We start from the raw sequence: 61,736 nt of genomic DNA on the forward strand, positions 1-61,736 counted from the left end.
GAGAGTTTTAGTAACCTACCAGAAGTCACACAGCTGGAAAATCATGGAGTCTGGATTTGAGCCAAAGCTATGTGGATCCAGAGTCCCATCCTTTTAACCACATGCTGCAATGCCCTTTCTTTTTATATTTGTTGTGTGTGGGGGTGAGTGTCCATGTGTGTGTCAGCCTCTATCCCCAGACTGTGTGATGCATGAAGGTCAGTAAAACCTGTGTGACTGCCAAGTTTCCAGCAGAGAGGATGTACCTAACCTTGTATGGGCACCATTGGACAGATGCTGAATTGATAGATGGACCTCTATCACTTTCATCATGGAATGGGCATCCACCCTCAGGGTGGGCACCATGGAATGTGACCATGCACCTGAACTCAGAAAGATCTCCTGGGCAGCTGGGAGAGGCTGAGGCATGACCCATAGTGTGACTTTAGCAATGCTTCCTGGACCTAGCCACTTATACCCAACCTGAGGGATCCTCCCCATCCTGACTCCATTCAGACCAATACAGTCATCTCAAATTTTCCCTAAGATTAAATCTCTCTCATTCTTGTGTGTGTGTGTGTGTGTGTGTGTGTGTGCGTGTGTGTGTGTGTGTGTGTGTGTGTGTGTGTAGATTAAACGCAGGGACACTCTACCACTGAGCCACATCTCCAGCCCTTTTTTTACATTTTTTTGGAGATAGGGTCTTGCTAAGCTGCCAAGGCTGGCTTTGAACTTGTGATCCTTCTGCTTCAGCCACTGTAGTCACTGGGATTACAGGTGTGCACCACAATAGGACCCTATTATTTTAAAATAAAATATTTTGAAAAGATTCTATCAGAACACAAAATTAGAAACAACATATTACCACAGATGGTAACTGAAATTGAACAATGAAAATGCCCTTCTTAATAAATTTCAATAAGTCTTAAATCGGGAATACATCATGCAGACACTGGGATGAGAAGGCAGTGGATCATAATCTAATCAGCAACATCCTTTCTTTCTTAGGGTTACCTAAAATAGTGGTGTGACACAAAATTTTTAGCATCAGAGATTTAATGATATATTGTCAAAGTTTAGGAAACTTTCAATATTAAATTTAAAGAATAATTTTAGATGAGGTGAAGTTCCCAGAAGGCCTGGTCCAGACATACATCATCCACACTCTGCTGCCTACCCACTCCCAAGATATCCACAGGAAGCCATCATTCTCCCTGGATGTCTCCTGCTGATCTTCAACAACTGAGGCCACTTTAATGGGGGACAGGGCTTTGGGTGTTTCTACACTTGCTCAGAGCTTTGTGTAAGACATGTCCCACATATTTGAGGGTAATTATCCCCATCTCATTAATATGTAACACCTGAGTTATACAGATTGAACCATGAATATAAGATACCACAATGTAACAACAAATTCCATCATTTGTACAACTATAACCCACCAATAAAAATGTGGGAAAAAAGACACCACAGGGGGTGTGTGTATGTGTGTGAGAGAGAGGTGCATGAGAGAGAGAGAGAAAAAAAAGTAGACCCAAACAGCCTCTCTGTAAATCCAGACGTGACTGTGATTTGGCCACTACCAGATTGCTAAAATCCATCCTACAGTGCTAGCTTCATAAACTATCCACTCAGAAGAGGTTTCCCTGATGTCCTCAGGAATAATATTTGTGACTTCAACTAGTTGTTAGGGATAGGCTCTGGAGTAATCCCAAATTCCAATCCTGGCTCCACTACTACTTACCATCTGCATTACACAGGGCAGATCATATTACAGGGCTGGGCTTCAGATTTCTCATTATAAAACTTGGATTGTAGAATTTATAATCCATACAAATGGTTGGCACATGCCAAGCCTGGGATAAATGGTAAATGTAATTATCAATATTCTCAAATATATTATTCTCTTTTGTTAGATTTATTATCCTTTTTAATTTTTTTTAGTTGTTGATGGACATTTATTTTATTTTTTATATGTGATGCTGAGAATCAAACCCAGTGCCTCACACATGGTAGGCTACAACCACTGAGCTACAACCCCAGCCCCTAGACTTATTATTCTTAGTGCCATTGACTGTCACTGTATTTTTCTCCTCTATGGGACAGGAGAACTAGGCCATACCTGTCCATTTCTATTGTCCAATATGGGGATTAGTGGCATTAATCACAAAGGCTTGGAGAGGGAAAGGCTATGTGGTACACAGAACATGGCCCCCAGAGATATCCGTGTCCTAATTCCCCAATCCTATGAATATGTTACCTTACTTCATTAAAAGACTTAGCAGTTGTGATTAAATTAAGCATCTTAAGATGGTGAGATAATCATGGATTATTCAGGCACAGTATAATCACAGGATCTTTTTAAGTGGAAGAGAGAGGCAGGAGAGTCAGTGTCTATATGACTATATTCTAGATCATAATATAAAAATTTTAACAAATTTAAAAGAACTGAAATCATGCCCACAGTGTTTTTTGTTGGTTGGTTGTTTGGTTGGTACTGGGACTGAATTTGGGGTCTCATAACTACTGAGCCACATCCTCAGCCTTTTTTCTATGTTTTTCTTTTATTTATTTATTTGTTTTTAGTTGTAGATGGACACAATACCTTTATCTTTATGTGGTGCTGAGGATCGAACCCAGGGCCTCATACATGTGAGACGAGCACTCTACCACTAAGCCACAACCCTAGGCCCTGTATGTTTTATTTTGAGGCAGGGTTTCACTAAATTCTTAGGGCCTTGCAGAGTTGCTGAGGTTGGTCTTGAACTTGCAATTGTCCTGCATTAGCCTCCCAAGTAGCCCTATTTATTTATTTATTTTGAGACAGAGTCTCATTAAATTGCTTATGGCCTCACTAAGTTGCTGAAGCTGGCTTGGAACTCATGCTCCCTCTTCCTTGGCCTCCTGAGTTGCTGGGATTACACGTGTATACCACCACACCCGGCCCCGTGATGTTATTTTAACTATCATGGAACTAAACTAGAAATCAATAATCAAATTAATAACAAAACTGGAAAATATCCAAGCATTTGGAAATTAAACACATTTATAAATAATCTACAGGTCAAAGAGTAAATTGCAAAGCAAATTAGAATTTTTTAAATTAATATGACACTGGGCATGGTGACATGGTGACGCACACCTGTAATCCCAGCGGCTTGGGAGGCTGAAACAGGAGAAATGTGAGCTCAAAGCCAGCCTCAACAAAAGTGAGATGCTAAGCAATTCAGTGAGACCCTGGCTCTAAATAAAATATAAAATAGGGGGATCTAAGATAGTGGGCCAGAGGGAGACAGCATTCTGTGTCACTCCATGACTTGGAACTCAAGTAATGAGAATCCTGCTTCTCTGCCAGCAATATTTCTGCTTCTGCACAGGAATCATGGTCACTGTGCCGGTGCAGGGCCCCAGGCCTCAGCTCAGAGTAGGTCTCCCAACTACTCACCCATGCAGGACTACCAGGTGCCTGAGTTGGACCATTGGCAGCAGCACCCCCACAGAACTTTCAGCCACCCACCTGAGCAGAAATCAGGGACGCCGCTCCCACACAGGACACCTGGAAGCTATGCATGCACAGGATCTCCAGCTGCCACTTCCGTGTGGACCCCCCATCTACCAACGTGGGGCTCCCCTGGGTCACCGCCATTTTGGGACCCTGCAGCAGCGCAGATAGGCCCCTACGCACAGTCACCTGCCTGCACCTGAGAATGTCACACAGGCTCTGAAGTCAGCCAGCAGCCATACACACTCGTCTCTGAACTCATCATCCAACACCATCGCCGGGCTCCCCCCACTCGACCCAACACCCCACTACTGAAAGCAGGCACCTCCATCTTGGGCTACCTTCATCACCATCTTCAGTGGGGGCAACTCCAAGTTTAGAATTCCGGCTGGCCAGGTACCCAGTTTCTAACTCCCCCTCTCCCCAGCATCTCCCCAGCAGCTGCTAGCCCAGCACAGTGACTGACCAAAAAAAAAAAAAAAAAAAAAACAGCTCTCAGCAGGGCAGGTGTGGAGCGCACCCAAAATGCCACACACAAGAGCCCCAGAAAGAAAGGTCCCTTATTAGGAAGCAGTAAGAGAGAGGGTGAGTGTGATACAGTTTAGAGACTAACAGAGTCAGGAACTGGGAGGTTTTCGGGTGAGATAAGAAGATAAGACCAGGCACTCACATCACAGGAGCAGGCCCAAAAAGAGATCCCTGAGATGCAGTCTCTCTTCAGGGACTGACAAGTGCTACACACCACTTCCAGGTGCCCTCTACCCAGGAACAACCCTCCCTCCCTGGTTACCTTCACCATCCTGAGATCAGAGATACCAGCTAACAACAGAGGACCCCACCTATTGGATGAGAAGGGAAGGGGGAAAGATATTGATCTCCAACCAAAACAATCCTTGTTTCTTCCTTCATATTTTTTTTCTTTTTTTCTTTCTTCTCCCTCTCTATTCTCCCGCCCTCACATCCCAAAAGATGTGAAACCAAGTACTTTGCATTAATTAGGGTATCGAGGTCTGAGACAACTGAACAGTATATTACTGTTGTGTTATATATTCTTTTTTTCTCTTTTTTAATTTTTTTCCTTTTTTCTCCAATTTTTCCTATTTCAATATTTTTTATTTTTCTTAAAATATATGTTTGTTTTCTGTACTCTACTGTCTTCCCACATACTTTTCTACCCAGAATTACTTCCTGTCTATTCTCCTGATACTAACCTTCTTCTTTAGATTTCTCTTTCACACTTCCTAAGATATAATAACTCTATATCCTCACCTCCTACCTCCTCAGCATATCATCCTACTCTTCACCCCTAGTTCTTTGTCCACCATCAGAAACTGTCAACCCTTTTACAAACCTACTGGTTATATTGTGGATAATAATTGAATTCATCATTTCTGTACATTGTGACAAAACTATAAACGTCTACTAACAACTATTTGGTTTGGGGTAGTATATTGTTTATATTGGGATCTGTTAACATTGTCCTACCCCTCAAAGGAGAGGTACTGAAACCCTTCAGGGGCACTATAATCCTATAGGGTAAAAACGGTGACACCTCAGATCCACAGTGCTAGCAGGGAAGACACATAAGCAATATGAAAAGACAAGGGAAGAAAGTGCCCAAACAAACCAAGATACCACATTATTAGAATCCATGGCCAGCACAGCAGAAGAAATGACAGAGAAGGACTTAAGGATGTACATAATTAAAATGTTCTGTGAATTAAAGTTTGATATAAGAGAGCAAATACAGGCAGTAAAAGATCACATTGACAAAGAGCTACACAAACAAATACAGGAAGCAAAAGATTATTTCAATAGCAAGATAGAGGTTATAAAGAAAAAAGAAACAGAAATCCTTGAAATGAAAGAAACAATAAACCAAATTAAAAGTTCAATTGAAAGCATCACCAACAGATTAGACCAGGACCTCAGACAATGAAGACAAAATATATAATCATTGAAAAGAATGTAGGGCTGGGGATATAGCTCAGTTGTCAGAGTGCTTGCCTCACATGCACAAGGCCCTGGGTTCAATCCCCAGCACCACAAAAAGAAAAACTGTAGATCACACAGTGAAAATGTTAAGAAATCATGAGCAGAACATTCAAGAAATATGGGATAGCATAAAAAGACCAAATTTAAGAATTACTGGGATAGAGGAAGGCATATAATTCCAAACCAAAGGAATGAACAATCTATTCAATGAAATAACATTAGAAAATTTTCCAAACATGAAGAACAAATTGGAAAACCAAATTCAAGAGGCTTACAGGGGGGGATCCAACATGGCGGCCGGCGAGGAAGCAGCGATTCCAACGTCTCCACATTAACGGGATCAGAAAGACCCATTGGAACAGCTGCAGTCTACCTACTGAGGAACTTCTAGCAAAATTCCGTTATGAGGAGACCTGCCGGGAATTGGTAGGTTTATTAGAAGTGACAGTTTGTCCCAGACAAGCGGATCTTGGCCGGCCACGCGGGCGCAGAGGTCCAGACCCGCAGCTACCAGCCGCTTCTGCGGGCGGCCGGCTCCCCGGGAGGCCCCGCTCTCCCTCTGCGAGCGCCGCCCTGCCTGCCCGGCCCTTAGCCACGCGGCCGCAGCTGCCCAGCTCTACAGGCGGCCCCCGGTGGACGCAGAGGTCCAATCCCGTGGCCACCAGCCGCTTCTGCAGGCGACCGGCGGATTTTGGCCGGCCACGTGGGCGCAGAGGTCCAGTCCCACAGCCACCAGCCGCTTCTGTGGGCGACCGGCAGCCCGGAGCTGCGCAGCCGGTCCGAACGGGCAGACGGCCCCCGCCATCCCGCCTCGCCCAGGAGGCCCCGCTTTCGCTCTGTGAATGGCTACCCCGCCCGCCCGGCTCTTAGCCATGCAGCTGCAGCTGCCCGGCTCCACAGGCGGCCCCCCGGCGGGTGCAGAGGTCCAATCCCGCCGCCACCAGCCGCTTCTGCAAGCGGCCGGCGGCCCTGAGCGGCGCGGCCCACCCGAACTGGCAGACGGCCCCGCCATCCCAGCTTGATCGGGAGGCCCCGCTCTCATTCTGCAAACGGCCACCCCGCCCGCCCGGATCTTAGCCACGCGGCCACAGCTGCCCAGCTCTATAGGCAGCCCCCCGGCGGCCTGGCTCGGCGAGAAGGGTCCCCACCATCCCGGCTCCCCTAGCGGCCCCGCCCACTCTGCGAACGGCCACCCCGCCCACCCGGCTCTTGGCCACGCGGTGGCAGCTGCCCGGCTCTACAGGTGGCCCCTGGTGGCCCGGCGCAGCGAGAAGTGTCCCCGCCTGACCCAGCAGACTGGCCGTGCCCTCCCGGCTCTGCTAACAGCCCCGCCCACCCGGCGAATGGCTCCCCACTCCCGAGACCACGTGAAGGGAATCTAACCAAGCCTTTACAAAATAGTGAACTGGGAACTAAACCCAGAGATTGTGTCAGACCAGAAACAAGCCAGTTCCACCCCTCCGTTTGGACACTCCGGCAAGGAGCCAGGGGCCTGCCATAGCAGAGAGGGGAAGTCACCAAAGTTCGGCCAAAGAGATTCCTTCCCAGCGGAATCTACTTTAGCAGGTGTGTGACTCCCACCCACACCAGATACAAACAACGGGGAAACTTCAAAATCTCTCCGTGGGCATGACCATAAGGGCCAAAGGACTCTTGACCCCCAACCCCCCCTACTGCCAGTGACGTGAGCGTGACTGTAGGGGCAGAGGGAAGCAGAGAAGACTCCCCACCCCCAACTCCCCCAACCGCGAACTGAGAGGGTGTGATGGTAGGGGCGGAGGGAAACAGAAGACACTCCAGACCCCCAACTCCTCCTACCGCCAGCAGAGTGGTTGTGATTGTAGGGGCTGAGGGAAGCAGAGGGGATCCTCGAACCCCAACTCCTATTACCACCAGCAGCGACACCAATGGTCTTAGCCGCCAGATTCCGAAGGTGTGCCCACCAAAGGGGTCCGGAAAAATTAAACAATTGACTCCCAGACCACAGCTCCTCAGCACTGGGGCTTAGATGAATGACAGCGAGAGTGCTCAGTAGTTAGGGAAATAGAGCACTCGGTGGGGCTGAAAGTGTAACCAAATCCTTGGGGAACTGCCTCCGGTGAGCAGCAAATATAGCAGAAGACAAGAAATAATTAAAATCAGAGTGGAAATCAACGAAATCGAAACCAAAAAAACCATTGAAAAAATTGATAAAACTAAAAGTTGGTTCTTTGAAAGAATAAATAAGATCGACAGACCCTTAGCCATGCTAACAAAGAGAAGAAGAGAGAAAACTCAAATTACTAACATATGGGATGAAAAAGGCAATATCACAACAGACACTACAGAAATACAGAAGATAATTAGAAAGTATTTCAAAACCCTATATTCTAATAAAATAGAAGACAGTGAAGACATCGATAAATTTCTTAAGTCATATGAGCTGCCCAGATTGAGACAGGAAGACACACACATTTTAAACAGACCAATAACAAAGGAAGAAATAGAAGTAGCCATTAAAAGACTACCAACCAAGAAAACCCCTGGACCGGATGGGTATACAGCAGAGTTTTACAAAACCTTCAAAGAAGAATTAATACCGATACTTTTCAAGCTATTTCATGAAATAGAAAAAGAAGGAGCTCTTCCAAATTCATTCTATGAGGCCAACATCACCCTGATCCCGAAACCAGACAAAGACACTTCAAAGAAAGAAAACTACAGACCAATATCTCTAATGAACATAGATGCAAAAATCCTCAATAAAATCCTGGTGAATCGAATACAAAAGCATATCAAAAAATAGTGCACCATGATCAAGTAGGATTCATCCCTGGGATGCAAGGTTGGTTCAATATACGGAAATCAATAAATATTATTCACCACAACAATAGACTTAAAGATAAGAACCATATGATCGTCTCGATAGACGCAGAAAAAGCATTCGACAAAGTACAGCATCCTTTTATGTTCAAAACACTAGAAAAACTGGGGATAACAGGAACTTACCTCAACATTGTAAAAGCTATATATGCTAAGCCTCAGGCTAGCATCATTCTAAATGGAGAAAAACTGAAGGCATTCCCGCTAAAATCTGGAACAAGACAGGGATGCCCTCTCTCACCACTTCTATTTAATGTAGTCCTTGAAATACTAGCCAGAGCAATTAGACAGACAAAAGAAATTAAAGGCATAAAAATAGGAAAAGAAGAACTTAAAATATCACTATTTGCGGACGATATGATCCTATACCTAGAAGACCCAAAAGGGTCTACAAAGAAACTACTAGAACTAATAAATGAATTCAGCAAAGTGGCAGGATATAAAATCAACACACGTAAATCAAAGGCATTCCTGTGTATCAGCAACAAAACTTCTGAAATGGAAATGAGGAAAACCACCCCATTCACAATATCCTCAAAAAAAAATAAAATAAAATACTTGGGAATCAACCTAACAAAAGAGGTGAAAGAGTTATACAATGAAAACTACAGAACCCTAAAGAGAGAGATAGAAGAAGATCTTAGAAGATGGAAAAATGTACCCTGTTCATGGATAGGCAGAACCAACATCATCAAAATGGCAATATTACCCAAAGTTCTCTACAGGTTTAATGCAATGCCAATCAAAATCCCAACGGCATTTCTTGTAGAAATAGATAAAGCAATCATGAAATTCATATGGAAAAACAAAAGACCCAGAATAGCAAAAGCAATTCTAAGCAGGAAGTGTGAATCAGGCGGTATAGCGATACCAGATTTCAAACTATATTATAGAGCAATAGTAACAAAAACAGCATGGTACTGGTACCAAAACAGGCAGGTGGACCAATGGTACAGAATAGAGGACACAGAGACCAATCCACAAAATTACAACTTTCTTATATTTGATAAAGGCGCTAAAAGCATGCAATGGAGGAAGGATAGCATCTTCAACAAATGGTGCTGGGAAAACTGGAAATCTATATGCAACAAGATGAAGCTGAACCCCTTTCTCTCGCCATGCACAAAAGTTAATTCAAAATGGATCAAGGAGCTAGATATCAAATTAGAGACTCTGCACCTGACAGAAGAAAAAGTTGGCTCCGATCTACATATTGTGGGGTCGGGCTCCAAATTCCTTAATAGGACACCCATAGCCCAAGAGTTATATACAAGAATAAACAAATGGGACTTACTTAAACTAAAAAGTTTTTTCTCAGCAAGAGAAACAATAAGAGAGGTAAACAGGGAACCTAGATCCTGGGAACAAATTTTTACTCCTCACACTTCAGATAGAGCCCTAATATCCAGAATATACAAAGAACTCAAAATATTAAACAATAAGATAACAAACAACCCTATCAACAAATGGGCCAAGAACCTGAACAGACACTTCTCAGAGGAGGACATACAATCAATCAATAAGTATATGAAAAAATTCTCACCATCTCTAGCAGTCAGAGAAATGCAAATCAAAACCACCCTAAGATACCATCTCACTCCAGTAAGATTGGCAGCCATTATGAAGTCAAGTAACAATAAGTGCTGGCAAGGATGTGGGGAAAAAGGTACACTTGTACATTGCTGGTGGGACTGCAAATTGGTGCGGCCAATATGGAAAGCAGTATGGAGATTCCTAGGAAAGCTGGGAATGGAACCACCATTTGACCCAGCTATCGCCCTTCTCGGTCTATTTCCTGAGGACCTTAAAAGAGCATACTATAGGTATACTGCCACATCAATGATCATAGCAGCACAATTCACAATAGCTAGACTTTGGAATCAACCTAGATGCCCTTCAATAGATGAATGGATTAAAAAACTGTGGCATTTATACACAATGGAGTATTACGCAGCACTAAAAAATGACAAAATCATGGATTTTGCAGGGAAATGGATGGCATTAGAGCAGATAATGCTAAGTGAAGCTAGCCAATCCTTAAAAAACAAATGCCAAATGTCTTCTTTGATATAAAGAGAGCAACTAAGATCAGAACACGGAAGAAGAGCATGAGGAAAAGACTAACATTAAACAGAGATGAGTGGGGTGGGAGAAAGGGAGAGAGAATGGAAAATGTATGGAAATGGAAGGAGACCCTCATTGTTACACAAAATTACATATAAGAGTTTGTGAGGGGAAAGGGGGAAAAAAACAAGGGAGAGAATTAAACAACAGCAGATGGGGTAGAGAGGGAAAATGAGAGGGAAGGGGAGGGAGGATAGTAGGGGATAGAAAAGGTAGCAAAATACAACAGTCATTAATATGGTATTATGTAAAAATGTGGATGTGTAACCGATGTGATTCTGCAACTTGTATTTGGGGTAAAAAATGGGAGTTCATAACCCACTTGAATCAAATGTATGGAAGATGATATGTCATGAGCTTTGTAATGTTTTGAACAACCAATAATAAAAAAAAGAGGCTTACAGGACAACAAATATACAAAATCACAACAGATCCACACCAAGGCACATTATAATGAAAATGCCTAATATACAGAATAAGGAGAGAATATTAAAAGCCACATGAGAAAGGAATCAGATTACATATAGGGGGAAACCAATTAGGTTATATGCAGATTTTTCAACCCAGACCCCGAAAGCTAGAACATCCCAGAAAAACATATATCAAACCTTGAAAGAAAATGGATGCCAACCAAGAATCTTGTATTCAGCAAAAATAAGCTTTAGATTTGAAGTGAAACCTTCCATGATAAACAAGAGTTAAAAGAATTTACAGCTATAAAACCTGCACTACAGAACATCCTTGGCAAAATATTATAGGAAGAGGAAATGAAAAGCAACAATGAAAATCAGCAGAGGGAGGTATTACACTAAAGGAAAAACTAATCAAAGGAGAAACCAAGTCAAGTTAAATAACAAAAATGGCTGGGAATACAAATCATGTCTCAATAATAACCCTGAATGTTAATGGCCTAAACTCACCAATTAAAAGACATAGACTAGCAGATTGGATCAAAAATAAGATACAACAATATGCTGCCTTCAAGAGACTCATCTCATAGGAAAAGACATCCACAGACTGAAGGTGAAGGGTTGGGAAAAATCATACCACTCACATTGTCTGCAGAAGCAAGCAGGGGTTTCCATCCTCATATCAAATAAAGTAGAGTTCAAACCAAAGTTAATCAAAAGGGATAAACAATGACATTTCACACTGCTCAAGGGAACCATACACCAACAGGACATAACAATTATAAATATATATGCTCAAAGAATGAAGCAGCTATGTTCATCAAACAAACTCTTCTCAAGTTAAAAAGTCAAATTGACCACAAAACAATAATTTGGGTGACTTTAACACACCTCTTTCACAATTGGATAGATCTTCCAAACAAAAGCTGAACAAAGAAACTATAGAACTCAATAATACAATCAAAAACTTAGACTTAACTAACATATATAGAATATTTCATCTTCAATGAGCAAATACACTTTCTTTAAGCAGCCCATGGATCCTTCTCTAAAATGGACCATATATTATGCCACAAAGCAACTCTTAGCAAATGTAAAAAAGTAGAGATACTACCCTGAATTCTATCAGATCACAATGGAATGAAATTAGAAATCAATGATAAAATAAAAAATAAAAACTACTCCAACACCTGGAGAGTAAATAATATGCCACTGAATGAACAATGTCTTATGAAAGACATCAAGAAGGAGATTAAAAAATTCTTAGAGAGGCTGGGGATGTGGCTCAAGCGGTAGCGTGCTCACCTGGCATGCACATGGCACTGGGTTCGACCCTCAGCACCACATACAAATAAAATAAAGATGTTGTATCCACCAAATACTAAAAAATAATTTTTTAAAAACTCTCTCTCGGGGCTGGGGATGTGGCTCAAGCGGTAGCGCGCTCGCCTGGCGTGCGTGCGGCCCGGGTTCGATCCTCAGCACCACATACAAACAAAGATGTTGTGTCCGCCGAGAACTAAGAAAAAATAAATATTAAAAATTCTCTCTCTCTCTCTCTCTCTCTCTCTCTCTCTCTCTGTCCCCCTCTCTCTCACTCTCTCTTTAAAAAAATAAATAAATAAAATAAAATAAAAATAAAAACTCTCTCTCTCTCTCTCTCTCTCTCTCTCTCTCTCTCTCTCAAAACAAATTCTTAGAGGTAAATGAGAACACTGATACAACATATCGAAATATCTGGAACATATGAAGGCAATACTAAGAGGAAAGTTGATTGCATGGAGTTTATTCCTTAAAAGAAAAAAAAAAGTCAAACCAACACCAAAAGTAGTAGAAGACAGGACATAATTAAAATCAGAGCTGAAATCAATGAAATTGAAACAAAAGAAACAATTGAAAAAATCAAATAGCCCAATCAATAAATGGGCCAAGAAACTGAACAGACACCTCTCAAAAGATGATATACAATCAATCAACAAATATATGAAAAAATGTTCAACGTCTCTAGCAACTAGAGAAATGCAAATCAAAACTACTCTAAGATTTTATCTCACTCCAGTCAGAATGGCAGCCATTAAGAACACAAACAACAATAAGTGTTGGTGAGGATGTGGGGGAAAAGGCACACTCATATATTGCTGGTGGGACTACAAATTGGTGAAGCCATTATGTAAAGCAGTATGGAGATTCCTTGGAAAGCTGGGAATGGAACCACCATTTGACCCAGCTATCCCACTCCTGAGTCTATATCCAAAGGACTTAAAATCAGCATACTACAGGGACACAGCCACATCAATGTTTATAGAAGCACAATTCACAATAGCTAAACTGTGGAGCCAATCTAGATGCCCTTCAGTAGATGAATGGATAAAAAAATGGCATATATACACAATGGAATATTACTCAGCAATAAAAGAGAATAAAATCATGGCATTTGCAGGCAAATGGATGGAGTTGGAGAAGATAGTGCTAAGTAAAGTTAGCCAATCCCAAAAATCCAAATGCTGAATGTTTTCTCTGATATAAAGTGGCTAATTTATAATGGGGTTGGGAGGAGGAGCATGGAAGAATTAGATGAACTCTAGATAGAGCATAGGGGTGGGAGGGGAAGGGAGGGGGCATGCAGGTAGGAAAGACAGTGGAATGAGATGGACATCATTACCCTAAGTACATGTATGAAGACAAAAATGGTGTGAATATACTTTGTATACAGAGATATGAAAAATTGTGCTTTATGTGTGTAATATGAAGTGTGATACATTCTGCTGTCATGTATAAAAATTATAATAAAGTATAAAATCTGAAAAAAATAATTTTAGAATTTACTATATATAAAATAGAGCTGAGGATGTGACTTAGTAGTTGAGTGCCCCTGAGTTCAATTCCCAGTACAAAAATAAATACATAAATAAAATGACACTGGGACTGGGGACTGAATGAGAAGATATTATATTAATTATATTTTAAGCTCTTATAATTATGCCAAAATGAATCCTAATGTCATATATAACTAAAAAGAACTCATAAAAATTTTAAAAATAAATAAAATAAAATGACACTGGGGCAGGGGTTGTGGCTCAGTGGCAGAGCACTTGCCTAGCATGTGTGAGGTACTGGGTTCGATTCTCAGCACCATATAAAAATAAATAAAGAGCCATCAACAACTAATAAAATATTTTTAAAAAAAAATGACACTGGGAACACAAAATACCCAAATTTAAGGCATGCAGCGAAAAGCTTTGCTTAGAGAAAAAATGATGACATGAAAAATTTGTTAGAAAAGAAAGCCTCACATCAAACCTAAGTCAAAATTAGGGGGAAAATACAAATTAAACCTAAAGGAAACTAATAGTAATATATAATAAAGATAGGAAAAGAAATCATCAAAACAGAATAACAGGAGAAAAAAATCACTAAAACCAAAACTGGTGCCTTGGAAAAATCAAGAAGTTGATCAAACCAGCCAGACTGCAAATCTATAAGCAAAAAAAGAGAAAACATAAATTACCAATATTGGGAGTGAAAGAGTGAGACAGGGGAAATGCGGAGTTATAGATTAATGGATTCAGGGTTTCAGTTTTACAAGCTGAAAAAGTTTGGAAGACAGATAGTGATGTGAATTGCATAATAACGTGAATGTGCTTAATGCCACTGAACTGTGCACTTAACAAGATTTTAAAATGACAAATGTTATGTTTTATATATTTTATCACAATTTTAAAATAAATAATTCTTTAGAACTAATCAGTGACTGTAATAGTATACCAAAGTAAACTATTTGGGTGAAGAAAGAAGAGGCGCTCTTATCCACAGCTGCCACACACAACCATCCTGAGAGTCCTGAAATTCCAGATGTCCATGGCTTTCACTAACCTGAAACTCCTGGTACAAGCAACCTGATGGAGCTGAAACCTCTCTGAATTCATTGTAGAAGTCTTAGCATCCTGGTGCCCTCCAGGAAGATGGCTTGAGCCCAGGAATTCAAGGCCAGCCCGAAAACATAGCAAGAACTCATCTCAAAAATAAAAACCTCTCTCCATGGACCATCATCCCTTTCAAAAAAAATTATTTTGTTATCAAGCCTGGGGGATTGTCAGGGCTCATAAGTCTATGTACAAAATACCATTGCAGTGCTAACTAAACCCTCCCACCTGAGAGAGAAAGACTGAGTCTCCAATATTTTATGGAAGATGCCTTTATAGTGGAATCAGAACTCATCTTAGTTAGGTAAGCTGTATGTTTATGTTTTAGGAATCCATTAAGTAAGAAAAGCAGGACAGCAGAGAGGTTTGTTTTGACTTTGCTTTTTTTTTAAAAAAATATTTTTTAGTTGTAGATGGACACAAAAACTTTATTTATTTGTTTGTTTATTTATATGCAGTGCTGAGGATAGAACCCAGTGCCTCACACATGCAAGGCAAGCATTCTACCACTGAACTACAAACCCCAGCCCTTTGACCTTGCTTTTTATATATTTAAAGATTTTATTTGGTAAGAGAAAAATAGATTTTAAAATATCTCTTGGAAGCCAGGTAGCTAACAAAATGCACTTAGTGGAAAACCAAGAAAAATGAGTTATTCCAGAAAGTTGAATAAAAAAGCCAAAAGGAGTAAAGCAATAAAACATAAAGTCTTAATTGGTAGTCTAGAATTAGATAAGAAAATTTGGGAATATGGAAACAGAGGAAAAAGCAATGATGCAAGAATGTGCCTAAAAAAATGAAGGTCATGCCAAGTGTGGTGGCACATGCCTATAATCCCAGTGGTTCAGGAGGATAAGGCAGGAGGATTACAAGTTCAAAGCCAGCCTTGGCAACTTAGAGAGGCACTAAGCAACTCAGTGAGACCTTGTCTCTAAATAAAATATTTTAAAAGTGCTGGGTATGTTGCTCAGTGGTTAACACCTCTGTACTAAAAAAAAAAAAAGAAAAGAAAATGAAGGTTATGAGAATCCAGCACAAATGAATACAGACAGACAAACAAGTATTACTGTAAAATTTCAGAATATCAAGCAAAATAAAAATAAATAGTAGGGCTGGGGTAGTGTCTCAGCAATAGAGCACTTGCCTGGCACGTGTGAGGCACTGGGTTCGATCCTCAGCACCACATAAAAATAAATAAATAAAATAAAGGTATAGTGTCTATCTACAACTAAAAATAAATAGTAAATCCTTTAAAAAAGAAGACAAACAGCCGACAAAATATGTACAGGAAATCTTTTTTTAATCTTTTTTTTTTTGAGAGAGAGAGAGAGAGTTTTTTTTTAATATTTATTTTTTAGTTTTCGGCGAACACAACATCTTTGTTTGTATGTGGTGCTGAGGATCGAACCCGGGCCGCACGCAACAGGAAATCTTAAGAGACAAATCATTTACAACCACAAGAATGGGAACTTAATTAAAATACATTATACTCTATGTATGTATAATATGTCAAAATACACTTTAATGTCATGTATATGTAAAAAAATAAATAATAATATAATCCAGATGCAGTGGCACACGCCTGTAATCCCAGTGGCTCGGGAGGCTGAGGCAGGAGGATTGTGAGTTCAAAGCCAGTCTCAGCAATTTAGTGCGGCTCTAAGCAACTCATTGAGACCTTCTCTCTAAATACATAAAGGGCTGGAAATGTGGCTCAGTGGTTAAGCACCCCTGGGTTCAATCCCCAGTACCAAAAAAATAGAATATATATAGATGAAAATAAGCACATGAAAATATGTTCAATGTGACGACATGCAAATTGAAACCCCTAGGAGATACGGCTATACCCCTATTAGGATGGCTAAAATTAAAAGGATTGACTATATCAAGTATTCATCTCAACTCCCCAATCACAAGATACAAGACAATATTAAGAGCAAAAAAAATTATAGTGAAAAGTACACAGGTGTTCCAAGAGTCCTAGGTTTAAAATTGGCTGCACAAGATTTGGCCTTGAGGTAGATACTTATCTTCTCTGATCCTCAGCTATCTCATCTCTAAAATGGGGATAACTGAACAGGGAGATTTATATTTTTATGAGAAGGGGATAATGAACAAGGAGATTATAATTTATTTACAGTGAAGCAATACCTAGAGCACATATACATGATCCCTAGGAGAAGCTGCACCTATCAGGTGTTCTAGGTGTACCCTGGGTCACCTCTACCATAGCACTCCATCAACTTGTTATGTCTTAATCTTCTGAATGATTCTCTGACTCTGAGTGCTTTGAGAACTCATGTTCTGTCTAAATCATTCCTATGTTCTTTGAGCCTTGCTAGCCAAAAGTCCCATGCCTGCTTCCTAGCACATACTCAAACAAGTTTTTGGTGTCTTTATTTTTGAGGGATGATGAAACATGCTCCACACATAATCACGAATAGTTATTATTAACCCAGCAATCTATTTACTGGAAATACCATATTGTAAATGAATAATCATAGGAAATTCTGAATACAAGGATATCTAAAACAAACAGGAAGAAACCAAACTTTATGTTTGTTCTCTTAGAAGAGAGTGTACAGGAACCACTTAACTCGGTAGGCCTGGACCTTGGCTGGCTCTAGAACATAACATCTAAGCCCTTGGAATATTCTGCCTGATGAGAAGAGTGTTTGTGGTGCTTGCAGACGTTAGACCTTGTTGGGCCCAGATAATTTTATCCTAACAATATGATTTATGGTGAATATCTGGTTTTGCTCTGGAGGGCTGGGGTCTGAGTAGCTGAAATCAATCGTTCAAACTTGGCATACCTTTGTGGCTCCCACGCAATAAAAATTCTACCTTTTTCCATTTCTGCTCAGGGAGAAGACAAGGATGCCCACTCTCACCAGTTCCTTTCAATGTTGTATTGGATGGGTCTGCCAAATGCCATAAAACAAGAAAAGGAAATAAAAGGTATAATATTTAAAATGGCAGAGACATATGTGTACTCATTCAAAGATGATTTGTGTATGTTGAAAAAGAGCCAAAGGTAAACTTTTAGAATTAATAAGCATATTTAACAAGTTTTCTGGACAGAAAGTCAATATATAGAAATTATGCCTATATATACAAGCTCAAATAGTTGAAATATAAAATTTCAAAAAAGATACATGTTGTAATAGCATCAAATACCTAGGAATAAATTAAACAAAAATATGCAGTTCTTCTTGGAAGACAGCTATAAAACTTTACTGGGAGAATTTTGATAGTCAAGTTTCCAACATAAGCAGCCCGTCATTTTTGTATAAATATGTCAAAATATGCTGTACTGTCATGTATAACTAAAGAGAACAAATTTAAAAAAAAAATTTAAAGGAACAGCCTGCATGATTGATTTCATCTTGTCTTCTTTTAAGCCTATGGTTGCCCTTCTTCTGTAATATAAACATAACCATTGGAACACTACTTAACAGAACTTCATTTAGATGATATTAAAGGCATACAAAGGCTACTACAGTTTGTGTTTTCAAAAACAGAGCCAGGTGCAGTGGCACATGCCTATAATACTAGCAAACTAGGAGGCTGAAGCAGGATGATCATAAGTTCAAGGTCAGCCTCAGCAACTTAGTAAGACTCTATCTCAAAACTTTTTAAAAAAATGTAGCTCAGGATTCCAACATGGCGGCGGGCACAGAGAGATCAAGTCCCTGACCTCTTCAGCTGTGCAGGCACAGGGAGTCGTAAACAACCTAAATCTGTTTGCTCAGGATCACTAGGCAATGCTGAGCTGACGTGGATCTGGGGTGAACAGTCTGGGCCTCTCAGAACACACACTGAGCCCGGATCGGCTGAATTCAAGCTCCCGTTTGCCTGCTTCCCGCAGACAAACAGCTGTGACTCAGCACTAATCCATCCGGCTGAAACAACTGGTCAGCCCTTCTGATCCTACGGAGGTAAATGCCTACCGAGCCTTCATAGGTAGTGGCCACAGGTTTGAAACGGGGCTTGGGAGAGACAGTAAGGACCCACCCGTTGCATTGGTCACCCGGCAAAGGGAAACGAACTGTCGCCATTTGCAAGAGATACCACCATGGAAGAGAACTGACGTCATCAGACTGCGGCGGAGGAGATAACTTCATTGAAACCTGTGGCTACAGGTGTGTAATTCCCTAGCCTTCCCTCTCCACACATCGGGGAAACCTTAAGGGCCCCTCCCAGCTCTCCCGTAAGGGCCCCTCCCAGCTCTCCCGTGAGCACGATAGCCAGACCCAAGGAATCAGAGGTGGCGCGGGACCCGCGGGGCAGAACTACCGCTCCCACCAGGGCTGACAGCTGAGGTCTCTTGCACCAGCTACCGGGGGCATGGCTACCGGAGGGCAAGTAAAATTCGCTGAGGATTCTCAGCCCCAAGCTCTACAAACTTAGGGTCTGAGGGAATGGCAAACTGGAAGAGTGTGCCCAGTCGTTCATGAAAACAGGGCTCCCGGGAGCAGCAGACCTGGCGTGTAGCCAGTATTGTGGTGAGCAGCACCCGTGAGAGGGGCCTGGCTAGAGGAAAAGTGGGAAGTGACTAGACACAAGGGGAGGCCCTAGGCACTCAGGATTGGAGACTCGCCCAGTCTGGGAGGAGCTGCTGCACAGTGATTGGTTCCCGCGTATTGACAGGAGAAACTTGGCCTGGTGGGCACAGCGCCACCTACTGGAAGAGAAGTTAATCAAACTCTAAGACTGCATTTACTAGTTTTTTTTTTCTTTTTTTATTTTCTCTTTTTTTTTGATTTGGGTTTTTCTTTCATTTTCATTTTTCCTTCTTGTTGTTTTTCTAAAATTTTTTTTACAATTTTTTTTATTTTTTTTCTTCTAATTTTAATTTTATTTTTTTATTTTTTTTAACTTTTTTTCTTTTTTTATTTCCTATTTTTTTTCTTTTGTATTTTCATTTCTTTTCAATTATCTTATCCCCCCTTCCTTGAATTATACCTGCTTACTCTCATTCTCTTTAGTGACTTCTTCCCTTCCCTTCTAATACCTTTCCTCCCAAGCATCAAATAAATTTATAGGAGTAAACAGTAACTCAGCAGTCAAACAGAACAAGAAGTAACATGAGCAGCTTCAAAAAGCAAGGAAGAAAAGGAGTACAAACAATGCAGGACAGCCTAAATATTCAGGAGGACCTAGAGTCATCAGAAAAATGGTCATATAAAGAACTCAAGGAACACCTTAGACAGATGGAATGGAACCTTAAAGAGGATACAAGACAGCAAATTCAAGCAGTGAAAGAACACATTGAGAATGAATTACATAAACAGATAAAAGAAGAAGTTAAGCATCTTTATCAGGAGATAGAGATTATAAAAAATAATCAAACAATAATTCTAGAAATGAAGGAAACGATAAACCAAATTAAAAACTCAATTGAGAGTATCACTAACAGAGTGGAGCAAGTAGAAGCCCAAACGTCAGATAATGAAGACAAAATATATCATCTTGAAAACAGTCTAGCCAACTCAGAAAGGCTGGTAAAAAATCACGAGAAAAACATCCAAGAGTTATGGGATAACATAAAAAAAACAAACTTACGAGTCATCGGGATAGAAGAAGGTACAGAGATTCAAACCAAGGGAATGAGTAACCTGCTGAATGAAATAATTACAGAAAACTTTCCAGAAATAAAAAAGGAAACAGATATACAAATTGAAGATGCATACAGGACACTGAGCACACAAAATCACAGTAGACCAATGCCAAGACACATTGTTATGAAGATATCCAATATACAGAACAAAGAGAAAATATTAAAAGCTACAAGAGAAAGGAGACAGATTACATTCAGGGGTAAACCAATAAGGTTAACAACGGATTTTTCATCACAGACACTGAAAGCAAGAAGGTCATGGAACAAAGTATTTCAAACACTGAAAGACAATGGATGCCAACCAAGAATTCTGTATCCAGCAAAATTAAGCTTCAGGTATGACAACGAAATAAAAATCTTTCATGATAAACAAAAGTTAAAAGAATTTGCAGCCAGAAAACCAGCATTGCAAAGCATTTTGAGCAAAACACTACACGAGGAAGAAATGAAAAACAATAACCAAAACCATCAGTGGGAAGTGCCTCAGTAAAGACAGAGGGCGAGGGGAAAGATAATCATGGAGAAACAAACTAAATTTTTTAAAAAAAGGATAAATAATCAAACATGGATGGAAGTACAAACCATATATCAATAGTAACTCTGAATGTTAATGGCTTAAACTCTCCAATAAAGCGAAATAGGCTGGTATCATGGATTAAAAAAACAAATCCAACAATATGCTGTCTCCAGGAGACACATCTGATTGGAAAAGACATACACAGGCTGAAGGTGAAAGGATGGGAAAAAATATACCACGCACACAGTCCTCGTAAGCAAGCAGGGGTGGCCATCCTCATATCGAATAAAATCGACTTCAAGACTAAGTTAATCAAAAGGGATAAAGAAGGACATTATATACTGTTAAAAGGAACCATTCACCAACAAGACATAACAATTATCAATATTTATGCACCAAATAATGGTGCTGCGACATTCATAAAAGAAATTCTCCTCAAGTTCAGGAATCAAATAGACCACAACACAATAATTATGGGTGACTTCAACACACCTCTCTCATCATTGGACAGATCCTCCAAACAAAAGCTGAATAAAGAAACTATAGAACTCAATATCACAATCAATAACCTAGACTTAACTGACATATATAAAATATATCAACCATCATCAAATGGATATACTTTTTTCTCAGCAGCACATGGATCCTTCTCAAAAATAGACCATATATTATGCCATAGGGCAACCCTCAGTAAATATAAAGGGGTGGAGATAATACCTTGCATTTTATCTGATCATAATGGAATGAAACTGGAAATCAATGATAAAAGAAGGAAGGAAAAATCCTACATCACATGGAAAATGAACAATATGTTACTGAATGATCAATGGGTTACAGAAGACATAAAGGAGGAAATAAAAAAATTCTTAGAGATAAATGAAAATACAGACACAACATATCGGAATCTATGGGACACAATGAAAGCAGTTTTAAGAGGAAAATTCATCGCCTGGTGGTCATTCCTCAACAAAAGAAAAAAACCAACAAATAAATGAGCTCACACTTCATCTCAAAGCCCTAGAAAAGGAAAAGCAAAACAACAGCAAATGTAGCAGAAGGCAAGAAATAATTAAAATCAGAGCGGAAATCAATGAAATTGAAACAAAAGAAACTATTGAAAAAATTAACAAAACTAAAAGTTGGTTCTTCGAAAAAATAAATAAGATTGACAGACCTTTAGCCATGCTAACGAAGAGAAGAAGAGAGAGAACTCAAATTACTAACATACGGGATGAAAAAGGCAATATCACAACAGATGCTACAGAAATACAGAAGACAATTAGAAATTATTTTGAAAACCTATATTCCAATAAAATAGAAGATAGTGAAGACATCGATAAATTTCTTAAGTCATATGATTTGCCCAGACTGAGTCAGGAGGATACACACAATTTGAACAGACCAATATCAATGGATGAAATTGAAGAAGCCATCAAAAGACTACCAACCAAGAAAAGCCCAGGACCGGATGGGTATACAGCAGAGTTTTACAAAACCTTTAAAGAAGAATTAATACCAATACTTTTCAAGTTATTTCAGGAAATAGAAAAAGAGGGAGCTCTTCCAAATTCATTCTATGAGGCCAACATCACCCTGATTCTGAAACCAGACAAAGACACCTCAAAGAAAGAAAACTACAGACCAATATCTCTGATGAACCTAGATGCAAAAATCCTCAATAAAATCCTGGCGAATCGAATACAAAAGCATATCAAAAAAATTGTGCACCATGATCAAGTAGGATTCATCCCTGGGATGCAAGGATGGTTCAATATACGGAAATCAATAAATGTTATTCACCACATCAATAGACTTAAAGATAAGAACCATATGATCATCTCGATAGACGCAGAGAAAGCATTCGACAAAGTACAGCATCCCTTTATGTTCAAAACATTAGAAAAACTAGGGATAACAGGAACTTACCTTGACATTGTAAAAGCTATCTATGCTAAGCCTCAGGCTAGCATCATTCTGAATGGACAAAAGTTAAAGGCATCCCCTCTAAAATCTGGAACAAGACAGGGATGCCCTCTATCACCACTTCTATTCAATATAGTTCTCGAAACACTGGCCAGAGCAATTAGACGAAAGAAATTAAAGGCATAAAAATAGGAAAAGAAGAACTTAAATTATCACTATTTGCAGATGACAGGATTCTATACCTAGAAGACCCAAAAGGGTCTACAAAGAAACTACTAGAACTAATAAATGAATTCAGCAAAGTGGCAGGATATAAAATCAACACGCATAAATCAAAGGCATTTCTGTATATCAGCAACAAAACTTCTGAAACGGAAATGAGGAAAAACACTCCATTCACAATATCCTCAAAAAAAAAATAAAATACTTGGGAATCAACCTAACAAAAGAGGTGAAAGATTTATACAATGAAAACTACAGAACCCTAAAGAGAGAAGTAGAAGAAGATCTTAGAAGATGGAAAAATATACCCTGTTCATGCATAGGCAGAACTAACATTATCAAAATGGCGATATTACCAAAAGTTCTCTATAGGTTTAATGCAATGCCAATCAAAATCCCAACGGCATTTCTTGTAGAAATAGATAAAGCAATCATGAAATTCATATGGAAAAATAAAAGACCCAGAATAGCAAAAACAATTCTAAGCAGGAAGTGTGAATCAGGCGGTATAGCGATACCAGATTTCAAACTATATTATAGAGCAATAGTAACAAAAACAGCATGGTACTGGTACCAAAACAGGCGGGTGGACCAATGGTACAGAATAGAGGACACAGAGACTAATCCACAGAGTTACAACTATCTTATATTTGATAAAGGGGCTAAAAGCATGCAATGGAGGAAGGATAGCATCTTCAACAAATGGTGTTGGGAAAACTGGAAATCCATATGCAACAAAATGAAACTGAATCCCTTTCTCTCGCCATGCACAAAAGTTAACTCAAAATGGATCAAGGAGCTTGATATCAAATCAGAGACTCTGCGTCTGATAGAAGAAAAAGTTGGCTCCGATCTACATATTGTGGGGTCGGGCTCCAAATTCCTTAATAGGACACCCATAGCACAAGAGTTAATAACAAGAATCAACAAATGGGACTTACTTAAACTAAAAAGTTTTTTCTCAGCAAGAGAAACAATAAGAGAGGTAAACAGGGAACCTACATCCTGGAAACAAATTTTTACTCCTCACACTTCAGATAGAGCCCTAATATCCAGAGTATACAAAGAACTCAAAAAATTAGGGAAAGCTGGGAATGGAACCACCATTTGACCCTGCTATTGCCCTTCTCGGACTATTCCCTGAAGACCTTAAAAGAACATGGTACAGGGATACTGCCACATCGATGTTCATAGCAGCACAATTCACAATAGCTAGACTGTGGAACCAACCCAGATGCCCTTCAATAGATGAATGGATAAAAAAATGTGGCATCTATACACAATGGAGTACTATGCAGCAATAAAAAATGACAAAATCATAGAATTTGCAGGGAAATGGATGGCACTAGAGCAGATAATGCTTAGTGAAGCTAGCCAATCCCTAAAAAACAAATACCAAATGTCTTCTTTGATATAATGAGAGCAACTAAGAACAGAGCAGGGAGGAAGAGCAGGAAGAAAAGATTAACATTAAACAGAGACATGATATGGGAGGGAAAGGGAGAGAAAAGGGAAATTGCATGGAAATGAAGGGAGACCCTCTAAGAGAAAGTTAACAGAAAAATCTCAAACCCTTGACAGTTAAACAATACACTTTTGGGTTTTTTTTTTTTTTTGAGGGTGATACAAGGAATTGAACCAAGGGGTGCTTTACCACTGAGCCACAACCCCACCCTTTTTATTTTTCATTTTGAGACAGGGTCTCACCAAGTCGCTTAGGGCCTCACTAAGTTTCTGAGGCTGGCTTTGAACTTGAGGTCCTCCTGCTTCAGCCTCCCAAGTCACTGGGATTACAGACATTCATCACCGCACCCAGTGAAATAATACAGTTCTAAGTAATCCATAGGTCAAAGAGATAATCTCAGGGATGATTACAACATATTTTGAATATGTGTACATGGTGGCACATCACTGAAATCCCGGATACTCAGGAGACTAAGGCAGGAGGATTGCAAGTTTGATATGAATCTGGGCAATTTATCAAGACCCTGCCCCAAAATAAAATAAATGTATCTGAGGATTAGCTCAGTGGTAAAGCACTTGCCTAGTTATGTGCAAGGTCCTGGGTTCCATCCTCAGCACCACAAAAATACTTTGAATAGAATGAAAGACAAAATAACAACATACCAAAATTTTCAGAGTACAGTTAAATCAAGAGGGGAGTTTATAGCATCAAATGCTTCCATTAGACCAGACTATAGTGTAGTTCCATAGTAGACGATTTGCCTTGCTTGCATAAGGCTCTCAGCACTGTCAAAAAAAATCAATAAGAAAAGCTTCCCCCTTCAGAATCTGAACAAATAAATAAATGAAGAGCAATATAAACCAAAGCAAGCAGAAGGGGAGAAAAAATACATATTGGGGCAGAAATCAATGAGATTAAAAACAAAAAAAAAAAAAGAATTAATATGGGGCTGGGAATGTAGCTCAGTCATAGAGCACTTGCCTGGCATGCATGAGGTACCACCAACACAAAGAAAATTGAATTCACACTGGAAAATCTTTTAAGATAAGAGGTTGAAGAATGGGTCTGCATTTGAATGGCTCTGAGTGGGTCCCAGGCTCAGAGCCAAGGGACACTCTAGGCTGCTGGGTGCAATTCATCAGTGCTAGTGCTGAGCTACAATGCCATGACACCATGAGGTTATTTAAGAGATTACAGCATCTGAAACCCACAATGTTAAAAAACAGAATTTTCACAATATAGAGGATCATTCTGAAATAGGGATTTAGGATAAAGAGTGAGAGAAATACTGAGTCTTAACGGAAACATCCATGAGTCCTTGAGATGCAGAAATCACAGTTGTAAATCTTGAGCAACAGGCCTTTGGCCCATGCCCTTGTAAAATAAGGGAAATACACAAGGACAGGGAAAATTAACTTGAAATTGTTCGGCTCCAACGTGGCTCCACCTTCAGTCTTATCCCTAATACAGCCCTTCTATAAATATTGGACCTCCAGCCCAAAGTGGGGGTGCTTCTCACTCTCAAGATAGCCTGTATTCTCCCTTAAATGTGTATCTACCTTCCTAAATCAACTTCTGCCCATGCCTTTGTCTGGCTCATGCTGAAATTCTTTTTGGTCACTTATGCCAAGAACTCCAGTGGTCCTGAGTTGAATTCCCCTCCCCTCTGGGAACTTGTTGGACCCTTCTCCAGAAACATCTCCTCTCTTCCTAGAAAAAGAATCCCTAATTTCACTAATAAGAACATGAAGAAGATTTTAAAACATCTCCAAAATAGTTGGCTGTGGACATAAGTAGAACATTTGCACAAGCTGGGAAGAGCCCAGATAAACTATATAAGGGAAGAGTTTGTGAATGTGGCTGAGTGGTAGAGTGCTTACCTGGCATGCACAATATCCTGGGTTCAATCCCTAGGACAGCAAAACAAACAAACAAACAAAAGTATATAAGGTGATCTATCACTAAAAGTTCATCATCCCTTTCCAAATCCTTGTTGGGATTGAGGGAAAATGCCCTAAAAGTGGAGGACATGACATGGAAAATAAAGACAATAAATTGGGTGCAGTGGCTTACACTCATAATCCCAGCAGCTAGAGAGGCTGAGGCAGGAGGATTGCAAGTTTGAGACCAGCCTCAGCAAATGAACAAGACTGTAAACAACTTATCAAGACCCTATCTCAAAATTTAAAAAAAAAAGGTGGAGAGGGTGGGAGCCGGGCATGGTGATGCAGGCCTGTAATCTCAGCCCCTCAGGAGGCTGAGGCAGGAGGATCGAAAGTTCAAAGCCAGTCTCAGAAACTTAGTGAGACTATCTCTAAATAAAATATTTTTAAAAGGGCTGGGGATATATATGGCTCTGTGGTTAAGCGTCCCTGGGTTCAATTTCTAGTGTGAAAGAAAGAAAGAGGTAGAGGAGGAAGGAAGAAAGGAAGGGAGAGAGGGAAGTAGGGAGGGAGACAATAAACTGGCTTGTGCAAGCCAGCTCCTGGAAAATTACACCAGGATTGAAAATATATGGTTAAGTCCAGTAACTTGTTCTTCACAGACCCACCATCAAAATATAGTGCCTTTTCCCCCCACACAGTTTCTCAGAACCATGAAACAATGGCACAAATTTTATTCCTCAAGAATTTGAGATTGGGCTGGGCATGTGGCTCAAGTGGTAGAGCGCTCGCCTGGCATGCGTGCGGCCTGGGTTCGATTCTCAGCACCACATACCAACAAAGATGTTGTGTTCGCCGAGAACTAAAAAATAAAATATTAAAAAAAAAAAGAATTTGAGATAGTGCCTTTAAATTTCTAGAGAAAGAGAAGTATAAATTAAGTTGTAGCTTATTTGATGGGAATCAAAGATATTGGAGTTGTACTAGATTGCCCTTCCTGTGCTCATCAATATTTACTAGAAGAGAAACAACATATCTCACTTGACTACTAAGTAGAGTTGTTGCCTCTTGTAAAATCATTACTTAAAAGCAAACTTGAAAATATGTAGTAGTTGGTTTAAACTGGCTTCAAGCAGCAATTAAAATGTGGTGAACTATTATCCAAAACAGAACTATTATCCAAAACAGAAATTATAAATGATGGAAATATTCGGATTTTAAAACAATAATTCAGTGGATAGTGGGAACAGAAAAACCATCCTACTTTGTTTCTGGGATATGCTAGTTACATAGCTTAGAATGTATATGCTTGTTTATTACAGTTGCATGGACAGAGTTTGTCTATTAAAGAGCATTTAGTTGTTCAAAGTATCCTTGGATTATATGATTTCCAAAAGTAGGTCTCTTCTGAGAACTGTGAACTGTGGAAGAAATCAAACTATTTTTTTTTCTTTTAAAAAGCCACATGATGAGGGGCTGGGGCTGTAGCTCAGTGGTAAAGTGCTTGCCTCGTATGTTTGAGGCACTGGGTTTAATCCTCAGCACCACATAAAAATAAATAAAGATACTATGTGTTCATCTACAACTAAATAATTTTTTTAAAGCCACATGATGAAACTACTGTAAAACCTAATAATCTACTTCACATTGAAGTGGGAAAATATCCAAAAGAAGCAGCTTCAATTTCAATGAGGTAAAAGCGCACTCACTATGAAGAGGTTGGGGCTGGGGCTCAGTGGTAGAGCACTTGCCTTGCACTTGTGAGGCACTGGGTTCCATCCTCAGCACCACATAAAAATAAATCAACAAAATAAAGTTATTGTGTCTGTTTACAACTAAACAAAATATCTTTTCAAAAAAAAAGTTCACTATGAAGACTTTGTTCATCTTTGCTGCATTTGAGATTTATATGGTCATTTAATAACATCGTGTAAGATTGTCTGGATCTTAAATACTATCCTTCATAAGAATATAATATCTAACACGTGAAAGAATAAGACAGAACTTATTATTAGGAACCACAAAGACCACTCATCTTTTTATTTATTTTTTCATTTAGTTAGTTTTGGTAGTGCTGGGGGTGAAACCCAGAGCCTTGCAATATGCTAGGTGAGTGCTCTACCACTGAGATATATCTTTCCCTTCATCCTTAATTCTTTCAAGACTGTTTTATTAAAAAAAAAAAAACCAGGAATGGTGGAACACAACTATAATCACTGCTCCTCGGGAGGCTAAGGCAAGAGGAGCACAAGTTCAAGACCAGCCTCTACAACTTAATGAGGCCCTGTCTCAAAAATAAAAAATGAAAGTTCTGGGGATGTAGCTCAGTGGTGAAGAAGCCCTAAGTTCAATGTCAGTACCAAAAGAAAAAAGAAACACTTATATATGTGCTTCTACTTTCATATGCTGAGAAGACTATAAGTTTAAAACAACATAGCAAACAATCAGTATTTTAAAGAAATTTTCCATATTGAGATTCTGTATGTGCAAAAGCCTTAATTATTAATATGCCAATGTGTATGATGCCAATATATGTTCTAAAAATTAAAACCTACCTAGCATGTATAAAGCCCTGGCTTTGATCACAAGCACTGAAAAATAAATAGATAGATAGATGCTTTTGGCATGATGAAGTTGTGGAATTACATCAGGGGTTTATGCTCATGTAGAATGTTGTTGTTGAAAATATTCCACACTATTTTTACAACTTGAGAATATTTTTAGTATCTCTGACTTTTTATTTTTTATTTTTCTAGTTTTAGCAATCTTTTTTTTTCCTTTTCATTGATTTACTTTTTAATTGATGAATCAGTTATACACAAGGTGAAATTCACTGTGATATGTTCATACATGTTCATGACATAGTTTGGTTAATTTCCTTCTGTTGCTCCTCCTCTTTCCTATCCCTTCTCCCCTCTCCCTCATTTCCCTTCCTCTACTCCACTTTTATCCCTTCCATTTTCATATATTATTTCTGATACTTTTGCCAGAATCATCATGTCATATATGTATGTGTTGTCTCTATATAAAGAAAATTGTGAATATGTATTTCTATGAATGTTTATCTGGAAATTTCCACGGATTTGACTAGTATATATTCATTTTTATTCATTAATATATATATATATATATATATATATATATTATTTTATTGCATATGGATTTCTAATATTTTGCATTCTTATATCATTAAGCTACCTTCATTTAAGTAAATTCATTAAATATTTTGTTTGAGTAAATTCACTAAATATTCCCTTAAAAATCAACAAACAAAATAAGAAGTTGCAATAAGAATGAGCTACCACTACACACCTATTAGAAGGGCCAAAATCCAGACCAGCAACAACACCAAATGCTGATGAGGATGTGGAGCAACAGGAACACCCATTCATTGTTGGTGGGAATGCAAAATTGTACAACCACTTCAGAAGTTTGGCAGTTACTTATCAAATTAAACATACTCTTACCATACCATCCAGCAATTGTATTCCTTGTATCTACCCAAAAGAGGTGAAAATTTATGACCACATAAAAACCTTCACACTGATGTTTATAGCCATTTTATACATAACTATCAAAATTTGGAAACAACTAAGATACATTTCAACAGATGATTGGATAAACTATGGTATATCCAGGCATGAAACATTATTCAGCACTTAAAGAGAAATGAGCTATCAAGCCATGAAAAGACATTGGAAGAAACTTAAATGCATATTACTAAGTGAAAGAAACCAGTCTAAAAAGGCAACATATTGTATGATTCCAACTATAAACAGAACATTCTGGAAAAGGCAAAACTATGAAGGCAATTAAAAGTTCAGTGGTCACCAAGGGTTAGAGGTGAGGGAAGGATGAGTAGGCAGAGCACAAAGGATTTGTACAGAAGTAAAACTATTCTGTATGATATTATAATGGTGGATACCTGTCATTATGCATTTGTCCCAACCACAGAATGTATAACACCAAGAGTGAGCCCTAATGTAAACTAAGGATTTGGGGTGAAAACAATGTGTTGGTGTAGGTTCATCAATTGAAATGAATGCACCACTCTGGTGTAGGATGTTGTGGGGAAGGCTCAGCATGTGAGAGAAAAGGGATAAATGGGAATTCTCTGTACTTCCTGCTCATTTTGCTGTAAATCTATAACTTCTTTTAAAAAAGAAGTTTCCAGGCCTAGATAATTTCACTGGCAAATGGTACCAAAACTTTAGGAAAAGAAGGACACTTCTCAAATCATTTTATAATATTAGCATTGCCCTGATACCAAAACTAGAAAAAGGACTGTATGGGAAAAGAAAACTATGGCCCAATTTCCCTCAGTAATGTAGATGCAAAAAAAAAAATCCTCGATAAAATATTAGTAAATCAAATCCAATAATACACATAAAGAATAATACACTATGACTAAGTGAAACTCATCATAGGAATGCAAAATTGGCTCAATATTAAAAATCAATCAATCCAATGTACTATATTAACATACTAAAGTAATTGAAACACATGATAATATCAAGTGATGCAAAACAAGTATCTGAAAAAAACTTAACATTAATTCTTGATTTTAAAAATTCACTTAACAAGCGAGGTGGGGAAAAGAACTCTCACAGTCTGTTATAAAGCATCTACAAAGAAATCCCCACACCCGAGAAGATGCTTAGTAGAGAAAAACTAAATGCTTTTGCCCTAAGATCAGGAATGAAACAAAAATGTTCACTCTCACTCCTGCTATTCAACATTGTATTGGAAGCCCTACCCAGTTTAATAAAGCAAGAAAAAAAGATAAATGGCTTACAGATTGAGAAGGAAGAAAGAAAACAGCCCCAATTTGTAGATGACATAATTTTCAATATAGGAAATTCCATGGAATCTATAAAAATATCCTTAGAACTAACAAGTGAGTTTAGCACTTCTGCAGACTACAAATTCAACACATCCAAAAAAATCAAGCACATTTCTATATACTAATGAACAATCAGAAAAAAATTACAGTACACATATAATACTATTTGCATTGTTCCTCAAAAAAATATAAAAGAACATATGTAGGATTTGTATGCTGAAACAATAAAAAGCTGATTAAATAAATTAAAAAGACCCAAATAGACTATTTTCATGAATTTATAGGCTTAACATGGTTAAGATATCAGTGGTCCTCAAATGGATCTATAGATTTAATACAATTCCAGGATATTTTTGTAAATACAACTAATTGATTCTAAAAGGTGTGTGGAAAGACAAAGAAACTAGAATAGTCCAGATAATTTTGAAAAGGATAAACAACCAAAGGAATAACACACATTTTAGGAATTACTCCTAGCCAGGTGCAATGGCCCACACCTGTAATCCCAGCAACTCAGGAGGCTGAGGTAGGAGGATTCCAAGTTCAAGGCCAGACTGGGCAATTTAGCAGGACCCTGTCTCAAAATAAAAATTAAAAAATAATAAAAATAAATAAATAAATAAAATAAATAAAAAATAAAAATAAAATAAATTTAAAAATATAAAAATTAATTAATTAATTAATTAATTAAATTTTAAAAATTTTAAAAAATAAAAAAATTAAAAAATAAAAAAATAAAGAATAAATAAAAAATAAAAAAATAAAAATAAAATTTAAAAAAATAAAAATAAAATAAATAAAAATAAATTAAAATAAATTAAAAAAAAGAAAAAGAAAAAAATAAAAATGGATGGGAATACAGCTCAATATTCGAGTGCCCCTGGATTCAATTGCCACTATAAAAAAAAAATCTCCAAAGTGCACTTATAATCCTAGCTACTTGGAAGGCAGAGAGGCAGAAGGATCAAAATGTTTGAGGTTGGCCTGGGCAACTTAGTGAGACCTTGTCTCAAAATAAAATTTGAAGAAGGCTGGGCATGTACTTCAGTGTCGGAACACTTGCCTAGCCATGGGTAAACACCAGGGTTCAATCTTCAGTACCACAAAAAAAAATTTTTAAATTACTCCAAACCTACTTTGTGTTAGTTATATTTCCTTTTCTGGGAAAAAAAATACCTGAGAAAATCAACTAAAGTGGAGGAAAGATTTATTTTGGCTTCTGATTTCAGAGGTTTCCATCCATGATCAGCTGGTTCTGTCACTTTGGGTCTGTGGCGAGGCAGTACATCATGGAAGAGAGAGTGTGGTGGAGCAAAGTTTCTCACCTCAAAGTGTCTGGGAAGCAGATGGGGGGCCTGGGTCTCCATATTCTTCAAGGGCACATGCCCAGGGACCTAACTTCCTCCCACCAGGCCCCAAGGTTTCTACCACCTTCCAGTAGCACCATCATCTGGGAAGTGAGCCTTCAACACATGAGATATGCCTGGTCATTTAAGATCCAAACCATGACACATAGTTATAAAGACAGTGTGTTATTAACAATGTGGTAGAGACAAACCTTTATGAAAAATAAATTGGCCATATTTGTGTGGGCATTTCAATAGAGAAAGGAAAATCTCTATAATGAATAGTGTTGGAAAAATTGGATATGTATAGTATTTCTTATTTATAGTATTTCTAATTTGTTATATGTGAGAGCAGAATGCATTTCAATTCATATTACACACATAGAACACAATTTTTCATATCTCTGGTTGTATACAAAGTATATTCACACCATTTGTGTCTTCATACATGTACTTAGGGTAATGATATCCATCTCATTCCACCGTCTTTCCTACCCCCTGCCCCCTCCCTTTCCCTCCCTCCCCTTGACCTTATCTAAAGTTCCTCAATTCCTCCCATGCCCCCCATCCCCATTATGCATCAGCATCCACATATCAGAGAAAACAGTAAGCATTTGTTTGGGGGGATTGGCTTACTTCACTTAGCATAATATTCTCCAACTCCATCCTGCAAATTTACCTGCAAATACCATGATTTTATTCTCTTTTAATGCTGAGTAGTATTCCATTGTGTGTGTGTGTGTGTGTGTGTGTGTGTGTGTGTGTGTGTATATATATATATATATATATATATATATATATATATCACAGTTTCTTTATCCATTCATCTACTGAAGGGCATCTAGATTGGTACCATAATTTAGCTTTTGTGAATTGTGCTGCTATGAACATTGATGTGGTTGCATCACTATAGTATGCTGATTTTAAGTCCTTTGGGCATAAACCAAGGTGGTTTATAAACAAATTGTGGTTCCATTCCAAGTTTTCCAGGGAATCTCCACACAGTTTTCCATATTGGCTGAACCATTTTGCAGACCAACCAGCAATATATGAGTGTGCCTTTTTCCCCACATCCTCACCAACACTTATTGTTTGTATTCTTAAGCTGCCATTCTGACTGGAGTGAGATGAAATCTTAGAGTAGTTTTGATTTGCATGTCTCTAATTGGTAGAGATGTTGAACTTTTTTCAAATAGTTTTTGATTCACTGTATATCATCTTGAGAATTGTGTATAGTATTTCTGTTAAATAAATGAAAACTTACGTTCACACAAAAACAAATACACAAATGTTTGAGGCAGCTGTTAATGATTGCCAAAAACTGGAAACAACCTAATTGTTCTTCAGTAAGTGATTGGATAAACAAACTGTGTTACATGCATGCAATGAAATAAAAATAATTAATTATTGATATACTCAACATTGTGGATTAAACTCAATGTAATTATGCTGAGTGAGACAGCCAGCCTCAAAAGGTAACAGGCTGATACAAGTAATAATAAATGTTGGCAAGGATGTGAAAACATTATACTCATACATTGTTGGTGGGATTGCAAGTTGGTGTAACCACTCTGGAAAGCAGTATGAAGATTCCTCAGTAAACTTGGAATGGAACCACCATTTGACCCAGTAATCCCACTCCTCGGCATATACCCAAAGAATGTAAAATCATCCTACTACAATGGCATGGCCACATCAATGTTTATAGCAGCTAAATTCACAATAGCTAAGTTACACAACCAACCTAGAAGCCCATCAACAGACGAATGGATAAAGAAAATGTGGTACATACACACAATGGAATATTATTCAGCCATAAAGAATAATAAAATTATGGCATTTGCTGGTAAATTGATGGAACTAGAGACTATCATGCTAAGTGAAATAAGCCAATCCCAAAAATCCAAAGGCCAAACGTTCCCTCTGATTAGAGGATGTTAACATACAATAAGGGACAGGGAGGGAAGAATAGAAGCTCATTGGATTACACAAAGGGGAATGAAGGGAAGGGAGGAGAGATGGGAAGGAGAAAGAGTAATGAATTTGACATAACTTTCCTAACTCCACATCATGTACAACCACAAGAATGGGAAGCTATACTCCATATATGGATGATACGTCAAAATACACTCTGCTGTAATGTATAACTAAAAAGAACAAAAAAATAACAGGCTGTATTATTCCATTTATACGACATTCGTGAAAAGACAAAATTATAGTGATGAAGTTTTGCAGAGGCTTTGGTGTGAAGAGAACATGTTACTATAGGCAGCATGATGGAGTTTTTTAGGGTGACAGAACTTTCTGTATCCTGATTATGGTGGTGAATACTTGAACATTTATATGTGTTAAACTTCATATAACTCCCCAAATAAAATTATACTGTATTGCAATTTTAAATACTTTTTTTTCAATGTTGCCAGTCAAGCACATGAGAATCCTCATTTTCTGTAGAACTATTTGACACATGTGTGTGTATACTTGAACATTAGGTTTATTTGCTTTTACATCGTTCGTAAAAGGAATTCTACAGCACGACCCCTTTTGCATTTGGCTTCTTTCACTTAACACAATCTCTGTGTGTTTATTCTATCTCATAGTTGTGTAGTATTCTATGGGATAATATAGCAAAATTCACTTTCTCAATGGAGAAAGGAAAGTCTTTACAACAAACAGTGTCAGAACAATTGGACATGTAGGATATTTCTGTTAAAGAAATGAAAACTCATTTTCACACAAAAACACACGCAGATGTTTATGGCAGCTGTTAATCATTGCTCCAAACTGGAAACAACCCAGATGCTCTTCAATGGGTGATGTATAATTAGGTTGTTTTTGTATAATTCATTTGTTTCTCATTCTTTGCTGTTAACAAATAGTTTACATTACATGAATATTGCTGTATTTTTACCAGGTTTATATGTATGGGCAAGAATGTACATATCATTTGTTTTAAGATGGTAAAAAAATAAATAAATAAAAGATATATTCAAAAAAGGTAAATCAAGCACTACCTAAATATCCAATAGGAGAATGAGTGAACAAACAATGATGATAATCGATAATATCATATCATCAGAATCATCTTAGAACATGTGAGCCACTGCTGGGTAAATTACACAAGTGTTCCCCTGGTGGCCGTCTTGATGATGGCTCACAGCTCTAACAGTGACCAATGGGGCAGTGAGCTCTTTGAGCTCATCTCAGGATTCCAGTGGGCACAAAATAAGGACAAACAGGAAGGAGTCAGTGACACCAGTAGCTGGCAATCCCAGAGCACTACAGAGCCAACCTCAAATTTTCTTTGGCCCATGGTTCCCGTCAATGGCCTCAGAGCTTTCCCCTGCCAGGCTTCCCAGAGCACTTCTAGGAAGATAGCCCCTGGAGATGCCTGAATTGGCTCAAGTCAGTCCTCCTCCACCAATTCTAACCTCTCCTCTTCTTGGGCCAAATCTGCTTTCTTTTTTTTTTTTAAAGAGAGAGAGAGGAGAGAGAGAGAGAGAGAGAGAGAGAGAGAGAGAGAGAGAGAGAGAGAGAGAGAGAGAATTTTAATATTTATTTTTTAGTTTTCGGCGGACACAACATCTTTGTTTGTATGTGGTGCTGAGGATCAAACCCGGGCCACATGCATGCCAGGCGAGCGCGCTACCGCTTGAGCCACATCCCCAGCCCCTAATCTGCTTTCTTATGGCTTCAGCTCCCCTCCACTCAGGAGCATCTCCTGTATTCTGAGAGTATAATTATGCCCATTGACCAGGTTAGGAGACTGAGGCCATAAAGGTCAGGAACTGAGTCTGTAACAGCACAGCAGGTCAGTGGATGGGTGGCAGGTGGCCCTTCCCTTAACCCACAGTTGTACATCCCCTCAAGCCATGTACAGATTTTCTGCTGCTTTCTCCCCTGAAGGGACCTCCTGGGTCATCTATTTGCACCAACTAGGGCTTGTAAACCCAGAATCAGGCCCTGGGTGGGAACTGGGTGGGGGAAGGTGCCCAGGATGTGGTTGGAGGCTGATGGCCTTTTCCTAAACCCCAGGCTCTGTTCAGAGTGTCCCAAGTATCTTCATGATCTAAGCTTGTTCCCTCAGGACTAGTCACACTGTAACCTGACCTGCTTGTGGTCCAGGTCACAGAATCAGTGCATCTTACTGGGGGGGAAGAAAACTATAATGAAAGTTCTAAATGAGAATAAGAAGATTAAAAATATGAGAACTTCTTTTTAGTCATAGAAATGATCTGCTGGTAGGAAGAACACGAGGAGGAGGAAGATCATCCATAGAATAACCCAAATAGTACCCACTAAAACCTCGGCCCTCCAGGAGGAAGGAGCAGAGCCTATCCTAGGCTGCCCCATCTGTCTGCATGCAGAGGGAGGGCCCCAGGGACTCCCCATCCTAGGGGTCATGCACCCTCAGAGGCCTGTAACCCCACTAGAAGTAAATGCTTAAAACTGCCTCTCCTGCCCAGTAAATCCTGCCAGGCACAGTGGTGTATGCCTGTAAGCCCAGCTACTGGGGAGGCTGAGCCAGGAGGATTGCAAGATCAAAGCCAGCCTGGGAAACTTAGCGAGACTCTGTCTCAAAATAAAATTTATTTTTAAAAAAGGGCTGGGAATGTAGATCAGTGATAAAGTGCCCTTTGATCTCCAGTACTGTGAGCAAGTGGGATAAAGAAAGATTGACCCTCTTGGGTCTTTTCTGAGGCCTTCCTTGACTAGGTGATGAGGCGCCCCCTGCTGGCAAAAGTGGGTATCACTATAATGTGGACAATCCTAGTGACATCACCATGGGACCACAACCACTAAGGGACCACAGGCTACATTTAGGCCTCCCTGAATGAAAGGAAAATTCACTTCAATTTATCTAGAAGTTCGGGTGGGAATCTGGCCTTACTGTGGATCAGAGATACCAAAAATAGGTAGAGAAGGGGTTGTAGGATGTGAGCAGGTGACAGATGGCTGAAGGCTAAGAACAGAGAGCAAGGGCCACTGGGAGATTCAGACTCTGGGCCTTGTAACAAGGAGGAGGTGACAGAAGATGATCAAGAAGCCCCTGCAAAGGACTGTTCTCAGGGATGATAAGAACACAGGAGGCCCCAGGACCTTAGTTTCCTCATCTGTAAACTGGGGATACAAGTAGAATTTACACTCAAGGGTTTCTATGAGGAAAGCAGAATTCATGGAAAGTGGGGAGTCAGTGTCTGATACAGACTAACTGAGGTAAATGCCGACATATTTTTATTGTTATTATTATTATTACTAGAATAATTCTATGTCCATTGACATGACATGTTATTGGCCCCCACAGGATGGGCACCGGGTTCAACGGTCCATTGCTGGCTCTGAAGATGGAGAGAAGGGGCACCAGCAAAAGGGGCACCATGGACAAACTCTAGAAGCAAGAAGAGCAAAGGAACAAATTCTCCCCTCTAGAGCCTCCTGAAGGAACATACCTGCCGACCTGGGAGACTTCCAACCTCCAGAACTTCAGATGATAGATTTGTGTTGTTTTGAGCAACTAAGTTTGTTGTGAATTTGTTCCATCAGCAACTGGAAACTATTCAGGTGGGAACATGCATCCACCCTCCCTTCCTCCCTCCCTCCCTCCCAGGGCACTTGTGTCAGAGACACCCAGCCCTGCAGCCTACATAAGGTATCACTTGGATGTTGAGGTGGTGGCCGTGCTTCCTTATCAGCCTCAGTGACAGGTGAGAATCAGGGGTGTGCAGGACCCCTGACAAGGGTGAAAGGACCCAGGGCCTCATGAGGGGGCAGGCCAGGAAGGCACCTGGAGCATACGGAGGCCCCACTCTACACACCACACACCATTAGGATAGTCTACACTAGCAGGTGGGGCAGGTGTCATGGGGAACAGGTTCTGGTGAGAGGTGGCTACAGCAGGTATGCACTCAGTTTTGCTCTATGCCAGGTGCTGCTCTCAGTGACTGACAGAGCATCTCACTTCACCCTCACAAAACCCTGTAAGGAGGGAAAGTTACTACTCAGAGGACAAATGAGCCGAGCGAAACACAGAGAGCCTAAGTAACTTGCCCATTGCATGACACAGGGGCAGTTCAGCCCTGGACTGTGTTGCTCCAGCCCCTGCTCTCGTCCACTCTGCTACATTGCATTGACCACTAGACCAATTGAACATGGTCCTGGGTGAAGTGACATTACATTTGTTTTCCTCAAAGCCCACAGTTACCCTGCTCTTCTATGAAAGTGGAACTGGGCCTCAGAGAGGACAAGTAACTTACCCAAGGTCATACAACTAGGACTTGTCCCCCTAACCAAGGTTTTTGTTTTGTTTTGTTTTGTTTTGGTACTGGAGAATGAATCCAGGAGTGCCACATCCCCAGCCCTTTTTTGTATTTTATTTAGAGACAGAGTCTCACTGAGTGGCTTAGCACCTCACTTTTACTGAAGCTGGCTTTGAACTTTCGATCCTCCTGCCTCAGCCTCCAGAGCTGCTAGGATTACAGGCATGCACCACCACTACCAGCCACACCAGGGTTTTAAATAAGGATCATAACCCACCTGTCCTGGGTTATTATGGGTATGATAAAAGGCCAAGTGGAGGCGAACTCCAGCATCTGAGGTCAAGATGGGTAAATCCTGTCCTTGCCCTGAGAAATGGGTGTCCCCTCCCCACAGCTGCTCTCAGCTTGATCCCATATAGGATCAACAATTCCCCACAGCATCTTCTCCACAAACAGGGTTAAGGGAGCCTCTGAAGCCTTCATGAAAGCAAGACCCTGAACACAGAGGAGGTTGAGAAGTATGTAGACCAGGAAGCTAGGGATGCTGGGAAACTGTGTGCAGGAGCCCCAGACAGTCACCTTACTCCCACTTCTTGCCCCACTTGGTGATTTTTTTTCTGCCTGAGGGCATATAAAACATAAAGGTACATCTTAATGAATATTAATAATTTGCACATTGCCAGGCACCATCGTGCAGGGCTATAATCCCAGAGGTCTGTAATACTTCTGGGAAAACTGAGGCAGGATGATCATAAGTTTGAGGCAGCCTGGACAACTTAGCCAGACCTGTCTCAAAATTTTAAGAAAGGGCTAGGAGTATCCTTTCATACAGTTGCTCAGTGGTAGTGTCCCTGGGTTCAATCTCCCAAAATACATAAAGAGCACAAAAAAGTAAATTGAACATTCATGAACAAACCACCCCAGATGAATCAGTAGGCTATACAGACATCCCAGAAGTCCCAGAGACTCCATCCCAGCCACATCCCTCACCCCTGCAGTGAGAAACACTATGGTGACAATGAAAATCATCCCTTCACCTTTCTTTATAATGTTACCTCTCATGTGGTAATACGTTAGTTTCACCTGTTTGTAAACTTCCTGTAAATGGGTCAGTCATACAGTATGAAACTTCCGTTTGGCTCCTTTTGCTCAATATCATGTCTGTGTGATTCATCCAGATCCTTTCATACAGTTGTAGATCTTCCCTTCTCGTTGTGCAATATTCCTTTTTGTGAATATACCAAAATTTATTGGTTCATTTATTAACATGTCTGGTTTTTCTCTGTGGTTTTTAATATATTCTAGGTGTGAGACCTTTATCAGTTATATATGCTTCCATTTTCTTCTCCCTAGATGTCGCTTGTGTTTTCACTCTATGGTGTCTTTTGATCAATAAATATTTTTTAATTTTAATGTCATTGAATGTTTTATAATGTTCATTTATGGTTAATGCTTTTCTGTCTTGAACAAAAAACTTTTCAATCACAAGCAAGCAAAGATTTTCTGGGGTTAGGGTATAGCTCAGTGATAAAACTCTGGTCAAGCATGCATGAGGTTTGAACCCCAACATAAAAAAAAACTTTTCTGCCATATTATAATTTTACAGCTTGTTAACTTTGCCTTTCATATGTAGGTTTTGAAATAACCAAGAATTATTTTTGTGTTGTAAGACAGGGATCCAATTTCATCATTCCTTTTTTTCAAAATAGAACCAATTGTTCCATTTACTGAAAGTCCAACCATTTCCCACTGGTCTACAATACTTCCTCAGTCATTTATTTAGTGTCTACATAGGAGTGGGTCTGTTCCTGAGAGCACAAGTCTATCATTGGTCCACTTATCTACTCTTGCAGCAATATTGCACCACCTTCTAAAAAATTTTTTAAGTTGTAGATGGACATAGTACCTGTATTTCATTTATTTATTTATTTATGAGGTGCTGAGGATCAAACCCGTGCCTCACACACAATAGGCAAGCACTCTACCACTGAGCCACAGCCTCACTCCAATATTGCACCATCTTGATTGCTATGTGTTTATAATAAGTATACTTCCACATAATTTTATGAATTAGTCAAAACCTACACATATGCAAACATCTATTGGAATTGAGATTGGATTTGCATTGAATCTACAAAACAGTTTAGAGGGTAATGACAGATTTATGGTTCTGACTTTTCAATGTATACAGCTTTCTATTTAGGTTTTTTTGTTTTGTTTTGTTTTTTGGTACCAGGAACTGAACCCAGGGGTGCTTAACCACTAAGCCACATCCCTAGCCCTTTTATATATTTTGTTTAGATACATGGTCTCACTGAGTTTATTAAGATCTCCCTAAGTTGCTGAGACTGGCTTTGAACTCATGCTCCTCCTGACTCAGCCTCCCAAGCTGCTGGGATTACAAGCATGCACCACCACACACAGCTCTATTTAGTCTTTTTAAAAGCCTTTCAATCAGGGTTTATATTTTTCCATAAAGCTCTTGCCCTGTTTTGTTAATTTTTCAGTAGGTCATAAACAGTATCTTTTTTTTTTTTTAGTTGTTGACAGACCTTTCTTTTATTTATTTATATGCAGTGCTGAGAATCAAACCCAGTGCCTCACACATGCTAGGCAAGTGCTCTGACACTGAGCCACAACCCAAACCAATAAATGGTATCTTTATTTAAAAAATATTTATTGGGGCTGTAGCTCAGTGACAGAGCACTTCCCTTAGCATGTGTGAGGTACTGGGTTCGATCCTTAGCAACACTTAAAAACAAACAAGGGCTGGGGCTGTAGTTCAGTGGTAAAGCACTTGCCTTGCATATGTGAGGCACTGGGTTCGATCCTCAGCACCACATAAAAATAAAGAAAGATACTGTGTGTTCAAAAAAATTTAAAAATAAAGGCATGCTGTCCATCTACAACTACAATTTCTTTGTTATCATGACAAAAGCAATAGTTTTGTTTTGGATTTTTTTTTTTTTTTTTTTTGGTGTCAGGGATGAAACCAGATCTTCACATGTACTAGGTAAGCACTCTACCATTGAATTACATCCCTAGCCCAAGCAATAAATTTTTATTTTATTACTATTTTGGGGAGGTGGAATGGGACTCAGGAACACTCTGCCAAACAAGCTACACTCCATCCCCAGCTCTTTTTTATTTATTATTTATTTATCTTGGTACTAGAGATTGAACCCAGAGACATTGACAACTGAGGCACATCCCCAGCCCTTTTTTGTACTTTATTTAGAAACGGTTCTTGCTGAGTTGCTTAGGACCTTGCTAAATTGTTGAAACTGGCTTTGAACTTGAGATCCTCCTGCGTCAGCCTCCAGAGCTGCTGGGATTATAGACATACACCACCATGCCAAGCCAAATAAATTTTTAAGTATAGATTTTTGTACCCAGAAATCTTTCTAAATTCCTAGTAATTTTAATAATTTACCCATAAATTATATTTTCTACATATACAATGGTATTGCCTACACATAACAATTTTGTTCCTAATATCCAACCTTTAAGTGTTTTCTTTCCCTCACATTATTATACTGGCTATTAAGCCAGTGCAAGGCTCAGTAGAAATGGCTGTAGCAGCCATCTTTGGCACATTCCCAATGCCAAAGCTATAAACATTCAAATATGCAATGCTTTGTATATACCCTTTAACCTAAAAATGTCCATTTGACTGTTTTGCTAAGTTTTTTTTTTAAATCATCAATAGATGTCAAATTTTATCTAACCCTATCTCCCTATCTATTGAGATGATTGGAGGTTCTCCTTTAATCTGTGAATGAGGGCAATTATGTTGAGTTCAAATATTAAAACAAGTACATTTTGGGACTAAATCCTACTTGGTCATATTAAACTTTATAAAATACATTGTACCCAGGCAATTATCATTTCATTTAGAATATGTGCATCCATTTTCTTGAGATTGTTCTATTGATATTATTTTTTGATTCATCAAGTTTTTAAAATATTTTTAGTTATACATGGACACAATATATTTATTTTGTTTATTTTTTTATGTGGTGCCAAGGATCGAAACAAGTGCCTCACATGTTCAAGGCAAGTGCTCTGCCAATGAGCCACAGCCCCAGCCCATGATTCATCAAGTTCTAAAACAAAGATTATATCAGCCCCACAAAATGAATTTGGTATGCTCCCTCTTTTTCTACACCCTGGAAGTGCTTTGGTAAAATTTGCATTTTTTTTGTTTCCTCAGTATTTCAACAGCAAAGCTATCTGGGAAGATAGTGTTTCTGTATGGGAAAACTGTTGGCTCCCAGTTTCTTCTTCAATTGTTATGGGCCTATTCAAGTGTTCTATTCCTTTTGGAGACACTTTTGGCAAATTATATGTCTGTAGTCATTTGTCCAGTTGACCTAATTTATCAACCAAATTGGCATGAAGTTGCCTTTTTAGGCATCAAATTAATTACCACATCAATGGAAAGACAAACATATCTGGGTGTAGATACTGGACAGTCACAATATCCTCCTTAAAAAGCAGATGAGATGTGTGGGTGTTTAACTGTTCACTAGCTGTTTTCCTCTTCCAGACTCTTAGGTGCTATTTCTTCTGATGAGTCTGCCTCTCCTCTCCTTCATCATCTCGTGGATTCTTTCCTGGTTTTGAAAACCCAGTCCAGGCACTAGATCCTCCAAGATTTCCAGACTCCCTGAACTGGGCCAAGCATCTGTCCTGGGCTTCAACAGCCCCTTGGACCTATCATTGTTGATGCACTGGCCATACTGCACTGGAATTCTTTCTCTGTCACCCCCACTGGACTGTGAGCTCCTTTCTGTGTGTCCACAGATCAGAGAAGAGGTGGCCAGTCAATACTTGTGGAGTTGAACTGAACTTGTAACCACTGAGTGACCAACTAAGCTTTCTGGCCATGTTTCTCTGTATATCCTCATGTACATTTGTTTGTTCCTTCATGTATTTCATTCAATGGGTACATGCTGAACAGTTACTAAGTGCCAGGGGAACTGTTTTACAAAAGTAGCCAGTGAAAGAGGAAAGCTAGGAGCATGTGGCATCCTGGAAACCATGTGAAGAAAGGGCTGAAAATAGAGATAACCAAGTGTGTCAAATGCTGCTAAGAGGCTATATAAGATGAGGTCTGAGACTTAACTGTAGTTTGGTCAATGTGAACATCATCAGTAACTTCAGCCATTTTGATGAAGTGGTTGGGCAAAAAAAAAAAAAAACTGGGGTAATTTCAGAAAGGCATTGGAGCAATGAAGAACTAAAGAAAGCTGCTATAAATATATGAAAAGTTTTGCTGTAAAGTAAATACATATATGGGGTTTTGTTTTGCTATGCAAAGAGTTTTTATTTGCATGCAATAGATATATGTACCCTTTCTTTCAAAGCTTCTGGGTTTCCTGTTTTGAGTAGAAATGTGATGTCTGTGAACAGCAACTCTGGTAAGAATTTTTCACAGTACATTAATTCCTCTGTCCTTTCTGAGGCCTCCCCTGTTTGGAGGTTGGAGGGGTCTTCCTGCTGGGTCTAGGGCTGTTTTTTCAGTAACCTCAAAACCTTTTGACTGATTCACAGCTCATATCCCCATAACCAAAAATGACTACAGTCAACACTGCAGCCATGTAACTGACACCAAACCCTGATGTGGCCACAACTCTTCCTCTCTGGATCCCACCACCAACCTTATATACACAGGCAGTTTCCCACAGGCAGAATGTGGAAAGACCAAAGGACTACACGTATTAGGACCATGACATGAGGAAACACAGATACCCAGGGACATATTGAAGTGGTAGCAGCAGGCAGGATCACATCCACCACCCATTCCCCACCATAATCTCCTCCAGAATGTGACCACCCTGTACATTCGGACCCAAACAGGAGACCATTGCACAGCAAGACACATGGTTTCTCATAGAGCTCTATTGTGGCATATAATAATAGGTACTCTATATAAATTAAATTAAAAATAAAGCTCCAGCAGGTTGCACAGGTTGGCTGTTAATAAATATCTCTCTGGGTAATTGTGCCCCAAGACCAGCTCACGACCACTCTCCCTCGTCCAGAGAATTATACAAAAATAAATACAGGCTCGGGGTGGGGTGGGGGAGGACATGCCTGGTTTCATTCTAAAAGTCCTTTTTTCTCACATCATCCACTATCCCTTCCTCTCCATGGGTATCACTGCAGGGAGTCCCGTGCTGACTGGACAGCTCCAGGACAAGGAAGGCTCTCTCCAATCGAGCAGTCTCAGAAGCAAAGGACCAAGGTCCCTCACTGCACAGGCCACAAATCTCATATCAACCCTGTGGGGTGGTAGAGGGACTGCCCCTCCCCAGACCCTAGAGAGGGGGAAGCCTGTTATTGCTGATCCCACAAGCATCCCCTACGAGAACCAGGCCAGAGAGAGGCACAGCGCAAGCACCAGGAGGGACACACCACTGTTCAAAGCCACAGGGACGACCACCAGCCCAGCCAGGACTCCCAGAGTCTGGGTCAAGGGCCCCCGGAGCTGAGGAGGTAAGCCACATATACATTCTGCAGGGGCTGCTAGGGTGGGAGACTTCTTTGAGGGCTCAAGGTTTGGGTCTGCACCCTTTTCATCCTGGGAGATCACATGAGGTCTGGCCACACTAGAAAGACAGACCTCAGCCTCCACAGGACCAAGGAGGGTGGAATTCTGCTCCTGCAGAAGGACTGGAGCAGCTGGTTCTTTGCCAGATAAAGAAACCAAGCCGTCTGCCAACTCACCAGTGACCTCCATCCGGGCTTCTGTCCCGGCTTCCCCTGGGGACCTCGTCACCCCAGCTATGATCCTATTCATGTGCAAAGAGGTGGTGTTCTTACCCACCCCTTTCTCTGGATCCCCTGTAAATTGGCCCTCTGTACCCAGAACCACAGGGCTGTCACATCCTGAGCCTTCTGCCCATGGGAGCCACACATCTCCCATAGTGGCTACCATGGAGTGGGCCCCAGAGAGGATTTCCGGAGGCGATTCTTTGGGGCTGTCTCCTTCAGGGCTGGAGGGAGTGATGGAGAGCCCCTCTTCACCCTCCCCGTCATCATCAGGGTCCTCGGTGTCCTTGATGAGCTCCACACCACGCCCCAGGCGCGCATAGTGCAGAGTGATCTCCTCAGCCAGGGCACTGTTCAGGGCCCTCTCAGGGCCAGGCCACTTCAAGATCAGGTCACGATCCGTGAGTATGCCCAGGGGATGGCTGGGGGACATCCCTCCATCTGTGGGGCCCTCCCCACCACCCCCTGCCCCACCTGCAGCCACAGCAGCCCGCAAGCGGCTCAGGTGGGATAAGTAGAGCTGCTCCAGCTCCTGGTCAATGGTGTCTTCGCCAAGCAGCTCCTCCAACCCACTCACGACCTCCAGACCCCCAGAAGGCTCATCCATAATAGCCCCCACCATGGGGTCCTTTCGACTCCCTCCACTCTCACTCAATACTTCCCACGTGGTCTCAACTTGTTGCTGGCTGGGTTCCAGGAAGGGACCCGTGGCCCCCTCACTTGCATCGGGCCCTGAGGCCTGGTCCCTGGGGAAGCCACCCAGACCACAGAGAGGGGTGGAGGGGGGAATCCTGATGGCTGGTGCCTGGGGGACTTCTGTAAAAGCCACAGGTGGACTGCTTCTGGGGATGTCACCTTCTTCTGGGGGTTTTCCAGTTGCAGTAGCTTCAGAAACCTGGAGCAATGATGGGAATAGGGAGAGAAAAGGAAGGGAATGAAGTATAGGAGGGGAGAGACAAGCAAGACAATAAGAACAAGTGACAGCCCACACCCAGCCCAACAGGAGTTTCTGGATAATGCCTTAAAGAGCCCTCTTGAATTCTTTAAACTCCAACGACTCTGTCATCCAGATAGGTATTTACGTAAGTAAATACGTAGGTAGGTAGATTATTAGATAGATAAATAGATATAGATAGATATGGACATGTATAGGTACTGGGGATTGAAATCGGGTACTTTACCACTGAGCTATATCCACAGCCTATATATATATATTCTTTTTTTTTTTTTTTTTTTTTTTGAGACAGAGTCTCGCCAAGTTGCGAAAGTTGCTGAGGCTGGCCTCAAACTTGCAATCTTCCTGTCTCAGCCTCCCAAGTTCTGGAATTACAGGTGTGCACCATCACACTCAATTTGTCTAAATTTTTTTTCAAAACAATTCCATAGAAAATGAGAGGCGAGGCAGAGAGTATGGAAAGTAGGAATGGACACATGTTGATATTTGTTGGAACTAGGTGATGGTATATGTGAGTTCATTATACTAGTCTCTTTACATTTATACATATTTGGAAACTTTTATAATAAGAAGTTAAAACATACACACACACACACACACACACACACACACACACACACACACAGCTCTGAGATGTCCCTTCCTCCCCTGTCACCACCATCAGGGCTCTCCCAGACCCACTGCAATGGCCTCCTCCTCCTCCCTGGCATCCCTGTTTCCATCCTCCCCTAACAGCTTATTTCCAGGTAGCAGTCAGAGGGAGCTTGTTAAATCCAAGGTCAGACCAAGTCCCTCCTCTACTCACAACCCTCCTGTGGCTCCCGCTCTCACTATAAAAGCCTAAGTCCTCACTGTGGCCCACAAAACCTTGTCCAATCTATCCCCAGCCACCTCTCTTGGCCTTAACTCCTACCATTCTGCCCCCCACTCACTCTGCTCCCTCCACAATAGCCTCCCCAGTCCCTCACACATTAGTCATGGCCCCACTTCAGGAACTTTGTACTTGCCTGGAATGCTCATCTAGTTATCCCCATGGCTCACTCTCTCATCTTTAGATCGTCTCTCAAATCTCAATCTTTGCTAAGTCCTTCCCAGTCCACCTGATCTAAAGCTGTAAACATCCATCTCTCTCTGTGTGTCTCTCTCTCCTTCTCTCCCTCTCCCTTCAGTTTTTCCCTTAGTATTCATCTTCATATAACAATATGCTATGTATTTTAACTATTATTTTATTGTATCTCACCTAACATGTAAGCCCCATGCAAACAGCATTTTTGTTTACCACTGTGTTTCCAGTGTCTAAACACAGAAAGCACCCCTAAATATTTGCCAAATTAACGACTGAAATTTCCCTAAGCCCAGGTAAATCACTGATTCTCCCCCTCCCCTATCATCTTCTGGTTTTTGCAAACTCCCTCTGACCTAGAATGAACCCAGAGTTACTTGGCTCCACTACCTAGTCCAGCTGAGGTTACACATTAGGCTGTCTGCCCCCAGGATGCAAGGGCCTGCTTACCTGAAGGGTCATCTGGGGCCATGGACGGAGAGGAGTAGGGGCCACCAAGGATCCCAGTGACTCCTGGACATCAAGATGTTCTGCTTAAGAGAAGAGAAGGAAAGTGTTGGAGCAAGACAGGTGTAAAAGCATGTCTTATTTTATTAAGAAAATCTACGAGTGTGGCCAACTGGCAGTTTGTCTCTGAAGCTTTCTGTGGCAGTCTAAGGAAGAGGGTACCTCTTCACTTTTATAGAAAGAAAAAGGGTAGGAAGAACGAAATAACAGGATCTTGGGATGTGGCTCAGTGGTAGATCACTTACCTAGCATGCAGAAAGCCCTGGGTTCAATCCCCAGTGCTACAAATAATAATAATAATAATTAGTAGTAGTAGTAGTAGTAGTAGTAGTATTTAATATTATTGTTGCTTCACCAGGTGTGTCAGCACACACCTGTAATCCCAGTGACTCAGGATCCTGAGCCAGGAGGATTGTAAGTTCAAGATCAGCTTCAGCAATTTAACAAGTTCAAAATAAAAAAGGGCTGGGGATGTAGCTTAAGCTTTTTTATTTTGAGCTTGTTAAATTGCTGTAAAGCACCCTTGGAAGAAGGAAAAGAAAAAAGAAGGGGCTAGAAGGCCTGAAGGTAGAGCACTTTATGTACAAGTCCCTTGGTTCAAATCCCTAGTACTGCAAACAAGCAAAAACAATTGAGTTATAAAAAGGGACTAGAACTGCAAAGCTTGCCAGGTGCTTACCCATGGCAGGGGTATTATCATCCATGTTCTTCATCCTCAGCTCCTCTTCATGAGGCCTGTGGGCAGAGGAGAGAGCACATAGATCTCACGCCCTGAGAGACCAGTTCTGCCACCCGTGGGTACCTTCTGCACCTCTGTGGTGGCCTATCCTCACCTGACAGCTGCTACTTTCTGCTGAAAAGTCCTACACGCTTATGGAAATTTTGCAAAATACAGGAAAGTATAAATATACAGGAAACAAAGCAATCACACACATCAGATAGAGGCTACCACTATTACCATTATGGAAAATTTCATTCCAGACATTCTCTGAAACTATTTAGATTCTACATACGTTTACAGCTGGCTTTGATGATTTATCAGTAAGAAACATTACAGGATTTTGCAAACATTGAAAATGGCTGCTTAATAGTCATATCTTATGGCTTGTTATAATTTCCATAGCTATTCCCTTTCTGCTGAGCAAGTAGGTTGTTTCCTTTACTTTTGGGTCAAAAGCAGACTTCAGCAAACAGTCTTGTGCACAGCTTCAACATGTTTGGTTCACTATGCATAGTGGAGCTTGCCCATAATCCCAGCAACTTGGGAAGCTGAGAGAGAAGGATCACAAGCTCAAGGCCAGCCTCAACAACTTAGTAAGACCCTGTCTCAAAGTAAAAAAATAAAATAAAATAAAATAAAAAGGGCCAGAGATGCAACTCAGAGGTACAGTATCACTGGGTTTAATCCCACAATAAGAAAAAAACTGGATCATTTGTTTATGGTCCATTCCTGTCTGGGGACAAAGCCATCTTCTCCAAGAAAGGGCAGAGGGAAAAGACTTTGGGACACAGGAGTCAATAGGGGGAAGAAAGAAAAAGTAAATGGAGAATAGGAAGGGGGTCAGAAAGGCCTGGGTCCCTTCACCAGCCCTTGCCCATGCCCAGATCAGCCTGCCATATCATGTCACCTTCTCACTTGTAACATAAGCCAGGATATGCACATCAAGCACAGGGAAATGAAGAGGAATGAGAATGGAAAGCCATATATCAGGACCTGGCACACAGCAGGGCTAAATCAATAGGAAGTGGCTATTGCTCCCTTGCCAGCCAAGTCTGACTTAAGTGACATAAATCAAGAATATTTCAACCAGATACCTCCCTTGCCAGGGTCGGTGTCTCATCATGAAGAAATCACTATTCTTACTTTCTTACGAGTATCAAATGGGTACAGATAAGGTGAATGAAGGAAGCACTGATTATAGTTTCAGAGACCTGAGGGAAGCTTAGACTTTTCTTCCTGAGAAGCAATGGGGTGATACTGACATTCCTAGAAATAGCTGAAACTTTGTGAAAACACCGCACCACTTGCCTTCACAAATAAAGAATATCAAGCTGGATGTGGTGACACATGCATGTAATCCCAGCGACTCAGGAGGCTGAGGCAGGGGCAGGAGGGTTGTGAGTTCAAAGCCAGCCTCATCAGCTTAGTAATGCCCTAACCAACTCAGTGAGACCCTGTCTCTAAATAAAATATAAAAGAGGGCAAGGGATGTGGCTCAGTGGTTAAGCACCCCTGAGTTCAATCTCTGGTACCCCCCCAAAAAAAGAAAAACAGTATCACTAATTGACCTGTACATATGTACTATGGCATTAAGGCACTGGTCTGTGTGCCTCACATATATTAATTTAATCTTCACAGTGCCCTAAGATAGGTACTTCTAATCCTTTAAACTACATATGATGATCTGGAGATGGTGTGAGTGGCTTCAGTCATGCAGACAGGATTGAGACACAGGCCTTCTGGTTTTGAATCAATATGCTGCCACTTCTTAGACGAGAAAGACTGGGGTCTTACCCAATTTGATTTCCAACACTTTCTAGAAGTAGATAAAGGGAGGCATCAATAATAGACAAGATTTCTCCCTACTCCTTCATCCAGCCTTTTCTTTGGACTTGCCCTTTGCCCTCCATACTCATTCCTAGTTTCCCTGCCTCCATGGTCATGTGGGCTAGAAGACCAACAAGGACAAAGGTTGCCAGAACTTTTTATTATCACCCTTGAGGAAGAAGCCTGAACCATGTATATGGATCTAGAATCTGGAAAGCCTTGGAAAGCAGAGTCTATCATTCTCTCTGGTCTAGGGCTTAAACATCCCACAGAGAGGCATCTGAATCAGAATACTACAGGACCTCAGATGGGTGATACTGGGATCCCAGAGATCAACCCCCTATACCTCACAGTTGAGAAACAGGGATTCAGAGCAAATCACCATAGTCCTATACTAGTCCCCTCAGTAGATTTAAAATCCAGGCCTATGAACTTGTGGCTCAACATGATCTTTGCCCAACAGCTCGAAGTCAGTGCTTGTTAAAAAAATAAAAATAATCTTCCTAGGATCTTCTAAAGCAAGCCGCTTCAAAAATACTCCTGAACAGACAGAAAGCCAGCCCGCCCTCCCAGGGACAGGACTAGGCAAGCCTTCCTGCCATCTGGCCCAGTTCTGACATGCGTGACAACCAAGTTTCTAAAAGCCACTACAAAGTGGCTTAAATGTGCAAGTGAAAAGGGAAGAACTCAGGAAGCAGTCAGCCAAAAGGCAAAGGTCTCCACAATTCAGCTGGAGAAAGAAATGGGGGAAGAAAAACAAATGCAAAAGAAATCCTTCAACTGCCAGAGCAGCACTTTGACAAGTCTAAGAGGAACATCTAAAACTCAGGTCAAGCAACTGAGCCTATCCCAGGGTCCACAGAGTCCACAGAAGCAAACAAGTTGTTCTCCTAAACTCAAAGTCAGAAAAATGAAAGCAGGAGGCACCAGCATTTATTGTTCACTTCTCCTAAAAACAGGCCCTTTTCATTGATATACCAAGTCATTTGAAATGCAGAAAGTAAGGCTTAAGGAACTGTCCCTATGCACACTCAGTCCACACCACACTAATAACATACAAAGGGGGCTCCATTTTGAAGACAGTATCTGAAATTGGAGGCCTAAAATATAGATATATCCTTGAACTGTCGTCTACAATAACAATTTTAGAGGCAGCTCTGACTACAGTCAAAATGAGGACAGTAAGGGAAATCAAGAACAAGTGTATACTGACTCACTGATCAGTAACAGAAGGATTCTTAGAAAAATGGGGAGACATATTAAGAACAAAACTGTACCTACAGTGCGCCTGCTAATTTTCAAGAAGGAAACCTGCTCTTTTGGCACCAGTCCCACAAATGCCACGTGGCATCCTCTCAAGGGTTGTAGGCAGTAGAAGGCCATGGCACCAGTTGCTGCGGCTGTCTCGGGCAAGAACCTTGGGAGTGCTTGTGAGTAATAGCCAAGTCGGTGTTATTTGGAAAGGGCTAAGGCCTACACACCAATCTCCTGGGTGTGAAAATTTCTCCTGCAAGGAACTGCTGAACTCACAGTACCTAAGGAAATCGGGGAGAGAGATCTTAGAAAGAGGTGGCACCAGCCTCTGCCTAGGCCAGCAGAGACACAACAGAAAGATGAGTTGCCAGGGTTAGACAGTGAACAAGCAAGAGAGGGCTGGCAAGCCTCATGGAAAAAAGCAAAGCATACTCTCAAGAACAGTCACATCCCTGCTACCACCAACACCACCCAAGAACTGAGTGCCCTCAGCACTCACATCTTCAAAGAGTGTTGCCAGCCCAAAGTGGGTCAGGCACTGAAACCAAAGGGAAACTCAGCAGTTCCCAGCTCTCATGGATACAATCTGATGCTGCTGCTGACTCTCAGGGTGGGGGGGGGGGTTAAAGGCAGTTTCAGAAAGCTGCCCTGTGATACTTGGAATCAGAGTTACCCTAGGCCTTTGCTTTCAGGAAAGAATGGGGTTTGAAGGCAGATGTGAAAGCCACCAAGTTATGTGGGACACTGCCTCACCTTCCCCAAGCAATGTCAGCCTCAACTTTGAGACTTATAATATGGCAAGGTGGAGGGAGGAAAGCATTTATCATGCCGTGAGTTTCACTTATTGCTGTGACAATTCCCTAGCCATAGCCCACCAGTAAGGAAACCATTTTACATCATAACCCAGCACACCCACTCATGAGTAAATATATTCACACATATAGAACTGAAAAATGGTTGTTCTTTGAACTTGAAACAATACTTACCTTTCCTGCATAGTGTGACATGCTTGGTACTTCTATGCCACTTTTTAGTATTGGTTAGAACCCAATAAATTGATTTCACATCTCAATAAATGGTCAAAACATGCAAGTTTTAATAATCCCAGCTCTTCCACCTATTAGCAGTGTAACCTGGTGCAAGTTATTTAGCCTCTCTATGTCACACTCTTCTCATCTATTAAGAGCGGATAATAGTGATTTCCTCCCTCACTCAGTTAAGTGAACTGAAGAAATATATGAAAAGTGTCTATAAAGTGCTTAAAAGTAATTCTCTTCAAATTCGCACTGAGGGAAACTGAGGATCTGAAAAAGAAAGCTACATGCCCAGTGGTGCCCAGCTGGTAAGATACACTCCCCAGCCTGGTAGAGCAGTTAAGAACTGGGGTACCAGAGCAGAATCTCCCAGGCTTAGTTCCCAGCTCTGCCACTTTCTTAATGAAGGACCTCAGGCCCATATCCTTAACTGTGATGCCCTATCAATTTTCTATGGAATAAAATGGGTGTCATTTTTCATTAAATCCTCTCTCCAGACACCTCTGATAACCTCTGACCCATCCTATTTCAACTCTAATTGCTCCCATTGGCCCTAAGGCTGCCAACTTACATTATCAAGTTATTATCAAGTTGGATCCCATCCATTCAGTTATAGGTGCACCTAAAACCCACTAAGGCCTTATTGTGCATCATCCCAGTGACCAACCCTGGACATACACCGGTGAGCAAACCCAACTAGGAAGCTTACAATTCACTGTGGAAGAAGACATTAAAAAAATACTCAAACTCGTTCTTTCAACAAACATTTATTGAACACCTGCTAAATCCCAGGCACCATGGCAGGCCTGCAAAATACAGTGGTGACCAAAAGCAGACTGTATCCCTACCCCTCACGGAGCTTACAGTCTATCAGGGCAGAGTTATCCAGTAACCCCTTAATAAATGTCTAACTACAAACTGAGGTCAGTGCCTTAAAAAAAAAAAAGGAAAGAATGTTCTAGAACAAGGGGCCTTGGCCCAGACCACAGGGATGTTGAGGGCTTAAGAATGCTTAGAATGAAAATAAGCAAGGGAGGGATCAAGGGAGTAAGAGGCTGCTCTGGAGCACTGAGAAGAGGAGGGGATAAATGCAGCCCTGAATAAGGTTTAATTTGAGGAACCATTAAGACTCAGTCAAGTAGAAATACCAAGTTCAGATACAAGGCTAAAAAAGCAGGGTGAAAGAAAAGGGCCAGAGAGTTCAGAGGAAAAGTAACAGAGTGTGATCCCAATGCCAAGGAAGGAAATGACTTCATTAGGAGTGGTCAGCCACTTCAAGAAAACCGAAAAATCTCCTATGGAATGTTGCTGATGCAAGGGGCTGACGAATACATAGGGGTGAGCAGGGAGTGAAAGGGCATGTGGCCAATCCTTCCCATAGGGTGGGAGTGAATGGGGAGGGAGATTACTACAGTGCTGGCCAGGAGCCAAGGGCAGAGAGGAGATCAGTAGAGATAGCAACACTGGCAGGGGGAAAGGTCAACAGAGAGGATCAGGGAGGGCAGTAGAAAAGCTGCCAGGACAAAAAGAGGGATTGACGAGTTCATATTCTGCAGCAGGTAGCAGAAAATTGGAACTTGGAGCATAGGCAGAGGAACTGGCCTAAAGGTGAAGGGACTTTTCCTCACCTGCAACACAGGAGAGGAGAACTTGACTTAGAGGCTGCAAATTGTAAGGAGTTCCATTCTTATGGTTTCTATTGTGTTTTGGGAAGCAGGAGGAGAAATGTGAAGATAAAGAACATCTGAAAAAGTTACATGAGAAAAGCGACAACAGTGGGTCAGAAAAATACAGCAGGACTGCCTTGCAGGGTAGAAAATGATGGAGAATTTGGGGTGGGGCTCATCTGCTGTGCATGCTATAACATGCTATAACAGGGCATGCCTGCTAGGCTTCCCAGTACTATGAGAAAAACTGGGAACCCAAGGAGCTTGAAGTGGATGGGTTTCCCTAGGAAGCCCTCTTAGAACTGCAGGATCCACTCCACGAGACTGCTAGAGACGAACATTACCAGTAAAGAAAAGAACATGAGCAAAAGTCCTGAAGCAGGAAAGAGCCAGGGCCCTGGGAGTGACAGAAAGACCAGGCTGAAAGAACTCAGGAACAGAGTCCAGTATGAGGAAAGCCTAGAAGCCAGCAGAGGCCAGATTGGGAGACTAGAGTGGAAGGTGCTTGAAGGCCATGGTTAGGCTTTGTTGGTCTTTGTTTTTAAGAGGAACAGGAGACCTTCTTGGAGTGTTAAGCCAAGGTAGACCAAGAGGGCTCCTTTCCACACCGGCCCTGGAACTTGGGACTCTAGGAACCTGTTTGCTCCTCTAAGAAAGAGGGATTTAAAACAATGCAGTGGGGCTGGGGTTGTGGCTCAGTGGTAGAGCACTTGCCTTGCAAGTGTGAGGCACTGGGTTTGATTCTCAGCACCGCATATAAATAAATAAATTAAATAAAGGTCCATCAACAACTAAAAAAAAAAATCAAAACAAAAAAACACAGCTCACAGGGTCTGCTGTCAGGTGTAACTACAATTTTGCACAAAAATATTTGGCAAAGTGCCTAGCAAAGAGCAGGGTCTCAGCCAGGTCTCACATGACAAGTTCTCCACACTGCCCCTCCCTCCCAGCTCCACCAAAAGCCCTTGGTTATGTTAAGACCAGTCTGAATCTCATTTCCCCTGATTGAACCCAGCACTGTGCCCAGCATGCAGAAGGTTATCAATAAACACTTGTTGATGGATTATCTGTAAGCCTAATGGGGAATTGAAAGCCTGGTCCCACAACCCAGGGAAAGCAGACATTGGGGCTTTTGAATTACATCCCAATGACCACCAGACTTCTCCCATTTCTCCCACCTGGCATGGTCGTATCCAGTGCATAGGGGGTCTACAGCCAGTATTTCCTGAAGCCCTCTACAATGGGGCTCCCACAGGTAAAGGATATCCCCTGAGATCCTTCACTATTTCCCCAGAGGTCTGGATCACAGGGGGTGGCTCTTGAACAGCACTCCAAGTAATCAGCAGCACACAGGTTTTAAAACAATAATAAGTTGAAATGTACTCGCCAGGAAAGCCACCAACCTACAAAGAAAACCTTATCGCTGATCTTGCAATGAGCACCAGCCTCCCCTTTGCAAGAGCTGAGATCAAAAGATAAAGAAACTATCAAAAAGCCATCTGCCCACTTAAAATAATATCACAAGTCATGTTAGGAACCACAGACCTGGGGCCACCTACCAAAACAATTGTCTAAACGGGCTGCTTCAATTTCTCCTTAAAACCACCCATGTATTTTAAAAGAAAAACACCCTTTCCACCCACCTTGCCCTAGCAAGGTTTTGATTTCTCTGTCCCTTGCTTTTCACAACTCTTAAAAATGACCAAACTCTGTTACTCAAACTGTCTCATCTTATAGAAAGGGCTCCCATGACAGTAGGTTGAGATGACAACTTGGGAAAAATGATAGAAATGAAAGCAATTCTGGGGCACTAGAACTACTGGATCTCTTGATCTGGGAAGTGGTTATATAAGTGCATACATATGTACGAATCCACTGGGTCGTATGCTTAAGCAGTGCATTTTCTGTAGGTATACCTCAATAAAACATAAAGGCAAAAGGAAAGCACAACACATTGAGAACACCAAGAATGAAATCCAGAATTTTCCCTGAACCCTGCCAGAACTTCAAAGAGGATCAGCACTTAAAAAAAAAATAATGTCCTTAGCATTTCTACCTGGTCCTGTCATTCACTAGCTGAGTGACTTTGAGCAAACTGGCTCACCTGAGTTCCCTGTTTCCCCCCTTAAATGGAGACCATCATTACAGCACCTACACCATATACATGCACACTTGGCCTCAATGAGAGAATGGACCTGGAACTCTTAGCAGAGTTCAGTAAATGCTGGCCACTCTTATGTAGCTACTACCATGCCTCAGTTACCTTGGCCACATTTGCTGTATTTGACTCAACCACACATGATGGTCACTCCCCTTTAGCAAATTAGGGAACTGAGGCCAGGCCACACAGCTGGTGATAGGAGTTGAGTCTAGTAGGGGAACTTAGAGAACTGCATGTGAATAACTAAACATCAATATAGCTAACATCTCTATGGCACTTTGAATCCGGCTTGGTTCTGAGTGCTTTTATTTGTATCATGTAAAGTAGGTGCCCATAATCGCCTGTTTTACATAAGATGATACAGTCAGTTGAGGCACAGTATGGTTAAATAAGTTGGCCAAGGGGCTATATGGTTGTGGCTCAGCAGTACAGTGCTCACCTAGCATGTGCAGGGCACTGGGTTGATCCTCAGCACCACATAAAAATAAAATAAAGATTAAAAAAACACAGCTGAATCAAATGTTTAAAAAAAATAAGTTGGCCAAGTTCACAAAGCTGGTAAGTGAAATGGCTAGGATTTGAACCCAGGCAATTTGATGCCAGAATCCACACTTTTGTTGTTGTTGTTACTGGAGATTAAACCAAGGGGGCCTTAACCATTGAGCCATAACCACAGCCCATTTTATATTTTGAGACAGGGCCTTATTAAGGTGCTGAGGCTGGCTTTGAACTTGTGATCTTCCTGCCTCAGCCTCCCAAGCTGCTGGGATTACAGGTGTGTGCCACAGTGCCTGGCCAAAATCCACACTTTTTTATTTTTATTTTTTGTAGTTGTAGAAGGACGGCATGCCTTTATTTATTTTTATATATGGTGCTGAAGATAGAACCCAGTGCCTCACACATGCTAGGCAAGTGCTCTGCCACTGAGCCACAACCCCAGAATCCACACTCTTAAAGAAGTAAGTAATCATGCTGCTGACCTCCTTTAGACTAAATCTCAGGTATGGTGACGGAGGGGGGGGTGTCACAGGGTGGTAAGCAGGCACTTGACTTGACTGCTTGTTCACTCACTCAGGCACATATGCCCACCAGCCATGAGAAAGGCCTTTCTTTAATTTTTTTTTCTTTTTTTTTTTTTTTTTAGGGGGAAAGGACCTACTTTGCCCAGGCTGGTCTCAAAAAACTTGTAGGCTTGAGTGATCCTCCTGCCTCAGCTTCCCAAGAAGCTGTGGGTATCACAGTGCTGGGCACGAGGTATATCTTTCTGAACCACTCACAGCCTAAAGCTTCCCCAGGACCAACAGATCCCACAAACACCTCACTGCAACCAGCAACATCTAGTCAAGCATATACAAGGTCCAAAAAAAGCATTTTCCCACTTCCAATCCTTCCAGGAATGGGGAATTGTATGCATTTTAGAGAAAACCTACTGATCACAAGCTATACTTAGATGGCCACATAAAGAATCAGGCCTAGTGGCTGTCATTAAAACTTATATAATAATGGAGGAAACCTACGAAGAACTTGGATCAAAGCTTCCTGGGATAGAACTGGCTCTTTCTCCCAGTCCCTGAATGGTTACTGGAAGTGTGGCAATAAAAAGGGACATGAGCTTCAAGTCTACTCCCCATCTGGTTCTGCCTCTGCCAAAACCACTGCTTCCCTGAGAGCATGGCCTCAGTCCCTCACCTCTGCAGGCCTCAACCTAGATTACAGAGCATAATAGTAAAGAATGTGCACAGACTTCGAAGTCAGACAGGGCTGGTGTCAAAAAGCCAGGCGCCATCACTTCCTCAACCAGTTTCTCCACCTCTGGAACCCTGATTTTTTCTGTCGGATGGGGATCAGATTCCCTATTCATCACTTGCAAGGCTGTTGGTCCACACTACTATGTCACTTCAGTTCTCTCCATTCCAGCACACTGCCCATTCATTCACACCAAATTCATTCCAGCCTCAGGGCCTTTGCACTTGCCATTCAGGCTATCTAGAACCTTCCTTACCTATACGTACATAACTGTTCCTTATCATTCAGGACTGTTTAAATGATGCCCCTTTTCTACCAATTCTCTTCCCCCCATCTCTTCTTTCTCATTATCCAGGACTCATCTAAAAGGCTCTCCCTGAACACAGTCTCTAAAACAACCATTCCCTCCCAATCTATCTCCTCATACTTCTTTCCTCTCAGCAGCTAACCTTATCCCTACTTATCTGCTTACTTGTTGTTTTTTTCAAACTGTCTCCCACAGGAGCTTGTATGATCCTTGAGGGGAGGGAAGATGTCTGTTTTGTTTAGGGCTTTACAGTGGAGCTCAATAAATGAATAAATGAAAAATCCCAATAATTAAAACAGTTACTAGCACATGTTTGGCCTCCACAACTATTTGACTGACTGCACTCTCCTCCCTGTTCTGAAGATAAGGCCTGAGGGGTTCCTGGGCAGGAATGCTTGCCCTCCATTCTACATACAGCCCTGTGTTGGCGGAGGTGGCGCTGGCAGACATTACCTGCGCCTCACTGGCTTCATGCAGCTCTTCAGCTGCCTGGCCTCAGCCTCCACCGGACCCTGGCACTCAGGCTGTGGCTCCAGCTGCTGCTGCTGCTGGAGCAACCCTTCGACATCCCTGGGTGTGGGAGCGGGTGCGATCCGCAGCAGGACTGTGTAGTTGCGGCCGTGGTTGTTGGCCCAGAAAGTGCCCTCGGGGGTCTCATAGCGCACCACGAAGTCGAGGCGTGCCCCATCACCCGCGCCCTCAGCAAAGGGCAGCTGGAAGGCAAAGCGGTCGGTGCGGCCGCCGTCGTCGGGTGAGGAGGCAGATGCCTGGCCAGGGCCCAGGCCGAGACCTGGATCCAGGATGGGATCTCCTGCTCCTGTTCCTCCTGCTCCTGCACCAGGCGGGCTGCGCGGGACGTAGCGCGCTGGGTGGTCGCAGAAGGAAGCCCAGCCGTCGTGTGAGGCCCGCACGTGCACCGCTTTCTCGAAGGAGCGGTTCAGCACGCGTACCAACCCGCGCAGCACCGGCGGGCGTCCCCCAGGCACCCACACCCCGGCACCCCCGGGAACCGCTCCGGGAGGCGGCAGCAACGCCTCCAGCTCCACCATGACGCGCCCCAAGCGCTCCAGACGGCCCGGCGCAGGCGGCAGCGAAAATGTGGGCACCAGATAAAAACCCCCGCCAGCAGGGACGGGGCACAGCGGCGAGGGCTCGGGAATAACCTCGTCTTCCTCCTCCCCTTCATCCCCATCCTCGCCATCGTCGTCCTCATCAGCCCCGCCGCCGCCGCCATCTTGCCCGGCCGCTGCCGCCATCTTGCCCGCCCCGGGCCCGCCCCACGGCCGGTAGCGGCGCAGCTGCGCCAGCGGCAGCCCCAGGGCCTCGTCGGCGAATAGCACCCTCCGCGGGGCCACCGCCGCCTCAACCGAGGTGCGGGGCTCGCCCGCGGCCGGTGATGGGGGCGCGGGATGCCGCAGCGGGGGCTCCACAGGGGCCGTGCGCGCCATATCGGCGGCCGCGGCGGCACCGACGGCACCGGCGGCGGCACCGGCGGGGGCAGGGCCTGAAGGGGCCGACAGCCAATGGGAAGGCCAGTGCGGGGGGGTACAGCTCACGGGGAGCGTAGGCGGCGAGATGAAGACAGGTGTAGCAGAGAGCCAATGGGCAGCCGCGCACGGATGACGTAGGTGGTGAATGGCGAGCAGGAGAAGGGCACAGCCAATGGGGATGCCGGAGAGTGGGAGGTGTGGGAGGCGGGATGATGGGGAAATCAATGGGGAGGTGGGAATGGGGGTGGTGCGGGCCCAGGAGGCCGAGAGCAGGAGTAGGACAGCTAATAGGGAAGTCTGAATGGGAGCGGCATTGTGGGCAGCGGGGAGGTGGAATGGCTTCAGGCGATGGGGGAATAAGGGAGCGAACCCACAGGTCCGAAAAGTGGGAGATCCGCGGGTTGCGTAGATAGTGGGACGTAAGACAGAAACAGAGAACAGCCTATGAGGAGACGCGCAGAGGTGACGTAAAGGCAAGATGACGATAATAGCCGAAGTGAGCCAGTGCAAAGTCTTGTAAGCCTGCTCTATGGCTTCAAGGGGAGGAGCCAGGGCGGAACTAGCCAATGCAGAGACCAAAAGGAGACCACGAGGGGGTGTGTGAGCCGCCACAGAGGTGGGACCGAGCAGGGCAAAGCCAATGGGGATGGGGATGAAGGCAGGGGCAAGGAAGAGAGATGGCGGGGGGGGGGGGGGGGGGGCGGGCAGGGGGAAGTCAGTGAGAACTCAAAGGGCAGTGCTAGCGTGGGATTGACCAATACCAAAGCTAGATAGTGTAGCGGCAAGAGGAAAGAGCGGAGCCAATAGGGGCGGGGCAGATGGTGCGAAGGAAGGCAAGAGTAGCCAATAAGGAATCTAGAGATGGGGCTAATGCTTAGGCAGAGCCTGAGCTGTTGGGTGGTCTAGCAGCAGAACCATAGAATGCAGGCATCCAATAGAAAGGGTATGCCTCTGGGGGACATAGATTTTCCTTTCGCCCTAACCTTCCAGGACTCCCCATTGTCCTGAAAATGCCCAGAGAGCCTGACGGCCTAGACAGCACCTTAGAGTGAGACCAAAGAAATCAAAAAGGATTTCCCCCCACACGCCTACCTCCCAGGCTTTGCTTTGAACCCCACTCACTAGCCAAGAATGCCCCTGATTATTCGTTAATGTCCCAGATTGATCATTAGCAGTCTCCAGGATTTTGCACCACTGTTGAATGAATGCCCAAATGGAAAATGGAAATTTTTGAAAGATTAGCTTTTTCTCACTTCAGCAATGCTGAGCTTGACTCTATGCTACCAGGAGTCAATTGGGCATATTGATAGACACTGGCTAATATAACCACAAATCAAAGCCCTGCCTTTCTTGCCA

At 41.8% G+C, this 61,736-nt stretch overlaps 1 protein-coding gene across 2 annotated transcripts; it reads right to left on the bottom strand.

The window, feature by feature from the left end:
• Window positions 1-44,755: 44,755 nt before the first annotated feature.
• On the bottom strand, window positions 44,756-60,461 carry PPP1R3F (protein phosphatase 1 regulatory subunit 3F). 2 transcript variants are annotated; one of them, XM_081277511.1, is made up of 4 exons: window positions 59,344-60,461; window positions 48,853-48,908; window positions 48,117-48,199; window positions 44,756-46,543 (listed from the first exon to the last, which is right to left on the bottom strand). In XM_081277511.1, the coding sequence occupies exons 1-4, from the start codon at window positions 60,336-60,338 to the stop codon at window positions 45,239-45,241; spliced, it is 2,439 nt and encodes an 812-aa protein (XP_081133637.1). In that variant the 5' UTR covers window positions 60,339-60,461; the 3' UTR covers window positions 44,756-45,238. The 2 variants fall into 2 exon arrangements, with proteins under 2 accessions (XP_081133637.1, XP_081133638.1); XM_081277512.1 differs by having other exon boundaries at window positions 48,117-48,196; window positions 59,344-60,460.
• Window positions 60,462-61,736: the final 1,275 nt, after the last annotated feature.

This window comes from Spermophilus citellus (assembly GCF_964194105.1).
Source record: "Spermophilus citellus genome assembly, chromosome: X".
Classification (NCBI taxonomy): Eukaryota; Metazoa; Chordata; class Mammalia; order Rodentia; family Sciuridae; genus Spermophilus; species Spermophilus citellus.

Excerpts from the sequence above, each read along its gene's own strand:
- PPP1R3F (XM_081277511.1), bottom strand. The coding sequence starts at position 60,338 with ATGGCGCGCACGGCCCCTGTGGAGCCCCCGCTGCGGCATCCCGCGCCC. Across the intron at positions 48,200-48,852 it reads TGATAATACCCCTGCCATGG|CAGAACATCTTGATGTCCAG; the intron begins GTAAGCACCTGG and ends TCTTCTCTTAAG. Across the intron at positions 46,544-48,116 it reads GGCCCCAGATGACCCTTCAG|GTTTCTGAAGCTACTGCAAC; the intron begins GTAAGCAGGCCC and ends TCATTGCTCCAG.